Genomic DNA, 72,089 nt, shown 5'->3' with positions numbered 1-72,089 from the left:
CTAACCTATATCTATATTTACTGCTAACAGACACTCACACAGCTTCAGCAAACCTATAGCTATATTTACAGCTAACAGACACTCTCAGACAGCTTCAGCTAACCTACATCTATATTTACAGCTAACAGACACCGCCACACAGCTTCAGCTAACCTACATCTATATTTACAGCTAACAGACACCTCCACACAGCTTCAGCTAACATACAGCTATATGTACAGCTAACAGACACTCACACAGCTTCAGCTAACCTACAGCTATATTTACTGCTAACAGACACTCACATAGCTTCAGCTAGCAGACACTCTCAGACATCTTCAGCTAACCTACATCTATATTTACAGCTAACAGACACCTTCACACAGCTTCAGCTAACATACAGCTATATTTACAGCTAACAGACACACAGCTTCAGCTAACCTACAGCTATATTTTCTGCTAACGGACACTATCAGACAGCTTCAGCTAACCTACAGCTATATTTACTGCTAACAGACACTCACATAGCTTCAGCTAGCAGACACTCTCAGACATCTTCAGCTAACCTACATCTATATTTACAGCTAACAGACACCTCCACACAGCTTCAGCTAACATACAGCTATATGTACAGCTAACAGACACCTCCACACAGCTTCAGCTAACCTACAGCTATATTTACTGCTAACAGACACCTCCACACAGCTTCAGCTAACACATATCTGTATTTACAGCTAACAGACACTTCCATAAATCGTCAGCTAACCTACAGCTATATTTCAGCTAACAGACACCCTCTTACAGCTTCAGCTAACATACCGCTATATGTACAGCTAACAGACACCGCCATACAGCTTCATCGAACAAAAAAGCTAACAGACACCCACATAACGAGCAGATTTTTATTTGGCAGAGCTGAGTCAGTTCTCATTATTGGAGAGGGTGATCTCAGGCCAGTACTGAGTACTGAGGAAGTACTGTCCTGTACTGGACAGGTAAAGGCCCCCAGGTCACCTTGACAGTGCGTCGCAGCTGCGCCAGTCGCTCGGTGCGAAGCAGCCGCCGTGTCAGGTAGCCCCTAACTGCCGCTGCCACCAGGGGGCGCCAGACTGAGGGGAGGGTGCCGCTGCTGCAGGGAGGCTGTGGGACAGAAGAACAGACACACGGCCATCAGAGCCTTCCACAGCAGAACACCTCTATACACCACTGCCCCAAAGAGTATCTCACTACTGCCCCAAAGAGTATCCCACTACTGCCCCAAAGAGTATCCCATTACTGCCCCAAAGAGTATCCACACGCCCAAAGAGTATCCCACACTGCCCCAATGAGTATCTCACTACTGCCCCAAAGAGTATCCCACACTGCCCCAAAGAGTATCCACTACTGCCCCAAAGAGTATCCACACTTCCCAAAGAGTATCCATCTGCCCAAAGAGTATCCCACACTGCCCCAAAGAGTATCCCACACTGCCCCAAAGAGTATCCCACACTGCCCCAAAGAGTATCCCAACTACTGCCCCAAAGAGTATCCCACCACTTCCCCCAAAGAGTATCCCACTACTGCCCCAAAGAGTATCCAATACTGCCCCAAAGAGTATCCCACATTTGCCCCAAAGAGTATCCCAACTACTGCCCCAAAGAGTATCCCAATACTGCCCCAAAGAGTATCCCACCACTTCCCCAAAGAGTATCCCAATACTGCCCCAAAGAGTATCCCACTACTGCCCCAAAGAGTATCCCAATACTGCCCCAAAGAGTATCCCACTACTGCCCCAAAGAGTATCCCACTACTGCCCCAAAGAGTATCCCACTACTGCCCCAAAGAGTATCTCACTACTGCCCCAAAGAGTATCCCGCCACTTCCCCAAAGAGTATCCCACCACTTCCCCCAAAGAGTATCTCACTACTGCCCCAAAGAGTATCCCACTACTACCCCAAAGAATTCCCACTACTGCCCCAAAGAGTATCCCACCACTGCCCCAAAGAGTATCTCACTACTGCCCCAAAGAGTATCCCACTACTGCCCCAAAGAGTATCCCACTACTGCCCGCCAATGTACCCTACTACTACTCCCCACTGCTGCCCCCCAACTACTGCCCCTAAGTGTGCCCCACAACTACTCCCCACTGCTGCCCCTCACCGTACCCCACTACTGCTGCCCCTCACAGTACCCCACTACTGCCCCTAAGTATGCCCCACAACTACTGCCCCCTAGTGTACCCTACTACTGCCCCAAAGAGTATCCCATTACTGCCCCCCAATGTACCCCACTACTGCCCCTAAGTGCGCAGATGCATTCCTGATTTAAAGCCTGAGTGTGCGTGCAGGTGCACCAATACCTGTAAAAGAGGGCGGGGCTCAGAACGCTGCTCCAGTGGGCGGGGCTCCAGGGGAAAGCAGGTAACCACACCCTTCACACCTGAGCCGGGGGAGGGGACAAGCACTGACACGCCCTGCAGAGAGAGTCGCTGGATAAAGAGAGGGAGAGAAAGAGAGAGGGAGCGAGGATGAGAGAGAGGGAGGTTGAGGGAGAGGGAGAAGGAGAGAGAGAAAGAAAGAAAGAGAGAGGATGAGAGAGAGGGGCGAGTAAGAAAGACACAGATGGGGAGTGAAGGTTAGAGAGAAAAAGAGAGAGGAAGAAAAGATGGCGCAAGGGAAAAGAGAACAAGGGAGTAAAAACAGAGAAGAAGCAGAGAAAATGAATACATAAAAACAGAAAGAGTCGCATTTTCTCTATTGCAGCTCTTTAACTGCGCTAGTTCACACAAATATCACCAGTACTTCGCGAATGTCTATTTACTGACCGCGCTAATTTGATAGAGTGGTACAGCATTTTACAAATGAAAGGAGACAGAAAGGCGGAACAAGGGAGATAGGGAAATGAGGACGGAGGAGGGGAGAGGAGAGCAGAGGAGGAGGCAGGAGGAGGGTGCATTAATGGGAGAGAAGCAGGAGCGAGCGAAAGGGGTTTGTGGGTAACGAGGCTCCCAGGGACTGGCCGGCACTTAACGCAGACGCTCATGAATTAAACAAATTACGCACTCGTTCTGCGCGTCAATTTGCCCTTTTTATTTGTTTTACGCGCCCGTGCCGGCTGGCTGGGGTCTGGACGCACGGGCGCTGGCGGACGGGAGAGCGCCGTAACGAAGCCGCGTGTGTTAATTAGAGCGGCAGCGGCATTAATTAGGGCCTGTAATTACCGGCAGGAGGACATGCGAGCGGGAGCGTGTGGAGCTGCAGCGGACGCCAGCGCGGCGTGCTTCTGCTGCAGCATGACTGAGACTGAGCCTGTGACTGAGACTGTGACTGTGACAGACTGAGACTGTGACTGTGATTGAGACTGACACTGTGACTGAGACTGTGACTGACTGAGATAGACAGAGACTGTGACTGAGACAGACTGAGATTGAGACTGTGACTGAGACAGACAGAGACTGTGACTGAGACAGACTGAGATTGAGACTGTGACTGAGACAAACTGAGACTGTGACTGATACAGACTGAGACTGACTAAGACTGTGACTGAGCTTGTGACTGATACAGACTGAGACAGTGACTGAGACTGTAACTCATACAGACTCAGACTGATACAGACTGAGACTGTGACTGAGACAGACTGAGACTGTGACTCATACAGACTCAGACTGATACAGACTGAGACTGTGACTGAGACAGACTGAGACTGTGACTCATACAGACTCAGACTGATACAGACTGAGACTGTGACTGAGACAGACTGAGACTGTGACTCATACAGACTCAGACTGATACAGACTGAGACTGTGACTGAGACAGACTGAGACTGTGACTCATACAGACTCAGACTGATACAGACTGAGACTGTGACTGAGACAGACTGTGACTGTGACTCATACAGACTCAGACTGATACAGACTGAGACTGTGACTCATACAGACTCAGACTGATACAGACTGAGACTGTGACTGAGACAGTGACTGAGACTATAACTCATACAGACTCAGACTGTGACTGAGACAGACTGAGACTGTGACTCATACAGACTCAGGCTGATACAGACTGAGACTGGCTTTGACTGAGATTGTGACTCATACAGACTGAGAATGACTGTGACGGAGACTGTGACTGTAACTGAGACTGTGACTGAGATTGTAACTGAGACTGACTGCGACTGAGACTGTAACTGAGACTGTGAATGAGACTGACTGAAACTGAGACTGTGTCTGAGACTGACTGATACAGACTTAGACTGTGACTGACACTGTGACTGAAACAGACTGAAACTGAGACTGTGGCTGAGACTGACTGATACAGACTGAGACTGTGACTGACACTGTGACTGAAACAGACTGAAACTGAGAGTGTGGCTGACAGACAGCTCACATACACATGCATACCCAACAACCCTGCCCTCTCTCTCTCTCTCTCTCTCTCTCTCTCACACACACACACACACACACACACATACACTCTGTGCTCTATGCTTCTCAACTACAGGAGGTTCCAGCTGGTTAACACAGTTCTGCACCTGGTTAGGTCATTTAACCCTCTGAAGAGCAGGTTTTTTGGAACGTTTTTCCAAAGTCAGTGTTCAATTACCAGTAGTGATTGTGACATCAGCATTAGAATGCTCAGTTAAGAACATTCTACTCACACATTTGTGACCTCACTCCTTAAAGGGTTAGTGAACACTCATAAAGCACATCACATCAGTGGTCTTATTCCCAGTACGACCAGACCATATGCCAGCCTCCCTGACACAGGACAGGATCAGAAAGAGTGTGGCCGCTGGTTCAGAGACACGGCCCTGCTCACCTGCAGCAGCTCCTGCAGCTGCAGCTGCTGATTCTCCACCAGGGCCTGCAGCTGTGCGGCATGCGTCTGCTGCAGCTGCAGCTGCTGATTCCCCAGCACAGAGATCCAGCCTACAGGGAATAACAGCACATACACGCACACACACACGTGCACACACGCGTACACATACACACACAAACACACAAACGCATGCACACACACGAACACACACACACACACACTTTTATGGACTTTGAAAAGTGCATTCAGCGTGTGCATATAAACATCTTCTCAGCACAAGAAGCTGTCATGATCTTTCATCTTCAGTTGTTTATCGAAGCTAAATTTTCTTCTGAATAAAGAGGAACCATCTTTATGAATAAAGAGGAAAACAAATCTCTCTGGCTGATGGATGAAATTTCTGCTAATCACCAGGGCGAACAGGCATGTTTGGACAGCAGAAGATGCATTAACTGGCTTCAAACGGCACAGCAGAATAATGCATTTCACAGCAAGACAGCAATGTGCTCATCAAGCTCATCCAGCTCATCTTTAGGCCTGCTCAGGGTTCGACGGTAAAAACAGCCAAAAATAGGAGCCAACAATAACATTAGGGCTACTGCAGCCAATCAGCAGCTCAGTTAGGTGGAGCTCTGCCATGTGCAGGGCTACTGCAGCCAATCAGCAGCTCAGTTAGGTGGAGCTCTGCCATGTGCGGGGTTACAGCAGCCAATCAGCAGCTCAGTTAGGTGGAGCTATGCCATGTGCGGGGTTACTGCAGCCAATCAGCAGCTCAGTTAGGTGGAGCTATGCCATGTGCGGGGTTACTGCAGCCAATCACAGCTCGAGTGGAGCTCTGCCATGTGCGGGTTACTGCAGCAATCAGCAGCTCAGTTAGGTGGCGCTCTGCCAGTGCAGGGTTACTGCAGCCAATCAGCAGCTCAGTTAGGTGGCGCTCTGCCATGTGCAGGGTTACTGCAGCCAATCAGCAGCTCAGTTAGGTGGCGCTCTGCCATGTGCAGGGTTACTGCAGCCAATCAGCAGCTCAGTTAGGTGGCGCTCTGCCATGTGCAGGGTTTCTGCAGCCAATCAGCAGCTCAGTTAGGTGGCGCTCTGCCATGTGCAGGGTTACTGCACTGAGGTGCTACCAGGATGCTGAATATCTGGCAGGTTTTCCTGCATCTTCAGACTGGCACTGTCTACATAACCTCCTGCTTCTGCAAGCAGCGTCCCTGTGCCGTCAATGCGACAGAAATCATTGCCTGCTGGATGGCGATTTGGGTCAGTTGCCGTGCTTTTGAGAATAAGAAAAAAGGCATCTTTGAAACTGCAAAAGAGCCATTATTTAGGTCTATAAATGCTTGTTTATTTATTTGTTCGGTAATTTTTCTGTTGGCTAGAATGCGCAGAAGTTTTAAATTCCCCAGACTTTCTTACCAACAAAACACTTACAACGATGGCTACCGCAAACTATGACATGTATGCACAGTACAGTACACATGCACGCACACGCACACACTCTCAGTAACACACACACACACACTTTCACACACACTCTCACACTCACGCACACGCACACACTCTCAGTAACACACACACACACACACACGCACACACTCTCAGTAACACACACACACACTTTCACACACACTCTCACACTCACACACACTCACACACACGCTCTCAGTAACACACGCACATACACTCACACACACTCTCACAAACACACACACACTCTCTCTCAATAACAAACACACACACACTCACACACACTCACACACACACACACACTCACTCACACACACTCACTCACACACGCACACATACACGCTCTCAGTAACACACGCACACACACTCACACACACACACACACTCTCTCACAAACACACACACTCTCTCAGTAACACACACACACACACACACACACACTCACTCACACACACTCACTCACACACGCACACACACACGCTCTCAGTAACACACGCACACACACTCACACTCTCACAAACACACACACACACACACTCTCTCAGTACACTCACACACTCACACTCACACACACACGCTCTCTGACCTTTCGGGGTGCTGGATAGAGGCCTGGGCTCCCCCCGGGTCCCAGTGTTCATGAGCAGCCTGCGTTTGGCGCGGGAGTCCTGTCCAAGCCCCCCCGCCTCGGGGGTGAGCGGCTTCCCCCCGGGGGCCGAGCCCGGACCCCTGCCCCCCCCCGGCGGCCAGAGCGCGGACGGCGTCTCCACGTCGTAGGACCGGTTCCCCGAGCCGCCGCGGGCGGGGGCCTGATTGCTGGCGTCGGACAGGACCGGGCCCTGCCGAAGACCCGCCCCCGGAACGTTCCGGAAAGCGTGCGGGACACGCCGCCTCTGGGCGAGGGAGGGGACGGGGCGGGGCTGCGTCCTCTCAGACCGCTCGGCATTCTGGGAGGCAGAGTCCGCAGGGCGTGTCTCCTCCTCGGGCGTGCCCGTGAGCGTGGCCTGCAGATCCGAAATGAGCGCCTTCAGGCTGCTGAGGTTCATCTCCAGCTGAGCCAGCTCCGCCCCCCCTCCAGCAGGCCTCCCCTCGGCATCGGCGCTCTGGCGCCCCCTGTGGCCACCGCTGGCGGTGACCGCCGTGTTCACCGGGAGCTTCCGCGCGGGGCGGCCCGTTCGTTTGCAGTGAACCGGGCTGGTGCAGAACTGGGGGCTGGGGACGGTGCCGAACCTGTGCGGCTGCAGCCCGGGCGGGCCGGGGGGCGGGGCTTCCGGGGCAGGGGGTGAGGCTTCTAGGTCAGGGGGCGGGGCTTCTGGGGCAGGGGGCGGGGCTTCCGGGGCAGGGGGAGGGCTCTCGGCCCGCGGGGGCTCGGCCGGACCGCCCCGCCCCTGTAGCCCGTCTGCAGCCGGCAGCTCGCAGCGGGACACGCCGGTGTCCCCTCCTTCCTCCCGGGACGTCCCCCTTTCCCCTGACCCCAGTGCCACGCCGCCCGGCTCCAGGCCGTTGGGCCGGGCCGCGGCGGCTCTGGCGGGGCGGGCAGTTCCTACGGGACAGGGCCTCCTGTCCCCCCGGGCTCTGCGGAGCGGGGTGCGGCCCGGCTGGTTCTCCTTGTCGGAGCGGCAGTGCGTCCGGGCCCCGCGGAGCAGCCGCTGGCGCTGCCGGTACTCCTGAGACCGCTTCAGCAGGCTCTGCAGGCTCACGCGGGGCGGCCCGGCGGCCAGCTCCGGCTCCGCCTCCCCAGTGCAGTGTAAGAAGAAGCTCTCAGGTGCAGTTTCAGTTCGGCCCGCACCTTCATCCTCTCCCCCTCCTTTTCTTCCTCCCTCTCTCTCTCCTTCTCCTTCTCCCGCTCCCACGTCCAACAGACGACCCGCCATGTCACCCGCTGCAACCTCAGTGTGACTCTCCGTGACCTCTGCGTGACACTCCGTGACCTCTGCGTGACTCTCCGTGACCTCTGTGTGACCCTCCGTGACCTCTGCGTTACCCTCCGTGACCTCCGTGTGACCCGCCGAGACCTCTGTGTTGTCATGAGTGGCGTACCCTGACGACGCCGACTGGTGGCTGACGTCGCCACACATCTCCGCGGCCAGGCGGAGTCCCCCGGAGGCGAGAGAACCACGGGCGGTGGAGCTGAGCGGGCGGGGCGGCTCACACCCCCGCTGGGGACATGGCTCCTCGTCAGAAACGTGGGGAGGGCAGGAGAGCAGAGACTCCGCCTCCTCAGGCTCCGCCTCCTCGCTGGCCCCGCCTTCTGTCCCTCCTGCCAGGGACTGGCCTCCCATAAACTCCCGGAGCGTGGGAGCTTTCCTCAGCTGCAGAATCACAAAAAAACTGTGAAGAAACTGGAAAGCAGTTTGTGGACTTTCTATTCACTAAAGAAACAATAATCACTGAGAGAAAACATTTTGGTTTTTTTTTTTTTAAAAAAACACCGGACATGTCACCCAGGAGAGATGAAAAAAAGTCTGCCATTAAGTGACAATCCAGCATTAGCACAATTCTGAAATCTGCTGGTCACGAGCGAGTTAGAAACTAACGAACTTTCATGGTTAATCAAAGCGCAGAGAATACTTTCCAGCAAGACCGTTTATGGACACATTTATCCCAACTACGCACTGATCTCTCCACTGTATCAGATATATCTGACTTTGAATTAACACAACTCCATGAAATTCGTATCTTAAATAATCAGATGGGGGGTAGGAAGAGGGTAAGCACAGTAATAAATGCGTGACTCACCTGAACGCTGTCAAGAAGCTCGCTAAGGTGCAACATCCTCCGGCCCAACGCCGACTTATTCCTGCGATCAACCAACTCCAGCGCGTCGGTTCTGTACGTCAGCATCTCCGCTCGACGGACCGCGGTCAACTAAAAAAACGAGACACAGAAAACCTGTAAGCACGGGGCGCGTATATTCAAATATTCCTCGGTCAGATCGAAGAAATTGAAGTGCAATTTGGTGCTTAAACTATATGCCCTGGCTGTGCTTTTACCAGAGGGGGCAGGATGGGTAAGCCGTGGAAACGAATGACAGACGACCCGTGGCACGCCGACTCCCGTTTCTGTTCGCTACCCTTCCCATCCAGTCGCGACAGCTGGGTCCGTATGAAGTCTTCATAACTCTCCATTCTGCCGTCAAAACATTTGGCTAGACCTGCGACGAGATTATTCAAAATTATTTACAAGAAAAATAGCAAACTGGCTAATACTGTGCCTATTTTGCTAATGTAGCTCGCGAAACATAACAATGACAAATTATAACCAGACAGCTGCCGTTAGCAAGTCTAGCCTGAAATAAATATTTTCAATATACACTCGTCTCTTAACATTTTCAAGCTAAAATTAAAACGATCACAACGCCTCTTATAATGTCGTTTAAAACGTACAACCTTATATTGTAGCCGACACGCTGGTTAAAATATAGGAGATCTGTTCAAACCCCTGCTTGTTTACTCTTTACCCGCTTCCTTGTAGGTTGACAGTTTGAAATCGGACGCGGCGGCTGCGCATCACGTCATGGATTTTCAACCTAGACGGATCAGGATTTGATAAAACTGCATAGAAACGAACGAGGTTCTTATAAAACGCAGGCGCCATCACTACAAGTGTTCTTTGTGTTTTTTTTCATGTAAATTTGTGTGTGGTCAAATTAAATTGCATGGAGATTATACTGACGAAGATGTGACCTGTTTTGAAGTTGAAGTTAATGCGTTAACCGTGGATCCAGTTCACGCTTTACCACGTGCATAAAAAAAACTGAAAAACTGAAAACTTCTCACCACTATGAAAATAGTTGACTACTGCCATCTATCGACACGAATGACTTATTACGGAATAGGTCATTGCCGAAACAAAAGAAACCGTTGAGATCGCGTCTGCATACCACCAGCTCGTATTAGAATCTCCCTTTCATTCTCCGTGGAGAAATCATTTAACTTGGGACTCTTTAGGAATGCGTGGGAAAATGCACTGTGTTCTTCAAAGTCATTCTGAAAACATGGACGTCTACACCATCAGAAGAAAGGTATGAAAAAGTGTCTATAAAGGTACACCTGCTTGTCACTGGGATGGTACCTAATAGGTACATAAAATTGTACCCCTAGCCAGCAATACGAAATTCATTATTTGCTTGTAAAAGTTACTTATTAGCACCTTATTGTATTTTCAGGGTACATGTTTCCTAAAGAACAATAAATAAATAAATAAATAAATGTACCTGCACTGTGTCTTTATTTCTGAGACTATACCCTTCAGTTACACTGATTTCCGTAATTTGCTGAAACAAATAAATAAATAAAGACAATCTGGCATAAAGCAGACTCTTCTATCAAGAGCAACATACAGAGATTACTTTTTTACACACCATCTATTTACACAGCTGAATATTTTCACTAAATCAGTCCATGTTAAATTATTTCCTCAAGAGCATTATAAGTGGACATTTAAAAATCCATGCGTATAAACTCTAACAATATAACAATCAACTGTACATAATTAACATTACTGTAGAATTATATTGATAAAGTATTATAGATATAATGCATTGTATCTATATACATTTAAACACTGTGTTTATTGCTGGTTTATAATTGCAAGATTAATTCCCAGCGTTCTTGTTTGCAATCTTTAAGTAATAAGCTCAGTTACCTAACTACAATAATAAATTCTGAGCATTTGGATGCAAGTATATACCTTATTATGTATACAAATAGCCTATATGCAAATATATACCATACTATGTATACAAATAGCCTACACACACATATCTAAAAATATATATTTAAAACTCAACGTTTATTGCCGGAGTTTATAAGCACAGCTCTTTTATAATCAGCGTCATTAGGAGCCAGATATGCTAATCTATCTGACGGAAAGGGACAGACAAATTGGGTTGTTGTTTTGGGCTGAAAGAACTGGGACAGACGCTTGCTTCGGCAGCGCGGGGGGAAAAAATGACAAATGTTACTTTGGAGGACGCCTGTCCCAGATCACACGCTAAATCACCTCAGCCAGACCAGCCGAATTCATCAAGGCCTTTTCTTTCGAGGACGGAAAGCGAGCCCTCGTATTCTCTCAGAAAGGGGAACTCGGTGCTCGTGCCACCGCTGACATGGAGACAGCGGAGCAGGACGCATCACGTATAGGGAAGGGTTGCCCGGGGTTACGGAAGTTTGATATATATGGCACGTGTTCTCTCCGCTGTCCCCATGTGACTTGTGGTCATTTCTGATTTAGAGGTTTGTTTATAGTGGTATACAATCAAAGTGCCATGCGACAGGCTGGCAACCTGTCGAGGGTGTATTCCTGCCTCTCGCCCAATGCACGCTGGGATAGGCTCCAGCACCCCTCGGCGACCCTGACCGCGAATAAATGATTATACAGTTGAAGTCGGAAATTTACATACGCTTAGGTTGAAGTCATTAAAACTCATTTTTAACCACTCCACAGATTTCATGTTAGCAAACTATGGTGTTGGCAAGTCAGTTAGGACATCTACTTTGTGCATGACACAAGTAATTTTTCCAACAATTGTTTACAGACAGATCATTTTACTTTTAATTCAATATATCATAATTCCAGTGGGTCAGAAGTTTACATACACTAAGTTGACTGTGCCTTTAAACAGCTTGGAAAATTCCAGAAAATGATGTCATGGCTTTAGAAACTTCTGATAGGCTAATTGACATTATTTGAGTCAATTGGAGGTGTACCTGTGGATGTATTTTAAGGCCTACCTTCAAACTCATTGCCTGTTCGCTTGACATCATGGGAAAATCAAAAGTAATTCGCCAAGACCTCAGAAAGAAAATTGTGGACCTCCACAAGTCTGGTTCATCCTTGGGAGCAATTTCCAAACGCCTGAAGGTACCACGTTCGTCTGTACAAACAATAGTACGCAAGTATAAGCACCATGGGACCACGCAGCCGTCATACCGCTCAGGAAGGAGACGCGTTCTGTCTCCTAGAGATGAACATGCTTTGGTGCAAAAAGTGCAAATCAATCCCAGAACAACAGCAAAGGACCTTGTGAAGATGCTGGAGGGAACAGGTACAAAAGTATCTATATCCACAGCAAAACAAGTCCTATATCAACATAAACTGAAAGGCTGCTCAGCAAGGAAGAAGCCACTACTCCAAAACCGCCATAAAAAAGCCAGACTACAGTTTGCAACTGCACATGGGGACAAAGATCTTACTTTTTGGAGAAATGTCCTCTAGTCTGATGAAACAAAAATTGATCTGTTTGGCCATGATGACCATCGTTATGTTTGGAGGAAAAAGGGTAGGCTTGCAAGCCGAAGAACACCATCCCAACCGTGAAGCACGGGGGTGACAGCACCATGTTGTAGGGGTGCTTTGCTGCAGGAGGAACTGGTGCACTTCACAAAATAGATGGCATCATGAGGAAGGAAAATTATGTGGATATATTGAAGCAACATCTCAAGACATCAGCCAGGAAGTTAAAGCTTGGTCGCAAATGGCTCTTCCAAATTGACAATGACCCAATGGATGGACAATAAAACCATAAAGGTTTTTTATTTTAACAGGGTTGCTGAAACTCAATTGGCAATTATATATATATATATATATATATATATATATTTGTGTGACATAAAATCGCAGGGACATCTTGTCTCTACAAATTAACTTCGGATGTAATCATTCTCTTTTTTTTTTGAGGTACAAAAAAAAAAATCAGATTTCAGACCGGTTGTCCATGGGAACTTTTTTCAACCCCCTATTTTCTTTAAACTAAAAGTATTCGGTTTTATGGTGATTGTTCTTTCCGACAAGATCAAATTGACTTCATTTCACTTGTTGATATGAACATAAAAATAGCCTCCAATAGTCCAATTTGTTCTTTTTTCTGGCCACAAGGTCATTCTGCTGTACCTTGCTAAGCACTTTTGTGTCCAATCTGCATTAATTTTCTTGTCAAATTAAAGATAAAAATAATATTTCACTCCATTCTACAACCCACATTTTATCTGAAGAACTTTTAAGAGGGGGACTATGTACCAGCTTAATTATCTGAAAAACTAATGTCCACCAATAATTTTATTTATTTATTACAAATAAAATGTAGTCAGATCTTGCCTCATTCAACACCACTTTACTAACAAGAAACCATTCCTGTAGTGCATCAAAAGTAGTCTGATAAAAGGCCAACAACCTATAAAATATGTGGCATCAATTTTTAAACGTCCATCTAAATGTAAATGTGCACTGTGGGTCACTGCCTTGCCTGTCATTCATATTAATAAAGTAATGATCACAGAATTAACTCACATGATGTTACTCACTCAATTCAACTGTCAGCCAATAGGCTATGGCAGTATGCCACCTTTCTCCAGTATGATGTGCCCGGTAGGCTACCTGTTCGGTATATTACTATATAAGGAAAAGGTGTAATACATTTTTCGGTGCTCTATTTTTGCTCCCTTTTCCTCCCCAGTCTGGAACGCCCGATCTGGCTCGTATTGCAGCGGTTCCCTCGATCCCCGTCTCGGATTCCGGAAGGCGCAGACGAGCACGTGCTCTCCCTCCGAAGCACATGACGTCAGCCCGGTCACCGCAGCGCTGTTCTGGGGGTTTGGCTGCTCGCACACGCGAGTTGGAGGAAGACGCCTCATGAGCTGCTCAACAGGCAAACTTGTTGGCACCCCAGTGAGCAGCGCTGCCCTCCCTCCCTGGGTGATGCTAGAATTAAACTGCTTCACCAAACATTGAGGACATTTGGATGTATTTCAGGAGACAGATGATGCTGGATAATCCTCTCAACCTATAGCAACTTGGACACCGTGGGAAACAAATGAATTTCTTTCAGTGATGAAACGAGCAGACTAAAAAATGTCTTTGTACTTTTAGAATATAGGCTAACACCCAGCATACATACAGATTTGTGTGGCTATTCTAATGCTCAGGCACCTGAGTTATAGGACCACTCTGGTTTGCCTCATGAATAACAATATATGTTTTTTTTTTATACAAGACTAATTGGTTTTTTTTTTTCTCCTTCGTGATTGATAATTTTAATTAGCAACAAAGGACAAAGTATGTCCAAGAGCGGTGACGATTTAGGCGTCTGCATTTCACGTGTTACCATGGTCACATGTTACCATGGCACCATGCACGTAGAGCTATACGGTGACCAAGTAGGGGAGAACGGGGTAAGTTGTCACACGGGTAAGTTGTCACACTGTTCATACCTCCAACAGAAGAGGCGCTACCTCAAAAATCAAATAGCTACTTTTGTACGACAATGTGTTCTATGGTCAACTTCCTGTTGACGTGTGGTCAAAGTCACTCTATTCTGAGGTGAGCACAATTTTCTTATTTTTCACCTTCAAAAGTAAAAAAAATGACACTTTACATTTTATACAATACAACTTTGTTAGGTATGAATGTTCAAAAGTATATTTTGATGCTTCAGCTGCAGTCCTGTGTTTAGCTAACCTTGAGATTTAGCCAACATTAGCACACATGTCAGTTTGGGGCAAGTTGTCTCAATGACTCAATGTGACAAATTTCCCCAGCATAAATAGGCACATAGAACATGCTCAAAAAACACTGTGATATCGTGATATTTTGAAGGAAGGAAGGAAGGAAAGGAGTTTAATGAAGGAAGGAGGGAATAGAATAATAGAATAAATGAACTTTATTAATCCCCAGAGAGAGAAACTTCGGAAAGAAGGAAGGAAGATGGTTAGAAATTATGAAAGAAAGACAGAGAATGGCAGGACACCACCTGATATAATGTTAAAGGCAGCGAGGCAGGTGAAGTTGCAAAATAAATCTATCAGGAGCACAGAGAGGGATTTTGGCATAAATTACCGTACTCTGACTCGGTATTGTCAAAGGTTCCCACAGAAGAAGTAGAAAGTCAGGCAGCCGTGCCAACAACAGTGGTTAATGATGTTCAATTTGGTTTTGAATTTTAAATAAAAAAATGTGACAACTTACCCGACATAGTGTGACAACTTACCCGCTGATGGGGCAAGTTGTCACAAGTGCGCACACTGTATTCAACTGTCTACGACTTTGTACTGAAATAAGATACGAAGATGTAACGAACACAAAATATGTACCCAAGACTACTTTCTTTCATTTGGCGTGACATTTATACCACCGTGACGTATTGTGCCCAGTCTATGTAAGAAAGAGTGAAGAGTGTGACAACGTACCCCGCCCTCCCCTGCCGTCCGTCTTCTCGGCTAACACTTATTGCGGACGCGTGCTTCGTGTTTGGGTTACCCGGTCCCTGGGAGGGCGCGCGACGCCACGGCCACGGACATAAATACCGGAGCTGTCGCCATGGCCTCATTAGCGACTCGCACACCTAGAGTCCCTCACGAGCCTGTCGTGTTTTACTAATGTCGGGCCAGAAATACGTCCGCAGGGCTTCGTAAATTGGGTCATTCGCCCCGGCTCTTTTTTGGAACCCGCAGAAAAGAAAATCAGTCTAAATAAGGTTGCCATCTCCTCAGACTGTGGATAATACATTCCCCACAAAGTTTATTTTTACCCTCGTCAAACTGGGTCGCCAGCGCGGCGGAGAGACACAACGAAGACCTCTCCCCCCAATCGGGTCTTTGCATAAAGAAATCAAGCGAGTGGTCTTTTTCAAAAGGTGTTTATTGGTCATATACAAAATAAAATAAGCTGTATATCAACAAACATTATGTACATCAATAAATTAAGGACGCCTCAGACTCAGTAATGAAACAGTTAATTTCATGGTTGTTATATACGAATACATATTACTTATCTACAGATTGCAAAAAGTACAATAATTTCGTTAATAAATACAATTAAATGGACTTCAATTTATGTATTTTCCCATACAAAGTACTTTGATATCATAATTTATTACACCCCATACAGAAAATGACAGAAAACATATTTTATCATTGTGATTTACCATATTCATAAACTCTCTACTTATATAGATTTAATTTCTCACTTTTCACTTTGGAGACACAAAGATCCTGCTCAGAAGAGCAAGAAATGCAGTCATATGCTCACCAGTTCACAAAGACACGTGGCTTGAATAAATAATAAAAAAAGAATAAGGAAAAAAGGTGCCTGAAGCTTACATTTTTTGTCACCCAAATACCAGTGAACTACTTCTCCTTGAAAATATTATTATAATATTTATTACATCTCACTTGTAACCAAAGATTCTGTTACAAAAAAGGCAAATAACTGCAAAGGAACAGACAACAGTGATAAGATAAATACTAAATATTAACAATACAAGGGTTTTCCTTTTTTCTCTGTTAAATTTTTTTTAAAGTTGGGATGATTTCAGAAATCAATTTACTCAGCGCCTAAAGGACTCCACTGCACAAAATGTACGACTGGTCTAGCAGCAGGATAAGAAGATGGTTCCTTTCAAGCTCTTTTACAGTAACAACAACCTCAGCAGGAAGAACTCTGAACACAGTGAACAAACCTAGACCCCAAGTTGCGCCTGATAACAACCACACACACACACAAAACGAAAACAAAAAAATGAAAAACATGTCCGGGTGACTTAACCCCTCTGACTCAACCCCATTTCCATCCCTGGGCAAAAACATTTACTGGATCATTTCCTGGTTCCCGTTCTGTTCTCAAGACAGCAGCGGATAGAACCAGTCTCGTAAGCGTGTGTCGGATAACGGCTACAGATGAGACATTATACCACACGGACCATTAAACTCCCGCAAGAACAACAATGAGGGGCGGAGCATTCCCTGATTTGTGCTTCTAATATTTAGCGTTGGCCGAATGTCGCAATCTCCTGCTGTGATTGGCCAGCCACTGTCAGGTGACAGGAAGTGTACAGGAATGCTGCAAATTGGGTTAAAACCCCCTTCCCCACTGGGATCAGCAATAGGGAGTTGTGTGCCCTTATCGCACCGAACGGCAGTCCTAACCAAACTGTGGGCGGAGCCTAACCGGTGAGCCGTGTGATACTAAATGTGCGCTATAATCATCCCACAGACCGTGAGGTGAGTGGATTTAAATACACTCTTCGCACCCAAACGCGAAGGTGTAAATGCAGCCGTTTTGTATGTTTTAAAAGAAATGCAGTGCCACATTTGAACTTTGAATGCTGGGCTACAATGTAATGAGGAGTGGTAGGATCAGGGGCAGATCTGGGGGATCATGGGAAATGTAGTTTCTTGTTAAGTGGCTCACCATTGGTTTTGAAAGCTTGGGAATGACAATGTGTTTTTGACATTTATGACAATGTTGTCTGCACCAGGATTAGGAAGAGGCTGAAATGGGGGAAACAGATGTGGGTGGGGCTAAACAACAGCAGGACAGTTAAAACTACATGTGACCTCACCGAGGGGTGCGGTTGGGGTGCAACCTACTCAGGGCCAATATATTGGGGGGGGGGGGGTGAAGCTGCCGGGATTTAATGCGTTCCTCAAACCAAACCACAAGTTTGATCAAAGCACAGCACATCCAAATGGTGAAATCTGAAAAAAAAAACAAATTAAAGACCACCCCCCCAAGCCCATAACCCCCCACTAAAGATCCATCTGATTGGCGTCCATCTGCTGCTAAACAGTCAGTGCCAGACCAATCAGAACGATGAGTCACACAAGGATGGGAAACGGGGTCTGTTCAGATAAGCTGGCTAAAACTGAGGGATCATGGGATTGGAGCACAGATATATAAGCACTCTGTATAAAACTATTGACTTGAGTCACATTTTTCACAGACAACACTACTCCCGACAGCTCAGGGCACCACTTCCTCTCTGCACCACACAGTTGCATATTTAGAAAAGTTTCTTGCTTTTTTTTTTCTTCTTTGTTTAGTTTTAAAAACAGTCACCAGAACGCACACATGTGCGCCGCGTGTTTCTCGCTCTCTCTCCAAATGAACGACACAGGACAACGGCCAGCCGGTACAAAAAAAAAAGCACTTCCAGTTTTTTTTTTTTGATGTTGTCACTTCGTTTTTTTCTTCTTTTTTTTTTTTCATCCCCAAAACCTGACACATTTGTTCACAGAAGGTTGACTCTACGGGACCACCACAGCAGCAGAACGGGAGAACGGGAGAACACCAACACGAAAGCACACAGCAGAGAGAAGATCCCCGATCAAAACGCCATCGCTAACGATTTCACAGACAGCCAGTCAACAACGTCACTTCCTGTTCAGAAACGTCACTTCCTGTTCTAACAAAAAAAAATAAAAAAAGAAATAAATAAGTATACCGTAACGATAAAAACACCGCACAAATATTCACTCGTAAATGCCTCAGACGCCATTTCCAAGCTCTCGGGGGTCAGGCTCGAGGTGCATTTCCTTAAAGCCCCGGGCCCTTCGGAAAGAGAAGCGGAATGAAGACTTTTGAGCGCGACGCGGCCGCTCACGTCTGTGCGTGTTCGAGGTTAAACAGCCTCCAGGGGAGAGAGAGCTGACTGAGAACAAGTGTGAATAGATCAGCACCAGGTTCGTAACCTGCCTCCGAAGGCCATCGTCAGTGCGACCGCCAGAGCCGTTTCCAGAAGGCTTGAGTTGTGGTTACCGCGGCGACAGAATGAGCCACCTTTCACGCACACGCCTCCTTCACACCTGCAACTTTCTCCTCCGGAGCGCTGGGGGGCAGGGGGGGGGTGCACTGTGTCTACAGGTTTAACTCCAGCCCTGTGGAGGGAGTGGGGGGGGGGGGTACAGTGTCTGCTGGTTTTTAGCTTGTTTCAGCACTTAAGTGCTTAGTTAAGCCATTCATTGGCCTAAATGCTGACACATCTTGTTTCTAAAACCTAAACTGGCTGCAAAATGAAAAGAAACCAGTCAACCTAAGCACTGTGGCCCCCCAGGACTGGAGTTAGACCTGCAGACAGCCGACGGGTTCGCCCTGCCCTCCAGGACTGGAGTTAACACAGACTGCCCTCAGACTGGAGTTACTGCAGTCACGGGCCCTCCAGGACTGGAGTTAAACTGCAGCCCTCGGCCCTCCAGGACTGGAGTTAAACTGCAGACACTGTGGCCCTCCAGGACTGGAGTTAAACCACCTGCGCAGGCGCCTAGACCTCGGCCCTCCAGGACTGGAGTTAAACCTGCAGACACTGCGGCCCTCCAGGACTGGAGTTAAACCTGCAGACACTGCAGCCCTCCAGGACTGGAGTTAAACCTGCAGACAGTGCATATCTCCAGGACTGGAGTTAAACCTGCAGGCACAGCAGCCCTCCATGACAATCACTGCCAAACATGATTACATCTGAGTATGATACCTGTAAGAAGCTGTAACACACTGGTTCACTGTAGATACGTTTTTTCCAAACTGCCTTGCCTACTGTTTCTGAGGCTTCCTCTAACCCCGCCCCCATTCCGCAGCTACTAAATGGGGTTTGCTATTTGGGGAAAAAAAATGTAAACGATTCTCTGGGGACATCCCCAGAAGTCACAGTAGGTTGTCTGGAATTAACGCAGCATCCTCTTCTGAGCAATTTCATGTTGAAACGTACGCTGAACTAAAGAGAGTGGGGAATAAACCACTGAAACTGTTGGGAGCTGCAGATGTGCCTGTTGGTGTTTTCATTGAAGGTGACTGTCTGTCAGAGCACCAATGATGGAAGAACAGGCTTCATGAAATCAGAAAAACGGGCAGAGCCGTTACATACTACAGACGACCAATCGTTTTGTTCCGTTGTGATTGGTCCAGCCAAGTTAGTGACCGGAGAGAGGCCACACCCATCGCAGGCTTCATGGAACCACACGCTCCGTGCGCAACAGAGTTTTTAAATCATACGAATCAAGTTCTGCGCTTGCACCTCTAACCCCTAAATCTGATTGGCTACACAACCCCCCTGTATTCCCCGCCTGTAAACTGTAACCACCGCCAATTAAAAAAAATAAAAATAAAATAAATAAAAAAATAAACAAAAAAATAAAAACGTGTGATTGGTTCCCTTGGCTGGGGACCCTGGTCTTTAGCCCGGCGAGGTGATAGATGTGAGGTGATAGATGTGAGGTGATAGATGTGAAGACTGGCTAACAGGGCCTTGACTCACAGTCCACTGCGAACCCCCCGCTATTACACAAATCATAAAACCTGCTGAAAACTTTCCTGTAAAAACTCCAACTCCAATTTTGAAATCAACACCCACGGCTGTGTGTATTTTTTGTTGTTTGTTTTTGTTTTTTTTTTTTGCTGAATGTTCTTCTGCAATCTTTTTTTTTATTGTTTTTGTTTTTTCTTTGACCAACTACATCCAGTGCATGTTTCAATTTACTCTTTAACAGTAATAAGAAATGTAATTGCAATGTAATTACAACTACTGCACAGCAGTAACACCCCCCGTTCCATTTCTATTCTTTAGTAATTTTGTTTGTTTGTTTTCTAAACAAATCCTTTGAGAATCTGAGCTCCTCACATAAATACAGTAGCAGAAAAGTACACCATGTTCCAAACAGGGTGCAGCAGTCATATCCCTGGCATTTATCAGATAAAACAAAACAAAAACTAAACAAAAACATTTTTCTCACCTTTTTTTTTTGTTTGCATTAAATATATCCTAGAAATATACACCAAAAAAATATCACGTCACAAAAATAATTTAGAAAAGAGGTGATGTACATGGCTCACCCGCGGCCTCTCCCGAGGTCCAAGATGGCGGTGCTTTCTGTGGGGGGCGGGGGGGGGGGGTTGACTGGGTTTGGAATTAGCAACTCTGTTTTCCAAAGACTTTGGTTGATCCTGCCCTAGATCAGCTGGAACGTTCTGTTCTGCCGGCACCATGGAAACGGACCCCGCCCACCGCCTCCAGCACTCGGAGAATGTACAGGATGAGGTGGCGGTCAGGCCACAATTGGATGGGTCTGGGGGTGTGCTGTGATGTTGCATCAGTGTTGAGGAAACGTTTTTGGCGGAAGCTGAGCCACAAATGGGAAATAAAGTCCCAAAAAATTAATTCAGCGATCCACGGAAGAGACGGAGTCCAGCACGAAGGGGGCAGGAAAATTTAATCAGGCGATCCAGACGGACAGGGTGTGCTCGGGCCGAGGTTTGGACAGGTGGTTGTGTGGGAATGCAGAAGCATTTGCCCCCTCCCTTCCGAACCGTGTGTGTGCGGGGCGGAAGGGGGCGGGAGGGAGCACACAGACCAATCAGGGGCCCTCTGGAAGGGGCCGCGGGTTCGAGTGTACACCACCTACGGTCTCTCTAAATAAAACAGCATCACATCCATAAAAGGGAACAATACTGCCACCTTGCCACTGACACGGTACGCCACGCGCTAGTTTCACGGTACGCTACGCGCTAGGTCACGGTACGCGCCTATTCACTAGAGAAAGCTATCCACTTCAATATTAAGCCACTTTTGGTACAATTGCAAAAAAAGATATCAAACAAGTTTTTTTTTTTTTGTTCATTTTTTCAGGATTTTATAAATAATGTAAGATACTCTATGCATTTTTATACAAAAAAAAAAAAAAACAAAACAAAAAAACAAAACACTCAGACATGGACAAAGACCCTTAGAATAGACACACCAACGATGGTATCGTTAAGCTTGTGAAAAACACACACTTTCGTCTACGTAATGAGATCAGCCCGTCCCCATTCCAGTAAAGACTGTTGATGATGGAAGTAAGTGGTATCACTGATGGGCACACAATCAAACAAAAACTTTCACAAAGGTTTCTGTAAAAAAATAAAAATAAATAAATCTTTTACCTAAACATTTTTTTTTTAGCCTTTCAGTTTTGTTTTGTCCGTCTGCCTTATGCCCGATTCCCGTCTTTTGAACAGACAGCAGAGATGGAAAAGTCAAAATGGCCACAACGTTTATCCCCAATCCGTGAGGCTGTGCCACCAAACCAACACCCACAACAGAACTGATACTAAAAGACATTTTCGTTTAAAATCCTGCACAGAAATGTTGTTATTGCCTCTGCGATGCTGTTCTTCGTAACACAACCCTCCAGAATACATAAATAAATAAATAAATAGATTAATTAATAAAAAAATTGGACAAAACACTTGATTTCCTGTCTTTGCATTTCTGGAAACGAGGGACGGCTGTCCCGCTGGTCTTTCTCAGCACTGAGGCTCCATCGCCATGGTTACCAAAAACCCCGGGAAATACCATGAAACTCGTCAGTTTTTAAACTGTGGCGTGAGAAGTGGGCATGTATGATTGCTTGCGGCTTTGTGATTGGTCAGCCCTGGCTGCAGCAGTACCAGGGATCCCAGGACGGACCACACCACCCCCCCCCCCCCCCACTGACTAAATCACGACTGAACGCAGAACACGGAGCCCAACACGATATCCATCAGAGAAACACGTGACACATGACACAACGGGGACATGTCTGAACTCCATGTCACCAACAACACCGCTAAGAAACAAAACAAAACAAACTACCGTAGCACAAACATTTGCGTCGGTTTTTTTTTTTTTTTTGTCTGGACGTGCTGCAAGGGAGGAGGGGCATCTAACCATTCCCCAAAATGGCCGGTCAGGCCCAGAAGAAGGACTGGGCCCTGTTTGATTTTCCTCATCGGTCTCGTGTTTTGTTTTTTTTTGGGGGGGGGGGGCTTTGGGTCATACAGGAGTTTGGGATGGGGAGGGTTATGACATTTAAAAGGTGAAAGGTCAGGATTTTTAGCCCTGTTCTCATTAATATTGGACTGATCGTGTTTGTTTTCCTCATCCTGACCGGCCCCTTCTCTCTCTCTCTCTCCCCCTCTTTCTCCCTCTCTCTCCCCCTCTCCTGCTCCCTCTCCCTCTCTCTCTCTTTCACTCCCTCTCTCCCTCTCGTGCTCCCTTTCCCTCTCTCTCTCTCTCACTCTTACTCCCTCTCTCCCTCTCTCTCTCCCTCTCATGCTCCCTTTCCTTTCCCCCCCTCTCTCTCTCTCTCTCTCTCCCTGTTTCTCCCTCCTTCCCTCCCTCCCTCCCTCCCGATACTAAGACCTGGCGTCGGTTTTGGACTTGACGATGGTGATGACGCTGGTGGCGGCCACCTTGCCGGGGATGAGGGGCCCGATGACGGAGGCGATGGGGCCGCGGGCGGGGGCCACGGCGGGGCTGCGGGCCACAGTCCGGGCAAAGCTCTGCAGCGCCTCATACTTGGAGCGCAGCGCGTCCAGCTCCACCTTCATGCTGGCGTTCTCCGTGGCCAGCTTCTCCACCTCCTGCTGCAGCTCGGCCTTCTGCTTCTCCAGCTCCTCCTTCTGCGTCACGCGCTTGACGCGGCAGCTGGCGGCGTAGCCGCGGTTCTTCAGCGTGCGCCGCCGCTGCTTCAGCTGCAGGATCTCCTCCTTGGACAGCCCGCGCAGGTGCTGGTTCAGCTCCCGCACCGACATGGTCACCAGCTCGTCGTCCGTCAGGCTCGTCCCATTCTCCCCCGGCTCCCGCTTCACCTGCGCCGCAAAACCAGCGCGGAATTACTCAACCAACCGTTTACTCAACATCTATCACTTTACTCAACCAGCCATTTACTCAACATCTATCACTTTACTCAACCAACCGTTTACTCAACATCTATCACTTTACTCAACCAACCGTTTACTCAACATCTATCACTTTACTCAACCAACCATTTACTCAACATCTATCACTTTACTCAACCAACCGTTTACTCAACATCTATCACTTTATTCAACCAACCATTTACTCAACATCTATCACTTTACTCAACATCTATCACTTTACTCAACCAACCGTTTACTCACATCTTCACTTTACTCACCCAACCGTTTACTCAACATCTATCACTTTACTCAACCAACCTTTACTCAACATCTATCACTTTACTCAACCAACCGTTTACTCAACATCTATCACTTACTCAACCACCGTTTACTCAACATCTATCACTTTACTCAACGACCGTTTACTCAACATCTATCACTTTACTCAACCAACCATTTACTCAACATCTATCACTTTACTCAACCAACCGTTTACTCAACATCTATCACTTTATTCAACCAACCATTTACTCAACATCTATCACTTTACTCAACATCTATCACTTTACTCAACCAACCGTTTACTCAACATCTATCACTTTACTCAACCAACCGTTTACTCAACATCTATCACTTTACTCAACCAACCGTTTACTCAACATCTATCACTTTACTCAACCAACCGTTTACTCAACATCTATCACTTTACTCAACCAACCGTTTACTCAACATCTATCACTTTACTCAACCGACCGTTTACTCAACATCTATCACTTTACTCAACCGACCATTTACTCAACATCTATCACTTCACTCAACCGACCGTTTACTCAACATCTATCACTTTACTCAACCAGCTGTTTACTCAACATCTATCACTTTACTCAACCGACCATTTGCTCAACATCTATCACTTTACTCAACCGACCATTTGCTCAACATTTATCACTTTACTCAACCAGCCGTTTACTCAACATCTATCACTTTATTCAACTGACCATTTACTCAACATCTATCACTTTACTCAACCGACCATTTTCTCAACATCTATCACTTTACTCAACCGACCATTTACTAAACATCTATCACTTTACTCAACCAGCCGTTTACTCAACATCTATCACTTTACTCAACCAACCATTTACTAAATATGGACCACTTTAAATATATCACTTTACTCAACCAACCATGTACTCCATATTTACCACTTTACATCTATCACTTTACTCAACATTCAACCATTTACTTAATCACTTTACTTAATCAGCCTTTAACTCAATATTTACAACTTTACATTAAAAATTTTAATCAACATTCACTGCTTTACTCAATAATTACCTCTTTACATCTATCACTTTATTCAACATTCAACCTTTAACTCAATATTTACCACTTTACAACTATCACTTCACTCAACATTCAACCTTTAACTCAATATTTACCACTATACATCTATCACTTTACTCAACATTCAACCATTTACTTAACCACTTTACATTTATCACTTTACTCAATCAGCCTTTAACTCAATATTTACAACTTTCCATTTAACATTTTAATCAACATTCACTGCTTTACTCAATAATGACCTCTTTACATCTATCACTTTACTCAACATGTACTGCTTCACTCAACATTTACCACTTTAAATTTACCATTTAACTCAATATTTACCACTTTACAATTACCAATTTACATTTATCAATTTACTCAACATTTACCACTTTACTCAATATTTACTTCTTTACTCAAAATTTGCTGCTTTACTCAATATTTACTATTTTACCAAACATGCACCGTTTTACTCAACATTTGCTGCTTTACTCAACATTTACTGCTTTACTCAACATTTACTACATTTACTACTCGATATTTACCTTTTTACCCAAAGTTTACCACTTTACCCAATGTTTGCCACTTTTCTCTGCATTTACCACTTTCTGCCGTCTCTGAAAACAGACCCCTATTCCAGCGCAGATGAGAGTGATAAAAAGGTTATAACAACACAAAAAGGTGATTAATCTGCCAGTGTGTGCCCTGCGCGCCTGTCTTCCTCCCGTGAATGTCAGCCTAACCTACCTAACCCTGCGCGCCTGTCTTTCTCTCCAGGGTGAAATGCTCAGCCGTGCCCGCACTGTGACGCTCGCCACAAACCCTTCCGCTGAAGCACACGGTGCCAGCCGCCTCTTCTTATCAAACCACAGCTCATTAGTCCGGTTCCCACAGACATGAGTCCAAGGAAGTCTCTTCATTGGCAACTTAACAGGGGGGGGGCAAGAGGCCATCTTGCGCTGTCAGTCATTTTGGATTCATAAAGGAGGCTGTGTGTGTGTGTGTGTGTGACTGAACTAATTTCTGTTTTTAAAAAGAGGTACAGTAAGAGTAAATGCCTGTACGATGAACTTATCAAAGGTCATTCAGTGAATTATTACAGACTACAGCTGGCATAATAAAGCAACGCAATTTTAGTGCAACAGAAGTGTAACTTAAAGGTCCCAGGTTCAATTCCCAGGTAGGCCACTGCCCTTGTTCCCTTGAGCAAGGTACTTAACCTGCATTGATTCAGTATATATATCCAGCTGTACAAATGGATGCAATTTAAATGCTGTGTTGTGTAGTTGTATAAGTCGCTCTGGATAAGATGTCTGTAATGTAAATGTCCAGTGTAAAGGGAAATAAAACTACTCTTGACATGCAAATCTTCCTATAGGACACAGAAAGATGGGAGGGGCCAGTGAATTCTCCAATGGGACACAGAGTGGTGGGAGGGACCAGGGAATCCTCCTATAGGACACAGTGTGATGGGAGGGGCCAGGGAATCCTCCTATAGGACACAGTGTGGTGGGAGGGGCCAGCAGCTCACCTTCAAGGCTTTACTTCCCTTGTTTGTGGTCGTCATACCACCCTAACCCCCCGTCAACCAGCAGGCCTATGAGGAGGGGGTGGGGTGGGGAGAAAGAGGGAAGGAGGAGGGGAAAGAGGGAAGAAGAAAGAAAGACATCTCAAGACAATGCAGACGGTTTAAGACACTGTAAAAAAAAAATAATCTTACTATAATACAGCACATAAAGCTTTTATACTGCAGGGGAGACAGGCCATCACAGGGCTGTAGACTGGGGGGTACTCAAACCAGGAAAATCGCTCGCCACATGTTCTCAGGCATCACAAGAGCCCTGCTACGGAAGTGACCCTCAGTGAGAGAGTTTTAACACTAACTCCCAATTAACCAACAGCTCTGCACCCAACGTCGGTCCACTCTCCATGGCCCTGGCTGCATTTTTAAAACTGGCACTGTGAGCTTAAAAACACAAAAACCTCCATCATCCTGTTTCCTGCTGGTTTCCTGCTGGTTTCTTGGTGGTTTTCTGCCTGTTCTGTGAAAACAAACACATCTACCCATAATTTCCTCCGCCGGGGGGGGCGGGGGCGGGGGCGGGGGCTGCTTGCAGAGACACCAAAAATCTAACACAGGCAAACATTTAGGAGAGGTGAGCCGAAAGGGCAAAGTTACACACCAGCCTTTTCTCAACGCAGTTTCGCGTACACGTGTATATGTGCTCATCTGTATGTGTATCTGTGTGTGTGTGCGTGTGTGTACATGTGTGTTCCTGCATGTGTGTGTGTGTGTGTGTGTGTACGTGTGTTTTCCTGCATGTGTGTGTGTACGTGTGTGTGTGTGTGTATATGTACGTGTGTGTTCCTGTGTGTGTGTGTGTATGTGCGTGAATTCAGTCTGCAGGGCTGCATCACAGCAGCAGCCTATCACCATGGTAACAGCAAGGTGCAACAATTGCAGTGGTCACCAGTGGTGGCGGGGGTGGGGGGGCGGGGGGCGGGGGTGTTAAGACCAGAGAGCACAAGGCCGTTCACCTTCCCACCTGAACAGACACACCCACATCAAGGAGTCGCTTACAAACAGCTCTTCTGCTCTGAATGACTCTAAACACTATGAGACTCAACACTGTGCGAGACTCAACACTGGGAGACTCAACACTGGGAGACTCAACACTGGGAGACTCAACACTGTGCGAGACTCAACACTGGGAGACTCAACACTGCGTGAGACTCAAAACTGTGTGAGACTCAAAACTGGGAGACTCAACACTGTGTGAGACTCAAAACTGGGAGACTCAACACTGTGCGAGACTCAACACTGGGAGACTCAACACTGGGAGACTCAACACTGCGTGAGACTCAAAACTGTGTGAGACTCAAAACTGGGAGACTCAACACTGTGTGAGACTCAACACTGGGAGACTCAACACTGTGTGAGACTCAACACTGGGAGACTCAACACTGGGAGACTCAACACTGTGTGAGACTCAAAACTGGGAGACTCAACACTGTGTGAGACTCAACACTGTGTGAGACTCAACACTGGGAGACTCAACACTGTGTGAGACTCAACACTGGGAGACTCAACACTGCGTGAGACTCAACACTGTGTGAGACTCAACACTGGGAGACTCAACACTGTGCGAGACTCAACACTGGGAGACTCAACACTGTGCGAGACTCAACACTGGGAGACTCAACACTGTGCGAGACTCAACACTGGGAGACTCAACACTGCGTGAGACTCAACACTGGGAGACTCAACACTGCGTGAGACTCAAAACTGTGTGAGACTCAACACAGCAATGCTCCACATTGTGTGAGGCTCAACACTATGAGATTCAACACTGTGAGTGCCTCAACACAGTGTGCAACTAAACACTGTGAGACTCAACACTGGGGCTGCCATCACATCGCATCTGTTTTGTGAGCTTCAGCACTCAATTTGGACCCGGGCCCACACAGGGGTTCCCCAAAATTTCTCCTTTAAAGGCCTTTAAATCTTCACAGAACATCTGTGGCACCACACTACCCAGCAAGCCCTGGGGTGAGAGTGGCAGAGAGGAACTCCCTGGAGCCAAACAGGAAGTAACCCTGTGAGGAAGCAGACTCCGAAGGGGGAGCCCATCCTGCTCTGGCCCATTCACGGTTTGTGGGTTCATGGTGACCAGCACAGGCAATCAGTCAAAAATAGGGTGGACGGTGGTTAGGGGTGGACGGTGGATGGTGGGTAGGGGTGGGGGGTGGTTATGGGGAGGGGGGTGGACAGTGGGTAGGGGGTGAGGGGTGGACGGTAGTTAGGAGGTGGGGGGTGGTTATGGGGAGGGGGGTGGACGGTGGGTAGGGGGTGAGGGGTGGATTGTGGGTATGGAGTAGACGGTTGACGCTGGGTAGGGGGTGAGGGGTGGACGGTAGTTAGGAGGTGGGGGGTGGTTATGGGGAGGGGGGTGGACGGTGGGTAGGGGGTGAGGGGTGGATTGTGGGTATGGAGTAGACGGTTGACGCTGGGTAGGGGGTGAGGGTGGACGGTAGTTAGGAGGTGGGGGGTGGTTATGGGGAGGGGGGTGGACGGTGGGTAGGGGGTGAGGGTGGATTGTGGGTATGGAGTAGACGGTTGACGCTGGGTAGGGGTGAGGGTGGACGGTAGTTAGGAGGGGGTGGTTATGGGGAGGGGGGGACGGTGGTAGGGGGTAGGACCGACGGTCAGGTTGGGGTACACTACAGGTGAGACGACACTGCACTGTGCAGCAGAGCAAACCCATAGACACAATCACCACACCCCACACACTTACCCAAACAGGCAGAAGCACACCAATACACACATCACCACCACACACACCGACAACAAATACACACTACACACACACACACACACACACACACAGGATACACACCATATATACACACACACCACTCACATACACACCGACATACAAATACTGGACACACACACACACACACACAAAGCTGTGTTGTGACATTGCAACGTCTCTCCACATCTCTTTAGTATTCCAGAGAGAAGAACAATGTCCTCTTACTCGCAGTTATAAAATGAATTAGCTCTGCTAAGCAAGCTCACCTCCCTGACAACAGGAAGGACGGGACCTGAGGACGGGGGGCTGGGGGGTGGGGGTTCAGGGATGGGGGCCAAGGGTACGACTGAGGGTGGTGGGGGTGGGGGAGGGGCTCCAGGTGGGGATTCTTTTGCAGGCGCATGCTGAATTTTTATGAATCGCCTGGAAGAACGCTGACACCTCAGTGCCTAACACCTATACAACAGACATCACACCCACAGGACAACAAAACGCTGAGTATGGAGAGAGAGAAGGAGGGAGGGGAGGGGGAGGGAGAGAGAGAGAGAGAGAGAGACAGAGAGGGAGGGGGAGAGAGAGGGGGAAAGAGAGAGAGACAGGGTGGGATAGGGAGAGAGACAGAGAAAGAGAGAGACAGGGAGGGAGGGGAAAGAGACAGAGAGGGACAGGGGGATGCAAAAGAGAGAGAAAGAGAAGGAAAGGGGGAGAGAGCAAGAAGGAGAGAGAGACAGAGAGCGGGGAATGGAGAAGAAAGAGAGAAGAGAGAGAGGGAGAGGAAGACAGAGAGGTGGGGTGCTGAAACTGCATCCTCGACACATTCAGAAGAGCTGCACAGTTGGCGGGGGGCAGGAGAAAAGAGGAGAAAAACCAAGTTTCTAATTAAAAAAAAAAAAGACTTGCAAAAGTAGAACAAAAAAGTTAAAAAATAAAAGCACAGTCATCACCCCTCCCTGCAGTCCCTCCTGTGCATTAAGGAGAGGGTGAAATAATTTGGGGTGTCCAGTGCTGAGGCGACAGGATTTCAGGGGCCCCATGCTGACCATTAGCGATCTGCTGTTCTGGCAGCGGCTCCAGCCGATTGGCTGGTTGGCGGTTCTAAGGTAGTGGCTCCAGCCGATTGGCCGAGTGGCGGTTCGAAGGTAGTGGCTTTGTCTGAAGGAAGCGTGCGATTGTTCAGCTGTGTCCTGCGTACGCCCTTCTGCTACATATTAATCACCCTTATTCACAGATGTGGGGGGAGGGGGAGTCTACAGCAATAAACAAGAGACCCCCCCCCCAACCCCAACCCCCCAAAGATACAGGCATGGATCCTGAATGTGCGTGTGTGTGTGTGTGTGTGTGTGTGTCTGAGAGAGAGAGACATGCCAACACCACCATTCCATTAAAGGGCATCGGTACGCTTTTATGTCTGTGTGTAAAAGAGAATGACTATGTGTGTGTGTGTGTGTGTTTGTGTGAGACAGAGAGAGAGAGGGAATGACTATGTGTTTGTGTGTGTGTGTGTGTGTGTGTGTGTGCGTGTGTATGCGTGAGAGAGAGTGTGTTCAAGACAGAATAACTGTGTGTGTATAAAGAGACAAAGAATCAGTGTGTGTGTGTGAATGTGTGTATACGTGAGAGAGTGTGTGTGTTTAAGAGAGAAAAACTGTGCGTGTGTGTGTGCGTGTGTGCGTGTGTGCGCTACAGGATATGAAAGGGACCCGTTGACTCTGTAAGAGGGGGAAGAGCGCACAGCTTATCGCGCCCAAAACTGCGCTCTTATGACCCAGGGCCAGCGCAGCGCTCCCGCACGCGCCATGCGCCCAATCACAGAGCTTCAGCGAGCCATGCGCCCAATCACAGAGCTTCAGCGAGCCATGCGCCCAATCACAGAGCTTCAGCGAGCCATGCGCCCAATCACAGAGCTTCAGCGAGCCATGCGCCCAATCACAGAGCTTCAGCAAGCCATGCGCCCAATCACAGAGCTTCAGCGAGCCATGCGCCCAATCACAGAGCTTCAGCGAGCCATGCGCCCAATCACAGAGCTTCAGCGAGCCATGCGCCCAATCACAGAGCTTCAGCGAGCCATGCGCCCAATCACAGAGCTTCAGCGAGCCATGCGCCCAATCACAGAGCTTCAGCGAGCCATGCGCCCAATCACAGAGCTTCAGCGAGCCATGCGCCCAATCACAGAGCTTCAGCGAGCCATGCGCCCAATCACAGAGCTTCAGCGACCATCCCCATCACAGAGCTTCAGCGACATGTGCCCAATCACAGAGCTCAGCGGCCATGCCCAATCACAGAGCTGTCAGCGAGCCATGTGCCAATCACAGAGCTCAGGAGCCATCGCCCAATCACAGAGCTTCAGTGAGCCTGCGCCCAATCATAGACTTCAGCGGCCATGCGCCCAATCACAGAGCTTCAGCGAGCCATGCGCCCAATCACAGAGCTTCAGCGAGCCATGCGCCCAATCACAGAGCTTCAGCGAGCCGCCGGCTGGGCGGAGCAGTGCAGTTCACGCCCTGCACACCTCACAAGACTCAGATATCTACCCCCAAACCAGGAGTGGGAAAGACGGGCCTGTTCCTCAGATATTTACCCCCAAACCAGGAGTGGGAAAGACGGGCCTGTTCCTCAGATATTTACCCCCAAACCAGGAGTGGGAAAGACGGGCCTGTTTCCTCAGATATCTACCCCAAACCAGGAGTGGGAAAGACGGGCCTGTTCCTCGAATCTACCCCAACCAGGAGTGGGAAAGACGGGCCTGTTCCTCAGATATCTACCCCCAAACCAGGAGTGGGAAAGACGGGCCTGTTCCTCAGATATCTACCCCCAAACCAGGAGTGGGAAAGACGGGCCTGTTCCTCAGATATCTACCCCCAAACCAGGAGTGGGAAAGACGGGCCCGTTCCTCCATTTCACGCTCTATTATGTAATTAGCCGCATCATTGGCCCGACATGACATCGCTACGCCGGCGTGGAACTGCGGACCGGTCGCTACCGACAAACGGGCCACTTCCAAAACACGAACACCGTCCCGTACTGCAACACGCTGAACCGGAGCCAGCTTCCCCGGTATTTACCCTCGTCACCCCCCCCGCCCCCCCACCGTGACCGTCACTCTCCGCTCTCCACCGCACAGGTCGGGAGATACCCGTAGCGACTGCCCCTCCTTGAACGGATTTGGCTGATCCAACACGCGCGCTCTCGCGCTGCGCGAAGAGAAGCGAAGGATCGAAACGAGCGGCGCGCGCCACACGCCGCGTTTAACTGTGAATTAAAAATCAGACGCGAGCGATGGCGGGAAAGAGACCCGGCGGAGGCAGCGTCCGTTTATAAATAGATTTTAAGAAGAGACTCGGGTGGAGAGCGGTGGCAGGTACCCAGAGCGCGAAATAAGACCGACAAAAAAAAAAAAAAAAGAGGAGAGGGTTGGAAATGCTCAGCAGATTTCTGGCAGCAAGAAAACACGATCGGCGGTATTGAAAGTGGAAAAAAACATTTTCCCATTTCAGGTGCTAAGTCTCTGTGTGATGACGAATCTCCTAACACAAGCAGAAAAAAGTGCGGTGTCAGGGGATCGTGTTTGGGTTTTCTCCTCACACACTCCTTTTATTTCTTTTTTTTTAATGTTTTTTTTTTTTCCACAGCAAGGTTTTCCTGCAGAGAACCTTGCAGGTTAATTTGCTCTCCCTCCCCAGGAGACAGCGCAAGAGACGTGGACAAGTTCACTAAATCTCAGAGACCCTCCCCCCCCCCCTCCCCCCCCCCACCGCTCCTCCCCCTCCCCCAGCCCCACACTATCTGAGGTCAGCACAAAACAACGGTAAATAACTTTGGAGTCGCACACAATTTCACTACACAAGCAAAATAAGTAAGCAGCGGAGAAGAGTATAAAACTCCTCCTCCTGAGAGGGCCTGGAGGACACCACCTGACTTCCTTTAGTGCGGCGAAGGATTTTTTCCCCCCTCGTTCAAGTCGTCAGCCTCCGATTTCGCCCTGTCCCAAATAACACCGCAAACGATTTTAAAAGGTGCTATTAAAATGCGCAGTGCGAATTTCAGTTGTCAATACAAGGTGTCAAAAACTACTCAGGTGGGATTACTGAGTGGCTCATCCTGTTAAGGCTCTGTTCCAGTGTGTGGATGGGCCCCATGGTTTGGTATCTGTTAAGGCTCTGCTCCAGTGTGTGAATGGGCCCCATGATCTGGTGTCTGTTAAGGCACTGTTCCAGTGTGTGGATGAGCCCCATGGTCTGGTATCTGTTAAGGCTCTGCTCCAGTGTGTGAATGGGCCCCATGATCTGGTATCTGTTAAGGCTCTGTTCCAGTGTGTGGATGGGCCCCATGGTTTGGTATCTGTTAAGGCTCTGCTCCAGTGTGTGAATGGGCCCCATGATCTGGTGTCTGTTAAGGCTCTGTTCCAGTGTGTGGATGGGCCCCATGGTTTGGTATCTGTTAAGGCTCTGCTCCAGTGTGTGAATGGGCCCCATGATCTGGTATCTGTTAAGGCTCTGTTCCAGTGTGTGGATGGGCCCCATGGTTTGGTATCTGTTAAGGCTCTGCTCCAGTGTGTGAATGGGCCCCATGATCTGGTGTCTGTTAAGGCACTGTTCCAGTGTGTGGATGGGCCCCATGGTCTGGTATCTGTTAAGGCTCTGTTCCAGTGTGTGGATGGGCCCCATGGTCTGGTATCTGTTAAGGCACTGTTCCATTGTGTGGATGGGCCCCATGGTCTGGTATCTGTTAAGGCTCTGTTCCAGTGTGTGGATGGGCCCCATGGTCTGGTATCTGTTAGGGCACTGTTTCAGTGTGGATGGGCCCTATGGTCTGGTATCTGTTAAGGCTCTGTTTCAGTGTGTGGATGTGCCCCATGGTCTGGTATCTGTTAAGGCACTGCTCCAATGTGTGGATGGGCCCCATGGTCTGGTATCTGTTAAGGCTCTGTTTCAGTGTGTGGATGGGCCCCATGGTCTGGTATCTGTTAAGGCTCTGTTCCAGTGTGTGGATGGGCCCCATGGTGTGGTATCTGTTAAGGCTCTGTTCCAGTGTGTGGATGGGCCCCATGGTCTGGTATCTGTTAAGGCTCTGTTCCAGTGTGTGGATGGGCCCCATGGTCCATCCAGAAGTTCCTCTAACTTGCACTTTTGCTGGCCCAAATCGCAGCTGGTATCAGACGCTTCGGAGGACAGCATACGCTAGCCTGCGCTCTCCTGGATCAACAGTGCAGGAGGCGGGAACAATAAAATCTGGCACTCCACACTGGGGAGAACCAGGGCAAGAACAAAAAGAAAGGTGCAGTTTGGTGGAGGGGTTATCATCGGTTGGGGGAGGGGTTATCTATGTTGGGGAGGGGATATCATATGTTTGGGGAGGGGTTATCAATGTTGGGGGAGGGGATCATCATGTTTGGGGGAGGGGTTATTATCAGTTGGAGGAGGGGTTATCATATGTTTGGGGAGGGGTTATCATAGTTGGGAGGGTAATCTTCAGCGGGGAGGGGTTATCATATGTTTGGGGGAGGGTTATCATCAGTTGGGGGGAGGGGTAATCTTCAGCTCGGGGGAGGGGTTATCATATGTTTGGGGGAGGGGTTTTCATCAGTTGGGGGGGAGGGGTAACCTTCAGTTCGGGGGAAGGGGTTTTCATCAGCTGCGGGGGAGGGGTAATCTTCAGCTCGGGGGAGGGGTTATCATCAGTTTGGGGGAGGGGATTTCATGGCTCGAGCTGTTAAGCGCACAGAAAATGTCCCCATTAAAAGTAGGGCTGTGGCGGCGTGATCGCTGCATCATCCCCCCGTCTTTTTATAAAACCAGGACAGCGGCGCTGGCGGCTACGCGCCACAAGGACATCTGCGTCGAAACGCCACGCGCGTTTTTCCCACAGCTTTACACAGGGGCGCGGCGCTAACCTGCACACCGCAGGGCTAACCCGCACACCGCGGCGCTAACCCGCACACCAGGGTGCTAACCCGCACACCGCAGGGCTAACCCGCACACCGCAGGGCTAACCCGCACACCGCGGCGCTAACCTGCACACCAGGGTGCTAACCTGCCCACCGCGGCGCTAACCCGCACACCGAGGCGCTAACCCGCACACCGCAGGGCTAACCCGCCCACCGCGGCGCTAACCCGCACACCGAGGCGCTAACCCGCACACCGAGGCGCTAACCCGCACACCGCAGCGCTAACCCGCACACCGAGGCGCTAACCCGCACACCGAGGCGCTAACCCGCACACCGAGGCGCTAGCCCGCACACCGAGGCGCTAACTTGCACACCGCGTGGCTAACCCGCACACCGAGGCGCTAACCTGCACGCCGAGGTGCTAACCCGCACACCGCGTGGCTAACCCGCACACCGAGGCGCTAACCTGCACACCGAGGCGCTAACCTGCACGCCGAGGCGCTAAGCTGCACGCCGCGGTGCTAACCCGCACACCGAGGCGCTAACCCGCACACCGAGGCGCTAACCCGCACACCGAGGCGCTAACCTGCACACCGAGGCGCTAACCCGCACACCGAGGCGCTAACCCGCACACCGAGGCTAACCGCACACCGAGGCGCTAATGGGCACCACGGCCAGCCAAAGCCCAGCGAATGGAGGCCCAGCCAACAGAGGCCCAGCAAATAGAGGCCCAGCCAATAGAGGCCCAGCAAATGGAGGCCCAGCCAACAGAGGCCCAGCGAATAGAGGCCAGCCAACAGAGGCCCAGCGAATAGAGGTCCAGCCAATAGAGACCCAGCGAATGGAGGCCCAGCCAACAGAGGCCCAGCAAATAGAGGCCCAGCCAATAGAGGCCCAGCAAATGGAGGCCCAGCCAACAGAGGCCCAGCGAATAGAGGCCTAGCCAACAGAGGCCCAGCCAATAGAGACCCAGTGAATGGAGGCCCAGCCAATAAAGACCCAGCCAACAGAGACCCAGCCAATAGAGACCCAGTCAATGGAGGCCCAGTCAATAGAGACCCAGCCAACAGAGGCCCAATCAATGGAGGCCCAGCCAACAGAGACCCAGCCAATAGAGACCCAGCGAATGGAGGCCCAGCCAATAGAGGCCCAGCTAATAGAGACCCAGCCAATAGAGGCCCAGCGAATAGAGGCCCAACCAATAGAGGCCCAGCCAATAGAGACCCACACAATAGAGGCCCAGCCAATAGAGACCCAGCAAATGGAGGCCCAGCCAATAGAGACCCAGCCAATAGAGACCCAGCGAATGGAGGCCCAGCCAATAGAGACCCAGCGAATACAGACCAGCCAATAGAGACCCAGCCAATAGAGGCCCAGCCAATAGAGACCCAGCGAATGGAGACCCAGCGAATAGAGGCCCAGCGAATAGAGGCACAGCCAATAGAGGCCCAGCGAATGGAGGCCCAGCCAATAGAGACCCAGCCTATAGAGGCCCAGCCAATAGAGGCCCAGCGTTGGCGGAGGCGTCTCGCCTGCTCAGCGCTCATTTCTATGTTGCGCAGCGAACGCCACGCGATCACTCATCACTGGGCAGCAGTGCAGTATAACGGGTAAGGGACTGGTCTTGTAACCTAAAGGTCGCAGGTTCGATTCCTGGGTAGGACACTGCCGTTGTACCCCTGAGCAAGGGGTTCACCCAGCATAGCTTCAGTAGACATCCAGCTGTATAGATGGACGCTTTGTGAAATGCTGCGTCGAATGTTGCGTCTGCTAAAAGCCTATTCACTTATTCATCCCATGTGGATACAAGTCTGTCACAACATGATTGCCGCCATGCTTCTCCCACCTTGTCCCGTATGCGATAACATGCATCGAGCCTTCGGTAAGTGTGTCAGTTCCAGTCAGTCAAAAGAGGCAATACAGCGGCACTTCGTCAGGAGCAGCTCGACCTGAATCGAAAGGCCGGAGTCTGTTTTTAGGACAGTTTTTATTAGGCCAATAAAAAGGCTTTCCACCTGACGGCACCAGAACCCGCGATCCAACATCTGGGCTTTCCGCACAGCTCACTGGCGTTCCCCACCATTACGCCGCACCGCTTCACAGGCAGGGACTTAACACTCACTCATTTACGAGAAACAGGCCTTCTATTCCCCCCAATTTAACCTGCAGTCACACCCTTGACAGTGACACTGTCGTTTTTTAAAAATATTTCTCCAAGCGCAGGGAGGGCCGACGTCTCATCTTCTACAGGCCGTGCGCTGTGTGAACGCCGGAGCTGCAGAGGGCACGCAGCTCGGCCCCCCGACATTTCACGGTTTAAACGTTAAAATGGTCAGTGTTCCTGTGCTCGGGCCTTAATTACAGACGGCCCACCGGAGCTGCTCAGCAGCGTTGGGTGGAAACGCATCAGTCAGTGATTCCCACCCTGGAAGGGGCCCCCGTCTCTCTGGAGTTACAGGTGTCGTAAGGAACCACGGTGAGAGCCGGCCTCACTGGCCCCGGCAGCCCACCCAGCGCTGGTCCATGTGTCTGAAATGGGAAATCTCTGAAGTGTGACGTGCTTTTTTTTAAACCCTCCGGGGGATTTTCTAAACGGAAAGGGGAGGATGGGCGGGGCTTCTCTTCTGACCGTCACCTCAGCAAACATCCAGCGGGTTGACTGCAGCTGTTCAGCCAAGTCAAATTTTATTATTATTGTATAGCGTTTTTTTTAATTTATTTTTTTTTTTTTACAGAAAACCGTCACAAATACACTTTACAGAGCAGCAGAGAAGAGCAAGAAAGAGAGCAAACACCAGGTCTGAACCCCCAAAATAGCAATCATACAAGGTAAAAAAATAAATAAATAAAAAAAACTCCCAGTGGGGAGAAAACCCTCAAATGGCGGTGAGAGAAAACTCCCCAGTGAGAGGAAATCTCAGGAGGAACCCGGCTATAGAGCGAACGAGCGAGCGAACAAGTGGGCGAGCGAGCGGATGAGTGGGCGAGCGAGCGGATGAGTGGGCGAGTGGACGACCCGGAGAGGGGACGAGCGAGCGAACGGGCGGGCGAGCGAGCGGACTAGTGGATGACTGGCAGGACTGCACCCCACGCGCTGGCGAGAGACACAAAAATCTACAGAGAGGCCACCCCACGCGCCCCCGGCCCCCCGCCCCCCCCCCCACCCCCCCGATCTCTGGGCCTTTCTTTTCTTCGAGGCTCGGCTGTGTTTGTAAATGCATTCTGCCAGTCTGAATGCTTTCTTTTTTCTTTTTTTTTCTTTTTGTGGGCTTCAAGGATTTTTACATTTTTCTGTGTTCTTGTTTAACTTACATTTCATTTACAATGAGATCATCAGAATTTAAGACAAAGATCCACCTTCCGTGTTTTTTCAGGCATTAACGGCATTAAAAGTGTTCGCTGTAAATGAATGTTTGCCTTGGCAGTGAATCAACATCCAAGCACTTACCTCCAATAGGGCGCTGGAAGTGTATTTATAAGTATATAATTCAGTTCAGTACACTTTATCATGCATGGACGTTTATTAATGTGTTTCTCACTAGCTGGAATTACCCCTCAGAGGTGTACTTTAGGGTCATGGGTGCGCAGTCCAGATTTTGCAACCAGGGATAATCTAACCTTCCGTTTAAAAAGCTATTACTGCACAATAAACGCCACATTTTCGCGATCTCCCTTTTTCCTTCCTGTTCTCACGCTCGAACCGGCTCCAGCGTGAGAGGCGGGGTCGCGCGCCGCGCCCTTCCGCGAGGGCCCGGGCCGGAGGAGCCCAGCGGCCCGGGCCCCTTTTCCGGACGGCGGGAATACGGGAACGCGGCGTTCCCGCCCGCGGGCCCCGCCCCGCGCACTGCGGTCCCTCGCTGTATCCGGGGCGGAAGAACCCGGAAAAACGAATTGCGAATTCACTGCGGCTGCGGCGCGCCGTCGGGGAGATGATGCAACCTGGAGACAAAAATAAAATGTCTGCTTCCTCCGACCGCGAAAACCTCCAAAACTCTTCAACACACCAACTCCCTCCCCCCACTCCCAAACACGCATTTCCCACAATTCTGCAAAAGCATAACTCCATGCTGGCCTGAGTCGTCACTGAACGACTGGACAGCCTGAGACAAAGCTGTATCACTTTGTTAATTATTATTATTATTATTATTATTATTATTATTATTATTATTACAAAACATTTTCAATGCCACTGTCCCCCAGTCCACAGAACTTTATAAACCCAGTTGCCAGACAGTGTGAAAAGAGAATGAGCAAGAAGGAGAAAGAGAGTGAGTGAAGTGGAAGAGAGAGATAGAAGACAAAGTGAGATTAGGAAATTAGGAACTTAATGGAACCAAATGACAGAAAGAGAAAGATTGCGATGAGAGAAAAAGAAAGGGGGAGGGAGACATGGAGGGATGGAAGGAACTGGCCAATGCAACTTGCCTTTTATTCTTAAGTCATTCTTTCTTTCTTTCGGTGTTATTTCGGGAGCACCACGTCTGTACTGAGCGGATCCACTGAGGAGGGTTAGCGATACAGTCCCGCTCAGCCCCGCCAGTACAGCACTGGTGACCTGAGCTCTGACACGGAGGGGCACAGGGTCCCACGGAGCTCACAGCACCCAGCCGCACACTGGGGAGGGGGCCCGGCTGAGAGACCCGCCACACCGCCCCAAAACCCAAAACCCAAAACCCAAAACCCAAAACCCAAAACCGGGCTGCCTGCCTGAACGAGGGGCGACACGGTGCTGTCCTCTGGGCTGAGGATGGGAGGTGGGGGAGTGAGGTGTGGTGGGAGTAAAGACATGGGAGGAGTGGTGAGTGAGGGGTGGAGGTGTGGGTGTGGAGTGGGAGTGTTGAGTGGTGGTGTAGTGAGGTGGTGTGGTGGGTGTGAGAAGGCGCTCCCACTGTTTTCCATGCCTGGTGCAGTTTGAGGGCAGCTTTAAGAACCCCCCCCCCCCCCCCGAATCCTCTGCAGCAGCCGCAGCACAGGACCTGCTGCTCTTACAGGGAGTTTCATCATCACCAGAAATAATAAAACCTGCAACCCCCCTCTGCAGCTCCCTCAACAGAGCCTCACACGCATACACTCACACACACACACACACACACTCATATACACACACACACCCCCCGCACACACCCACACCCGCACACACACCAACCCCACACACACACACCACACACACACAGCACACACACAACCATACACACACACACTCACACACCCACACACACACACCCGCACACACACACACACACACACACACACCACACACACACCACAGCACACCACACACACACCCACACACACACACCGCACACACACACGCACACACACACACACACACACACACACACACACACGCACACACACACCAACACACACACACACACACACACACACACACACACACACACACACATCAATCACACACACACACACACACACACACACACACACACACCACACCAACACACCACACACCCGCACACACACACCACACACACACACACACACACACACTACACACACAAACACCACACACGCACACACACACCACACACACACACACACCCGCACACACACACACACACACACACACTTATATACACACACACGCACACACACACTCATATACACACACACACACACCCACACACACACACACACACACACACACACTCATATACACACACACACCCGCACACACACTCATATACACACACACCCGCACACACGCACACACCCGCATGCACGCACACACCCGCACACACACACCCGCATGCACGCACACACAGACGCACGCACACACACCCGCACGCACGCACGCACACATCCGCACGCGCACACACACACGCGCACACACGCACACACACTCACCCGCATGTACGCACACACCCGCACACATGCACGTACACACACGCGCACACACACGCACGCACACGCACACACACACCCGCACACACACGCACAAACACAACTGCATGCATGCACACACACACACACACCCACCCACATGCATGCACTCACACACACACACACACATTAGCTCCTGTTGCTTCAAAGACAATGCAACCCACCCCCTTCCACACCAACCCCGCCCACAAGCTCCTATCCCACCAGAACTCAGACCCACACACCGATTCAAACACGACCCCCGAACCCCAAACGACTCCCCGTGCAAATCCCGCCATTTCTGCCATGCTGAGGTCAATAACAAAAAGCTGTAAATTGCATCTCAGAAACACGAGATACGGGGGAGGGGTGGGCAGTCTGAGAGAATACAGGCTGGGACAGGACGCAGCCCGACACACACACACACACACACACACACACACACTTTGGACATCCTTCTTCCACACGGCACATTCTACGGCTTCTGAGAGAACTTCCTTTTAAATTTAGCTAACCCTTTAAAGTGTGAGGTCACAAATTGTGCTTTGAAAAAAAAAAAGTTCTTAACTGAACACTGATGCTGATGTCACAATCACTACTAGTTCTAGAACACTGACTTAGACATTTGAAATAAGCCGATGCTTCAAAAGGGACATGGGGAACTACAATCCTGGGGGAAGAGTGCCGGGTGGAAAAACTCTAACTCCTCACAAAACCTCACACACTGGCTGTGTCCGAAACAGCACACTTCCCTACTATTGAGTATACATTGTTGTACACTAAATAGTAGGCAAGTGTGCCGTTTTTTAACGCGGCCACTGTGAATGCTCTGCGTGACGAACCAATGCACTTTTCCTGGGTTAAGCTTCTCAAAAGACTTTTAAGAAAACCCATATCACCCCCATACACCACTCACCCCCAACTAGCCACGCCCCCCGAGAATTTGGAACTCCAAGCTCCAGTAAGAATCACATGAGAATAATAGCAGCTTGGCATGCCAATTATAATCCTTTATTAAATATCCTAGTTTTCTTTCAAATAGTAAACTCTCGCCAAATAAAAGTCACACAGAGCCAATCAGGCTGGACGGTGGTCCTGAAATTATTGCAGGTCCCCCCCATCAGAGAGGTATATCAGCAAGAACACCAGGCAGGCCATTTTTACAGGTAAATCTATTAAGGAAACATGACAACCAGTGAAAGAACAGGGAAATACACCTATACAGCACGTGACAGCTCTCAGCAAACTAGTTGGAGAACGTTCCAATTAATAGCTTTTGACACTTTCAAAACGGATCTTGTTCTATGCCAGGCTGACCACACCCTCAATCGACACGCTGGCTATTCTGGCTATGGCGCCTGCTGGGTCCTGACATCTGCCCTGTACGGCCTTGGCTCTCCAGGCTATGTGCCTTACTCGCTGTCCGTGGGATGCTGCGCTGTGCGGTTGTGCTGCGCTGGGCTGCTACATGTGCTGTGCTGTAGCCTCTATGGCTGTGCTAGGCTGCTCATGGCGCCTGTGGCGGCCCTCATTGGCTCCTGGCTAGACTGCCTCTCATGGCTGCCTTGCTGTGTGCCATTTGGCTGCCTCGCTTAGCTGGCCTCTCATGGCTGCTTCTGTCTGGCTCCATGCTGCCTGTGCTGGCCCTGGCCTCTCATTGGCTGCCTGCACTGGAGCTGGCCTGACATTGGCTGCCTGTGCTGGTACTGGCCTCTCATTGGCTGCCTGCGCTAGTGCTGGCCTCTCATTGGCTGCCTGCGCTGGTGCTGGCCTCTCATTGGCTGCCTGCGCTAGTACTGGCCTCTCATTGGCTGCCTGCGCTGGTGCTGGCCTCTCATTGGCTGCCTGTGCTGGTGCTGGCCTCTCATTGGCTGCCTGCGCTGGTGCTGGCCTCTCATTGGCTGCCTGTGCTGGTGCTGGCCTCTCATTGGCTGCCTGCGCTGGAGCTGGCCTCTCATTGGCTGCCTGCGCTGGAGCTGGCCTGTCACTGGCTGCCTGGGCCGCTGGCGCCAGAACGCACACCTGGGAGGCTCGTCGCCGGCGTCTCTCGGCGGAGCGCAGGTGAGAGGGAGCGGGAGTAACAGGTGAGGACACCGTCTGCCAGGGGAAGCAGCCTTTCCCCCGCCTCAGCACTTCGGCAAACGCCTCCAAGACAAAAGACTCCCGCTCCTCCGCTCCCGCAAATCCCACAGTTGTCTTTTTAAAAGGAAAAAAAAGAAAAGAAAAAAAAAAAAAAAAACAAGCCCCGCATCAGCAAGAAGGAGGGGAAAGAAGCGGCTAATAGTGCCCTGTGGCAGCGGTCAGCTTCTCACTGAGATTAAACAGCGTGAGCGAGTGAGATGGGGGGAGGAAGAGGGGGAGAGAGGGGGAGAGAGAGCTGAAGACAGAGAGAGTGGGGAGTAGGGAGGGGGGGACAGGGACAGAGAGGGAAATAAGCAGACTGCCCATGCAGTAAATTCCAGTATGGAGAAAGTGAAAACACAGCGGGCCACCGCCATCTCCGCAGCCACAGGTGTGTAACCTACTTTTGGGACCTGATCAGATTTGCTTTAACGCCATGCTGTTTTACTACAGGACGTGTACGACTCCAGGTGAGGAAACCTTAGACAGACCCACAGCGTACAGGTACCTGTTCCACCTCCCTACCTGTGGCAGTGAACAGTGACAGAAAAAGGAAAGCTATCAAGAAATATAAGTAATAAAATAACAACAAAACCTCTTGTCAATGGCAGACAAGCTCTTCAAAAACAAGCAACCTGTAAGTGTTTGCTAATCAAAACCGTGCCAAGAGTTAGATCGTTTAAAAGTCAACATTAATCTTATTTCATTTTTTATTTGGGGGGGTGGGGGGGGGGGGGGGGGGGGGGTTCATTTAACATTTCTAAGCTGATAGTAAATTCCACAGCATCACTTCGAAAGACATTCTGTAACCAGGGTGAAGACCCTTGTTTCAGTTCTCCTTTTCAGTTCATCCTTGAATGCCTTCAGACTTGATATGGAAATACCCTTCAAACATAGTGACACAACATTGAAGCATGAAGCAGACCCCCCCCCCCCACCCCTCCTTTCAATACTGCGCACAGATTTAGCCCGCCGAACATTTTGTCACAGGTCCGCTGCCATCCACGCCACCTTAGATGCACGGAGTAAATTATTATAAAGCAGGTTTTTTGCTCGGCGGTATTCTAGGGTGGTCTGCCGGAGGTAACGGGACACGGTCGCGCGCTGCTAATAAACATCATCGATCCTTATCCTAGCACCAGACCTTTGTCCGCTGGTGCCATGTTGCCATGGCACCCCATGCCTTGTACTCGCAAACGTCAAAATTCAACGTTGTGATGAATCAGCATCTCCAACACTCCATACCTGAATCATTCAATGCACAATGCAAAAAAATAAAACTGTTTTTTTTTTTTTTTTTTCCCTTTCCAATTCATCAGCATGCCAACAACGCTGAAGGTAAATTGGGAGAACTGGTTAAATTCAGCTTGCCAGCTTGTACATTTGCCACGCGATTTGTACATTTAAAAAAGCAAGTCGACAAAAGCGAGCGCGGCTCTTGTAAAGCTGGCGAGCAACAGCAGAAACAGGCATTCTCAATATGAAATGCCGTTGAAATGTCAGCGCTTTGGTTACTAAAGATAGCGCATATTAAACAAGTGGCTAGTTAGCTAGCCATGTGATAACAGCTAGTCCAGGTTTGTTGCGTTTCTACACCAAATGCAGACGGGCTAGCAAACAAGCTAGCTTTAGTGTTCGCAGCCAGGGACGGAATACAACTGTCACTGAAGGTTCATAATTGTAAGCCGCTATCTCGCTAAGGTTAAGTATCGGCGCAACAATGTCTGGACATTTAGCCAAGTTATACACTAATGTCTAAAAAAGGAACCCAGTGCAGGAAAGAAATATGTAGCTAATCTTACCTCTTCAGAAAACAAGGCAGCCAACCTGTCCTGGTAGAGCGCCTGACCGCAGCCGTGCAGGGTGGGTGTACGCACGCTGTTCAGCGCGCGCCGTTCTGATGAAACAGCAGGTTTTTTTCCCCTCCAACTCCTGCTGGCTAGGTATCTCGCGCCAGATAACTAACTAGCTTGCACATTTCTCGCCATCTCCTACGCCGTATCTGCGCCGGTGCCGTGGTCTTCTCTGTCCGCCAGTCGCGCCAGCAGCGGCACCTGCGCTGCAACTGAAGCAGGGCAGGGATTCCCCCGCGGACTGATTTTTCGAGCGCCCGGCTACCCAAGATCGTAAGCTCAGTCTTTGTTAAACGCGCCCGGTCTCTATATCTTGGAGTGCCCTTCGCTTTGCATGGCTAATGACCCGATGAATCAGCATGCCCAGTTACTTCTCTCTCTCTCTCTCTCTCTCTCTCTCTCTCGATCACACACACACACACATATACACTCACACACACGCACACGCATATATCGGCACGTCGGTTGCCAGCAACCCTACACACACACAGCAGACTAGAAGGGAACGCAAAAGCACGCGCGGCATACTCAGCAAAATAGCTATTTAACAGAACTCCTTTAAATAAACGTGTCGTGACTCTTCGATATTAAAATGCGATCTGACTCACCGAAGTCAAGGAGGACACGCTTTCGCACCACCGGGTGTCCGCTATTAAGTGTCGTTTCTTGTTTGTTTGTTTATTTGTTGCTTTAAAAGAAGTCCTTCTATTTCTGAGTAATTTGTAAAATTTACTCCCTCGCCTTCTGCTTGTTGATTTCTCTGCCTTGTGCCGGAGCCAGACGTCATATGATGTTTGGTCACGTGGTTTCATTCATGAAGGATCTACGCAACTGGCAAAAAAGGTTTAAAGGGACGGGGCACTTATTTATTTATTTATTTTAAAGGACATTCTTTCACATTGCATTACAAAACGCCCTCGTTAAAGGGACAGTACCCGCGGGCTGGCGTTTTTGACTGGGCTATAGCCTTCATAAGTAGAGGCAGCTGCTGATTGATTTTCCACATGTAAAAATGACCAGTGCGTTATTTTACTGAATGAAGAAACAGATTCACCTTTCGTTGTTGTGTTAGGGGAAATTGTAAATATAGTTGACAATAGAAGTTAAAGCACCAACAGTTTGCTGCAGATTAATGCAAACTATGAGTAAATTTCCGACCACATGAACAGGTATTCTTGGGCATATACAGAGGGTAATTTTTTTTGTAATTAACTGGTTGGAGGGCAACAGCGCCGAACGCAGTCGCTGTAGGCATTCGCACCTACGGTCGAACACAGCGACCGAACTGCCTTAATTGGGCACCTTAAACCCGACCTATGACCGCACTTTGCAAGAATCTCTTAAAGAGCCCCCGCGACGAAGCAGTTAGGATTGTTTTTCGGTGACTCTAAACAGCGTTGAGACAAGCGGTCGGCCATCGCGCATCCCTCAACCGGTACCTCAACCTCATACCGGCGGTATTTAAGGGTATTCTGGTGTGTGAGCTGGAAATCTGTTGTCGAACGCCGTTTCAAGTGCTAGTGCCCGTTATATAGGCTACACGTGACGAAATTACTGGACGGGGCAGGAGCTTCAAGAACTTTAATTTAAATGATCATAACTGCTGTTTTCATGTAACAGGTTATTATGGGAGACTTATAAAAAGACTATAACAGTACACAGAAAAAAATAATATATATCCCATTCATGCATACGTTATTAAACATCAGAGCAGGATTTCTCAGATATGTTATTACTCAAAATTACATACAAAATCACACGAAAAAAGTTAAACATCCATTTAAAAAACAGTTATTTTACTGTCCATATATGTGGACACCGTTGCATGAAATGGATGCATGGATGAATTTTTAATAAAATAAAAGCCGGTAATAGCTTATATACTAAGTAGCCTACTTCACATAAAAATTAATAGTAATGTTTTGTGACACAGAGGGAAAGCACATGGCCAAATGACTGGCGAACGGAGCGCTGTTATTATTGGGGCTGATTAGGGCGATTGCGTGGCATGCACTGTGACACAGATTATCAAAACTGTCATTGACTGCTGCTTCTGGGTACACGCTGTGATCACATGACACCAGGCAGGACCAATCTCTGAGTGCTGCGAACCATTCAAATCAGCGTTCGTTTCAAACCATCATTTTCACTGTGCTGGATTTCCACAAGGTTGGCAGTGCTCCCTGTGTCTAGCCAGACCCGGTAGGCCCTGCTGGAAAACTTGTGGTGGCACTTGTCAATAATTAAAAAAAAAAAACACAAGCAAACTTCTCTGTTCAGATGTAAGAACGGTCTCTCCACTGAACCATCTTTAGTACCTAAAACTTAGCGGGCTGGAGCCCTGACACGGCGAATGTCTTTGAGGTGAAACGTTGGCGAAGCACCGTTTTGTTCGCTGGGGAAGGTGCAGCGGTGGAAGAAAGCCCGGGGGGCAGACGCTGGCCCTCAAACGTGACCGAAGGTTGGGTTAGTTTTTTACCCCACGTCCTCTTGCCTCCCACTCCCCAAAACCCAGATATGACCACACATTTTGAATTGTTGCAACATGTCTTGACAACATGTTTTATTTAAATATATGTTCAGTGTTCTAAATTAAGGATTTTGAATTCCCCGGTGCACAAAATGGCTGTGCCAGATATTTCATTCCAGTCAAATCAGGGTAAGGAGCTGACATTCAGCTCATGAACTGAACAGTCCTGTGAAAAACTATTGTCGTTACTGCAAGTCCTGAAGTGAATTTATGTTAACTTGCTGAAATTGGTTGGACCTTTTATTTCTTTATTTAGGATCCCCATGAGCAATACACAGTGTGCAGCTAATCTTCCTGGGACCTAAAATTTTTTTAAAAAATCTACACCAAAATTCCTGGATAAGTGTGCATGGGATCAGCAAAAGACAGGGAGGCGGATCAGAACCAAGCCATTCTGGCCCATTCCCGGGTGAGCCACTAAGATCCGCAAGGATGGGAAGGGAAACCATAGCAGGAAGTGAGCTGTCACTGGCAGGAAGTGAGCCGCCACTGGCAGGAAGGGAGCTGCCACTGGTAGGAAGTGAGCCGCTACTGGCAGGAAGTGAGCAGCCACTGGCAGGAAGTGAGCCATCACTGCTGAATGCGCGTCAGCCAAGACCTTGCACTAGTAGCCGTGGATTGATAAAACCGCTCAAATTTCATTTTCAAATCCGAGTCTCCAGCATCAAGTTTTCCTCAGTCTAGATTTATTTCCTTCATTAAGAAATTAATTAAACTTTTATTTTGAAATAAGGCCATTTCTGATCTCTTCCCTCACCCTACAAAAATATAAAACTTTTTCCTTCTTTACTTTTGTCCTCTTCTTAATCTTTTTTTGTGTGCAAATAAATACATTTAAAAAGATCAGTCCAGAAACTGACTTGCCCTGTTAAAGGGTAGACACTAGGCCAAGCTGAGGGTCCAGACCGAGCGTGTTAGGGTCACGCGCTGAAAGGAGGGTGGATCATCAACGTACAGCGATGATAATCAGGAGTTTGCTGGTTTGAGTCTCAAAATAAACCTGTCACAGTGCCCTCTAAAGAGACATCTCACCCAAATTTGCTCATTATAGGACAAGCGGTATCCAGAGGCCCCCAGATCCACAGAGATCTAAAGATTAAAAAAAAAAAAAAACACAACATCTCTGTGTTCTGAAACAGTAAAATGTTAATGAGGACGATAACAGCACGCCACAGTTTGATGTAATGCCTTTTGTCAGCGGCACTTTATTCCCCAGGTACCGTTTAATGAGGGGATTCTGCAATGCATCTTGGGTAGCCAGCCCGAGCACATCTGTGTGTTTACGACGGCGCTTTGTCTCGCGCGCGGCTTGCGCTTGACAGGGAATTTAGGTCACCGGTGTGCCGGAGAAATACCAACACTGTCGCCGTAGTGACACCGGTGTTGGTTTTCATGCGCCAGCGCATCATTGTTAGAGGCACGCCGACGATGAGCTTCAGCGTACGAAGCTTTAAATAAAGTCGCGCGCTAAGCTAAAGGTCGGGTTTGCCACGGGCTATTTTAGTAGCGGGGGGGGGGGGGCAGCAGAGGGAGCAGGGGGAGCGAGCCCCTATGTCAGGTGACAGAATCTGAGCGCTACAAATCAGATCAGCTTTTTATTCGGTTGCCACTGTTTACCGCCCCGAACGGGGCAAACCCCCCGTGAACGGGGCAAACCCTCTGTGAACGGGGCAAACCCTCTGTGAACGGGGCAAACCCCCCGTGAACGAAGCTGAATTTGTCACCGTCGGGCTCCTTGTTAAACTGAACGTTGAGAACAGAACACTGGTCCGCGGTCTACATCGCCGCGTCTTCAGCTCGTAGAGGCTGCTGGCCGTGCGCGGGCCTCCGCTAGCCCCCTCTGGAGGACACCTGTTCCGCGGATTCCATTTTCAGCGGTCATTGCAGACCGGTTTCTCTCCGGTGCATCTCTTGGGCTTGGCCCTAACTTGTCCCAAACGCTGATCCAGGTATATTTTGGAAGAAAAGGGAGTTACTTTAGAAAGACATGGTTGACTTGATGATGATGACGATGACAAGAATGTTATGTGTATCGTACTTTTCATACAAATGTTACAGCTCAAGGTGCTCTACTGATGAAAGTAAAATAACTATAAAGACATGAATGGAAAAAATAAAACAATACATCTATTCAGTATATCGTAAAGCAAGTAAAAGCACAGAAACGTGCAAAGATAAAAGTACAATCGTCAACGTACGTCTTAAAGAAGCAGCCTGCGTCGTTTTCAGATGGCTCTCTGAGCGTACGGCAGAAGGTGACTCTACTGTCGCACACTACTGCCGTGAGGACGTAGAAATAAAAGGAACCCCCTTTCGGAATGTACAGCAGACGGAGTGCAGAGGGTCTGAGGGCACGTTTCGGCTAATACCTAGTTAAAATATACAGGTATACAGCCCGGTATCACACCAGCCACTGCTTTAAATGGTAAATGGTAAATGGACTGCATTTATATAGCGCTTTTATCCAAAGCGCTTTACAATTGATGCCTCTCATTCGCCAGAGCAGTTAGGGGTTAGGTGTCTTGCTCAAGGACACTTCGACATGCCCAGTGCGGGGTCCGTCACGGGCATTTGTAATCGGCACGTGAAAACATACTCTGTTTCGTGTTTTGACCTACGTTATTCCAAGCAGCCCACTAAATCTCACTCGTTTAGATTAAAATAAAATACAAGCGAATAGGGCGGCTACGCCTTCACCGACGCCGGTTTTGAAGGCAGACTTCCCCGGGAACGTTGGGCTGGGGGAAAGAGCGCTGATTATTCGGCGACTGATTTACAGTCCGATCCGAAGAGAGGAGTGAGCAGGGCATTAAAACGCGGTGCCTTCAGGTGAGCACCGTGCGCTGAGCTGCGCGGGTCGGATCCGCGGCTCTGGTGAACGGTGAACGGACCGCATTTATATAGCGCTTTTATCCAAAGCGCTTTACAATTGATGCCTCTCATTCACCCATTCACACACACACACACACACACACACACACCAACGGCGAGAGGCTGCCATGCAAGGTACCAATCAGCTCGTTGGGAGCAGTTAGGGGTTAGGTGTCTTGCTCAGGGACACTTCGACGCGCCCAGAGGCGGGGATCGAACCGGCAACCCTCCGACTGCCAGACAACCGCTCAACCGCTCTCACCTCCCGAGCTTGTCCTTGACCTTTCTCTGGTTACAGCTCAGCTCTTTTGCCGCGAGCTGGAGCAGGGGGCCGACATCGTGCGCGTTTATCCACGTTTATCCGCCCACCTCCTCCTCCTCCTCCTCCTCCTCCTCCTCCTCCTCCTCCCTCTCCCCGTTCGAAGAACGCAACAAAAGCCCGCCGAAGCCGGGGCGTAATGAGAAGCAAATGAAAGGTGTTGAGGGCAGATTTATCAGCGCGGAGAGCGGCGGGCGCCTAGCGGAGGGTAACCTTCGGAATAAAAGAAGGATTACCGAAATGCTCCGTCTCCCCGAGACTCCGTCGCGCGCAGGAACAAACAGAGGAGCGCTGCCGACGGCGCACGGCCCATTTAAATCGAAAGACGGGGTTAAGACGACGAGCGGGAGATCTGAATAAATCCCACCGCCACTCGTCCTTTTAAGGCTCACGGCGGCCATTGTGTGGTTAGACGTAAAACATTATTTTCCACAAACTTTTAAAATGAGTTCTTATCCTCCCCTCCCTCTTTTCCGAACCGCCGTTATCTCGACAGAAAGAACTTGTTTCTGCCCTCGGAAACCGGTCTTGAATGCAGCGCTGGTCGAGGACAGGGCAGAGGAGGAACACCTTTTGTGGAATGCTCGGCCTTGAGGACGAAGCAATTTGATGAAGACGCAACAAGCGTTTAGTTAAATGATTTTCGAAACACCTTCAGGTTCGTCCTACAACACAAGGACTTTGGGGGGTGGCGGGAGGGGGGGGGGGGCATCATTTTTGGCACAATTGTGCGGACCTTTGGCACAAAATTCACGAATGTCACCCAGACAATTATGGCTATGCCGGGCAATGCAACCAATTAAAGTCTGGATCTCCATAGCAGCCAGGCACGTTTTTTCCCCTAAACTTCTATTTTTAGGGTTAGGGTTAGGCCGCTGGGTTAGCATCAGTCCTGCTTGTGTTGAGGATGTGGCTCGATACTGGCTCCGTGTCGGTCCAGTAAGTTTCACCCGTGTATTTAAAAAAGTATAATCGGAGGTATATAAAACTGAATTGCATCGACTGCTTTGTTATATTCCAATAGCTCATTAATGTTATATTTTAGGCTTTTCGGTTAAAATAAACCTTATCTGGATTATCGGCAATGATGGATTAAATCAGACAGGCAATGGTGGTGGTAAGGGGGGGTGGGGGGGGGGGTAAGGGGGGACAGCCCTGTCGCAAATTTCCATATAGCACCGCCACAGCCCGTCAAGCATTTTCCTACAATTTTGCATTTTATAATAAATAAATAAAAAATTGTAATTGTATTGACCTAGGTCCTCCTTGGCATCTCCAGGGGAAATTTACTGCAGACAGGTATCTATCTATTCAGTACAAAGCATAAATATTGAATGACTACAATGATCACATTATTACCAAGGGTGCGTAAAGCTAATAGACTACAAGGCAATAACATCTTTGTTGTAATTATTAAATATTCATATTGTACTAAATAGCTATCTGTATTTACGCAGGTCTGTGATATAACATGTTAACAGGTGTCTGTTGAACATCACTTTAAATCTCTCACACATACTACTCTCCTTCAATACACCACCTCCTCCCATAAACCACCTCCTTCAATACACCACCTTCAACCATACAGCACCTCCTCCCATACACCACTTTCAATCATACACCACCTCCTCCAGTACAGCACCTCCTCCCATACACCACCTCCGCTAGACACCACCTCCTCCAATATAGCGCCTCCTCCCACACACCACCTTCTCCCATACAGTGCCTCCTCTCATACTGCCCTCCTCCAATACACCACCTCCTCCCATACTACCCTACTCCAGTACACCACCTCCTCCCGTACAGCGACTCCTCCCACCCACCACCTCCTCCAGTACACCACCTCCTCCCGTACTACCCTCCTCCAGTACCCTGGCCATTAGCCCCTCTGTGGGAATGAGGCTAATGAAATGAGGGAGCTGGCAAGCGGGCATTCCGTCTCACCCAGATTGTAATCTTGGACATTTTCCCGGCATCCCTGAGCCAACCAATCACAGCAGAGAGGGACACGGTGACCAGTAAACAGGAGCAGAACACACAATGGTTTGATTGACTTGCCGTTTGTTTTGTGGGGAAATAGAAACATTTGGATGGTTGACAAGAAAGCGGAGTTGGACTGGATTGTCTAAAATCCCATGGAACACAACATAATGCAAAATGAAATCACAAAACCATAATCCTGTCCTTGGGGAGAGAGGAACCGACTCGTCTCATGATGTCTAATGATGTTCAGTACCATTAAACCAATACTTGCGTTTGTCAATAAAACAGAAAGCAAATTGTGTTTTGTTATGTGTCGTATAAGAATGAAACTTTACAGTTCCAGTGTTGACTGTTATAATCACAGGCGCAGTTGGTGAATCCATTAGGGCTATCTGGGTAGATATTTCAGTCTTACACATAAATATCTGTTAGTCTGGATGGGCTAGCAGTCCATCAAGACTCCACAATTTGGCACGTCATAAACTTTCATGACACAAACTCTACGCCAGAGTTGCATTCAGATACACTCCAACATATCCCTATCCCTCGAATCGACCATTTTGTGACGAAATTTGTGACATGCAACAAGTGAACTCAACAGGTGCCCTGCAAGGGGGGGGGGGGGGGGGCAGACGAGGAACAAACCAAAAATCAAGCTGAATGGCCGTGTCATCTCTTCTTCACGTGTGGAGCACTGCATTGTGGGATTCCTTTCTCGCTGGAAGCTTGTGTTTTCATAAGCTAGGAGGGAAGAAACAAACGAGGAAGCGAGGGATTGTAAACGCCCCCCCCCCCCAAATCAGAACCGAATGACTCTGGGTGTGGCTGCCATATTTCATCCAGGCATCCTGGGGATCCCCCCCCCCCCGTGAAATAAGGGAAGGGAACATAAGGGGGAAAAATGAATAAAAATTGGATCCAAGCACAGCCCATGTTCTACACTACAAGGGCTGCTTCAGGCTAGCTTCCCTTCACTTCACTCATCCAATCAGGTGGGACCCAACACGTGATTGGCTCGCTTGGGCAAACTGTTCCAGTGTCCCTCTACGCAGCAGTTTCGGAATAATGGTAATTCCTCACGTGTACAAAGAGCTTTTCACAGTGATGAGGGGGGGAATTCACCTCCAGCCACCACCAGCGTGTAGCACCCCCGCCTGGGTGATGTGTGGCGGCCATTTTGGGCCAGAACGCTCACCGCACAGCAGCTGAGATGGAGAGGGAGAGAACGACTTGCTTTTAGGGGGGAATTTAAGACGGGGGATGATTCAGGTGGCGGGTTGCGACAGCCAGGTTGGTGTATACACCGCGAGTAAGTGGCAGAAATGCTTGCATACAGCAGGCCTCCGGGTGCCCTCCCCTGCTTCCAGGTGTCCTCCCCTGCCTCCAGGTGCCCTCCTCTCTCTGCCTCCAGGTGCCCTCCTCTCTCTGCCTCCAGGTGCCCTCCCCTGCCTCCAGGTGTCCTCCCCTGCCTCCAGGTGCCCTCCCCTGCCTCCAGGTGCCCTCCCCTGCCTCCAGGTGTCCTCCCTGCCTCCAGGTGCCCTCCCCTGCCTCCGGTGCCTCCCCTGCCTCGGTGCCCTCCCCTGCCTCCGGTGCCCTCCCTGCCTCCAGGTGCCCTCCCTGCCTCCAGGTGCCCTCCCCTGCTCCAGTGCCCTCCCCTGCCTCCAGGTGCCCTCCCTGCCTCCAGGTGCCCTCCCCTGCCTCCAGTGTCCTCCCTGCCTCCAGGTGCCCTCCCCTGCCTCCAGTGCCTCCCCTGCCTCCAGGTGCCTCCTCCTGCCTCCGGTGCCCTCCCCTGCCTCCAGGTGCCCTCCCTGCTCCAGTGCCCTCCCCTGCCTCCAGTGTCCCTCTGCCTCCAGGTGCCTCCCTGCCTCCAGGTGCCTCCCCTGCCTCCAGGTGCCCTCCTCCCTGCCTCCAGGTGCCTCCCCTGCCTCCAGGTGCCCTCTCCTGCTGGTGCCTCCGAGGTGCCCTCCCCTGCCTCCAGGTGCCCTCCCCTGCCTCCAGGTGCCCTCCCCTGCCTCCAGGTGTCCTCCCCTGCCTCCAGGTGCCCTCCTCTCTCTGCCTCCAGGTGCCCTCCCCTGCCTCCAGGTGCCTCCCCTGCCTCCAGGTGTCCTCCCTGCCTCCAGGTGCCCTCCCCTGCCTCCAGGTGCCTCCCTGCCTCCAGGTGCCCTCCCCTGCCTCCGGTGCCCTCCCTGCCTCCGGGTGCCCTCCCCTGCCTCGGTGCCTCCCCTGCCTCCGGTGCCCTCCCCTTTGCCGCTCCATGCTGATGCCCTCCCTGCCTCCAGGTGTCCTCTTCTGCCTCCAGGTGCCCTCCCCTGCCTCCAGGTGTCCTCCCCTGCCTCCAGGTGCCTTCCTCTCTCTGCCTCCAGATGCCCTCCCCTGCCTCCAGGTGCCCTCCCCTGCCTCCGGGTGCCCTCCCCTGCCTCCAGGTGCCCTCCCCTGCCTCCAGATGACCTCCCCTGCCTCCAGGTGTCCTCTTCTGCCTCCAGGTGCCCTCCCCTGCCTCCAGGTGCCCTCCCCTGCCTCCAGGTGCCCTCCTCCCCTGCCTCCAGGTGCCTTCCTCTCTCTGCCTCCGGGTGCCCTCCCCTGCCTCCAGGTGCCCTCCCCGCCGTCCGCGGCGAGAGAGGCAGAGCGGCACGGCGGTGTCCGCGGGCGTCGGGGGGAGACGAGCGGCGGGACCGCCTTTCAGGAGCGCGGAAAAGGTCCCTCGCGAATTCAATTACCGACTCATCACTAATTCATGGACTCCATTACGCCCAGGTGGAAATGGAGAAACTGGTGTCCTGGCACACCCCTCTCCCTCCCTCCCTCTCTCTCCTTCTCTCTCCCTCCCTCTCTCTCCTTCTCTCTCTCACTCCCCTTTGCAAACGGAGACATTTTCATCTGCTGAATTATGCAGATGAAGGCATTTAGTGAGATTTAAACACTCATGTTTTACAACCTTTTTTTGGTGGGTGGAAGGGGGGGGTGGGGTGGTGGTGGTGGTTTGTAAATCAAATGCCCTCCCCCCCCCGCCCCCTTCCTAACGGCCCCCACCTGCTCTCCACAGGCAGTCTGTAAACGCTTTAATGAATCCTACACAAAAAAGCAGGGAGGATAAAAATAAAGTAATCAATCAACCAGACATTAATGACTTTATGGGGCTAACCGCGACGTGTCCCCACGTCTGTGTGAAGCTGGCAGTGGCCTAAGGTCCAGGGGTCAGAAAGTAAAAGCCCCGCCATGCGTTTCTTCCACCCGTGAACTCAGCCAGCTGATTTCGCTAATTAGCTCCACCTCCTGGCTGATGAATTGTGCTAATGAGCAAATCCAGGTGATCGGAACATAATACACACACAATACAGACCTACAGGAAATACAGTTTTGCAGTGGCCTGCATCTGGGAATCAAACCCGCAACCTCTGATTTACAAGGGCAGTACCCAAACGGCTGCCCTATGTAGCTGCATTAGCACACCTGAGTAATGCACGTCTGGTTTGGTCCAGTGTGTAGATAATGTTAGCACTAGCCCAAACTGCTGCCCTATGTAGCCCTGCGTTAGCATACATGGCTAATGTGCATCTGGTTAGGCGTGTGTAGATAATCAGACAGCACCAGCCCAGTTTCAGTAACTGCAGCGGTGGCCTTATAACCAGCACACTGTAGGTCTGAACCTGGGGCTGAAGCGGCACCTTTATGACCTGCACATGTCCTCAGGAAGCACCCACCTGTCGCTCCTCAAACAGCGCCGTTTAACAATAATCCCAACCGCAACCCTGCAGGCAATAATCCCAACCGCAACCCTACAGGTAATAATCCCAACCCTAACCCTACAGGTAATAATCCCAACCCTAACCCTACAGGCAATAATCCCAACCGCAAGCCTACAGGAAATAATCCCAACCGCAACCCTACAGGCAATAATCCCAACAGCAACCCTACAGGTAATAATCCGAACCGCAACCCTACAGGTAATAATCCGAACCCTACAGGTAATAATCCGAACCCTAACCCTACAGGTAATAATCCAAACCCTAACCCTACAGGTAATAGTCCAAACCCTAACCCTACAGGTAATAATCCAAACCCTAACCCTACAGGCAATAATCCCAACCGCAACCCTACAGGCAATAATCCCAACAGCAACCCTACAGGAAATAATCCCAACCGCAACCCTACAGGTAATAATCCGAACCCTACAGGTAATAATCTGAACCCTAACCCTACAGGTAATAATCCAAACCCTAACCCTACAGGTAATAATCCCAACCCTAACCCTACAGGTAATAATCCCAACCCAAACCCTACAGGCAATAATCCCAACCGCAACCCTACAGGTAATAATCCGAACCGCAACCCTACAGGAAATAATCCCAACTGCAACCCTACAGGCAATAATCCCAACAGCAACCCTACAGGTAATAATCCGAACCGCAACCCTACAGGTAATAATCCGAACCCTAACCCTACAGGTAATAATCCGAACCCTAACCCTACAGGTAATAATCCTAACCCTAACCCTACAGGTAATAATCCCAACCCTAACCCTACAGGTAATAATCCCAACCGCAACCCTACAGGTAATAATCCCAACCGCAACCCTACAGGAAATAATCCCAACCCTAACCCTACAGGTAATAATCCCAACCCTAACCCTACAGGTAATAATCCCAACCCTAACCCTACAGGTAATAATCCCAACCGCAACCCTACAGGCAATAATCCCAACCGCAACCCTACAGGAAATAATCCCAACCGCAACCCTACAGGTAATAATCCGAACCGCAACCCTACAGGTAATAATCCGAACCCTAACCCTACAGGTAATAATCCGAACCCTAACCCTACAGGTAATAATCCAAACCCTAACCCTACAGGTAATAATCCTAACCCTACAGGTAATAATCCTAACCCTAACCCTACAGGTAATAATCCTAACCCTAACGGTAATAATCCAAACCCTAACCCTACAGGTAATAGTCCAAACCCTAACCCTACAGGTAATAACCCGAACCCTAACCCTACAGGTAATAATCCCAACCGCAACCCTACAGGTAATAATCCCAACACTAACCCTACAGGTAATAATCCCAACCCTAACCATACAGGTAATAATCCCAACCCTAACCCTACAGGTAATAATCCCAACCCTAAAGGTAATAATCCCAACCCTAACCCTACAGGTAATAATCCCAACCACACCACCATTATCAACAGGATAATATCAAACCCTACACCCTTATCTACAGTTTAATATGAAACCATACACCTCTTATCTAGTCTAATATGAAACCGTACACCCTTATCTACAGTCTAATATCAAACACTACACCCCTTATCTACATTCCAATATAAAAACCTACACTCTTATCTAGTCTAATATCAAACATTACACCCCTTATCTAGTCTAATATCAAACCCTAAACTCTTAGCTACAGTCTAATATCAAACATTACACCCCTTATCTAGTCTAATATCAAACCCTAAACCCTTATCTACATTCTAATATAAAAACCTACACTCTTATCTAGTCTAATATCAAACATTACACCCCTTATCTAGTCTAATATCAAACCCTAAACTCTTATCTACAGTCTAATATGAAACCCTAATCCCTTACCTAAAGGCTAATCAAACCCTACACCTGTCTATACCAGTGTTCATCTCACATTATCATAAACTGTGTTTATGAATCGCTCGTTAAGAGAATTTGTTAAATACAAATTTTCAAATGTAAACATTCTGGAACACGTGATGCCCAAGACAAGCTCAGCAATAATGAATAAATAAATAAATAAGTACATATTTCAGAGGCAGGGCATCGACCCCAGCAGGCATTCAGCATTTAAAAAATCCAAAGCACCTCAATTTAGGGGGTTAGCAGCTTTTAATAACGTCCCCTACATGTTTTTACAGGACCGAGAATCAGTGGTCAAGGGATTCATCTTCACTGTGTTCTGCCACAAGGTACCGATTGTAAAAGAACCAAATAGAAAAAAGAAACTGACCAAAAATCTGAGAATATATGGATGGGGCTTTCGCAAACAAATAAATAAAAAACAGTTCAGTCTGTGCCCAGACAAAAAGAAAAAGGGTTACTTGTACAAAAATAAAAAAATAAAAAACACTGACGGGTGTGATGTACGCTGTCAATTTGAGAAGATCTGTAAGGCAATCCCACGTTCCTACTGCACGGCTAATTCATACAACAACAAAAAAAAAGAAATTACATTTGTTAAAGCTGGGCAGTCGTTTTCTTGACCTATACCAACTGTAGCAGAAACTGTGCAGCCTGAGGAAGACTCTCCAAAAGCATACATACACAAAGAAAATGTATTCATGAAATGATATACCAAACTGCAGGCCAGTTTTCTGAAAACATGACGGCAGAGAATTTGTCAATGTTTTTCCACTGATGTCAAAGACAACTCTGGAGAAATAGGTCCAGCTGTCAGAAAGTCAAGTCTGTTCTGTGACATCATAAAGCTGACATTCATCTCAACAGGAAGTCTGTAACAGGAAGTGATGCGACGTGACTGGCAAGGCAGCTGTGGACAGGGCCTGGCAGGTCAGGTTTGTATCCGATTCTAAGTTCTAACTGGGTTTTGCAACTGATTTTCAGGGACTTGATTTTTCCCCGATTACAGGAAAGACTGATTTTCAGGCCCTAAATGTCTCATACACACACGCACACATGCGTGCACACATACACACTCTATACACACACACACACACACACACACCAAGAGCTTCAACGCTCTGACAGCAAAACAACCGGAGCAATACAAATGTCACCCACAGATATTTAGGGCCTCTCAAAACTAACAAAAAAAAAGTTTTTCCTGATCAGGTAAAAAAAAAAAATCAGGAAGAAATCCCATCCCTGGTAAGGGCATTAGAACTAGCTCTAATATCACCTGTAACGTCCCTGCAAGAGAGCAGGAAATAGAGATGTAATACACACACATTCAGAACCCGGGGGGACTTGATGCTCTACCTAACGGGACCAAAGCGCTGGGTGACGGAAACGGACACCAAACGATAGCTTTCAGTCACACGCGCACGCTCCATCTACAATATGCGCACGCTCCGTCTGCAATATGCGCACGCTCCGTCTGCAATATGCGCACGAAGCTTATACGGGTGTAAAACGCAGACGTGCTGATGCCAAAGCTCCTCGGACACCAGTCCGTATGTAAGAGTTCGTCTGAGCAGACTGTCCGTAGTGAGAGAGAGAGAACAGGGGAGGGCCGGGTCGCAGCTAAAGCTCTTCTGTTTCTTTGCAGGGTCAGTGTGTGTGTGCATGCGTGTGTGTCTGTGTGTGTGTATGCATGTATAGAGTGTGTGTGTGTGCACTTGCGTGTGTGTGCGTGAGAGTGTGTATAGTGTGCGTGTATGTGTGTATAGTGTGTGTGTGTGTGTGTGTGCTCAGTTCTTCTTCATCCCAGGGCGCTTGCTGTTGAACATGTTGACGGAGCCCTTAGGCCCCACCCCCGTCCCGGCCACGCCCGGCTGCTGCAGCACCTTGTCCAGCGTCGTCTTCTTAATGGCGGCTGGAGAGATCTTCTCCTGGTCAGCCAGGAACTGCAACTCCCTGAGAGAGAGGGGGGAGGGGGGGGGGGAGAGGGGGCAGAGAGAGCGGGAGGGGAGGGAGAGGGGGGGGAGAGAGTGAGAGAGAGAGAGAGAGGAAGGGAAAGAGAAAGAAAAAACAAAAATACACATTCAGAAACTAAGCAAAAAATAAATAAAATCAAATAATACACTAGTAAGTTGGTATGGTATTTGCCCATGAAAGGGGCGCCCACTCGAGCAGACTACCAGAGCGCCGCGAGAAAACGGCAAACTGAGGAAAGCAGCGGAGTCCGGGAGTGCACATCTCAGACCGGAGCACTGAACCTCTCTCTCCTCCGCTTAATCACTTTCTCACCGGCCAGTACCGCCCTCTACTGTCCAAAGCACGGCATGGCAGCGCGAGGGATTGACGTTCACCGGCGGTCGATGTTCATTCGTGCGTTTGCCGCAGCGTCCCCACACTGCGGGAGACCCGCTCTCCTGCCCTCGCTCGGTGCAGCCAGACGGGTCCGTGGTCCGGTCCGCAGGCCACAGCGCCTGCCCTAAACCATGACGCCTCCACGGCGGGGGGTGGGGGGGAATGGGGGCGGAGCCTGAGCGCACCTGGTCCTGATGCAGGACGCCTCCACGGCGGGGGGATGGGGGGGGGGGGGGGGCGGAGCCTGAGCACACCTGGTCCTGATGCAGGACGCCTCCACGGCGGGATGGGGGGGGTGGGGGGGAATGGGGGCGGACCCTGAGCGCACCTGGTCCTGATGCAGGACGCCTCCACGGCGTTGATCAGCAGGCTGCGGAAGCCGCCGCTCTCCAGGACGTGCAGGGCGTGGATGGTGGCGCCCCCTGGTGAGCACACGTTGTCCTTCAGCTGGCCCGGGTGCTGCTCTGAGTCCAGCAGCATCTTCGCTGCACCCTGCGGGGGGGGGGGGGGGTGGAGGGGGAATACCAGCAGGTTGCAGGTTCAAATCCTAATCAGGCCAATGCTGTTGAGGTACAGCTCAGGTTATTAAATATGTACAGACGTATGCATATGAATATTAATGTACAAATAAATAAGCTAAGCTATGGTGGCTGCTAAGGAGACGACAGATAATGAAGACACCCTGACTATGATAATGGACAGAGAGACAGGGGTGCGAGGGGACAGGAGTATGAGGGAGGATGGGGGATTGGGACGGAGGGCATGGACAGAGAGTGAGAGCGATAGAACGGAACTGTACAGGATGAGGAGGGGGTGGGGGGGGTACAGAGGGGTGACTGACCAGCAGGGCTTGTGCTCCCAGCCTGACCGCCAGTCTCCGTGGCAACCCCATCTTCACCCCGCCATCCGCCAGAGCGTCCAGTGCTGTGAACGCCTGCGAAGTCAACAACACGCACACGTCAGCAACACGCACACGTCAACAACACGCACACGTCAGCAACACGCACACGTCAGCAACACGCACATGTCAACAACACGCACACGTCAACAACACACACACGTTAAGATCATACACACGTCAACAACATGCACACGTCAACAACATGCACGTCAACAACACGCACACGTTAAGATCACGCACATGTCAACAACACGCACACGTCAACAACACGCACATGTCAACAACACACACGTTAAGATCACGCACACGAACACCAGCAACACGCACAGTGCGGGATTTATATAACTGCAACGGGAGCGACCCTTGACCCCCCCGGGGTGGGCGGGGCTTACGTAGGCGGGGCCGCTGCCGCTCAGGCCGGTGACGGCGTCGATCAGGTCCTCCTCCACCTCCGTGCAGAAGCCCACGCTGGCCATGAGCTGCTCCAGCAGCCGGCCGTCCTCCACCTCGGCGTGCGTGCCCGTGGCGTACACCGTGGCCCCCTCCCGCACCACCACCGGCGTGTTCGTCATACACCGCATCACCTTGGGGGCCGGGCGGTACTGCAGCAGCTTCTGCCATTGGACCAGAGGGGAGAGAGGGGGGGAGTTAGGGGTTACAGAGGGAGAGAGGGAGGGGGAGCGGGGGGAAAGGGAGGGGGAGCAGTGAGAGAGGGAGGAGGGAGGGAGGGGGAGCGGGGGAAGAGAAAGGAAGAGAAAGGGAGCAGGGAGAGAGAGAGGGAGGGAGATAGGGCACAGGAAACAGAGACAGAGGGAGGGGGAGTGGGGAGAGAGAGGAATTAAGAGATGGAGAGGGGTGGAAGATAGGGAGGGGGAATGAGAGAATGAATGAAGAAGGGAAGAGGTAGAGAGAAAAGAGGGACAGAAGAGAGGAAGGTGAGAGGGGGAAAATGAGAGAGAGAGAAAACAGGGAGAGAGAAAGAAAAGAGAGATAGGGACAGAGGGATAGAGGGGAAGAGGAGAGAGAAAGCCAGAGGGGGGAACAGTGGGGTCTGAATAGAGATGATCTGCTTTGTCTGCACTTTCTCTCAAACAGACCCCCTCTGCTCAACTCCATGCAAATGAAAGGGACTTTTTCTCCATCCTAAAAAAAAACAGGACCTACTACATTTAAACAGGAACTGAACACAGAGCACCTGAAAAAACCATGGTCAGAAAACTACCAACAAACACCTGACCTGCACTCCAAAACAGACACAGGTGAGCATTGACACATCTGCACTCTGAAACAGACACAGGTGAGCATTGACACATCTGCACTCTGAAACAGACACAGGTGAGCACTGACACACCTGCACTCTGAAACAGACACAGGTGAGCACTGACACACCTGCACTCCGAAACAGACACAGGTCAGCACTGACACACCTGCACTCTGAAACAGACTCAGGTGAGCACTGACACACCTGCACTCTCAAACAGACACAGGTGAGCACTGACACATCTGCACTCTGAAACAGATACAGGTGAGCACACACACACCTGCACTCTGAAACAGACACAGGTGAGCACTGACACACCTGCACTCTGAAACAGACTCAGGTGAGCACTGACACATCTGCACTCTAAAACAGACTCAGGTGAGCACTGACACACCTGCATTCTGAAACAGACACAGGTGAGCACACACACACCCGCACTCTGAAACAGACACAGGTGAGCACACTCACACACCTGCACTCTCGAACAGACACAGGTGAGCACAGACACACCTGCACTCTGAAACAGACACAGGTGAGCACTGACACACCTGCACTCTGAAACAGACACAGGTGAGCACTGACACACACCTGCACTCTGAAACAGACTCAGGTGAGCACACTGACACACCTGCACTCTGAAACAGACTCAGATGAGCACTGACACACCTGCACTCTGAAACAGACACAGGTGAGCACTGATACACCAGCACTCTGAAACAGACACAGGTGAGCACAGACACACCTGCACTCTGAAACAGACACAGGTGAGCACTGACACACACCTGCATTCTGAAACAGACACAGGTGAGCACACTGACACACCTGCACTCTGAAACAGACACAGGTGAGCACACTGACACACCTGCACTCTGAAACAGACTCAGGTGAGCACTGACACACACCTGCACTCTGAAACAGACTCAGGTGAGCACTGACACACACCTGCACTCTGAAACAGACACAGGTGAGCACTGACACACCTGCACTCTGAAACAGACTCAGGTGAGCACACTGACACACCTGCACTCTGAAACAGACTCAGGTGAGCAGCAGAGGGGCGGGGCGAGCAGCAGAGGGGCGGGGCGAGTAGCAGGGGGCGGGGCGAGTAGCAGGGGGCGGGGCGAGCAGCAGAGGCGCGGGGCGCGAGCAGGACGCACCTTCTCGATGGAGCTGATGGTGACGCCGGCGGCGCAGGACACGATGAGGTGGCGGTCCTCGATGTCGGGCCCGATCTCGTCCAGCACGAAGGGGATGATGTGCGGCTTGACCGCCAGGAACAGCACGTCGCTCTTATTGGCCGTCTCCTTGTTGCTGGTGGTGAAATTCACCCCCATTTTCTGCACCGGGGTCGGGGTGTGGGGGGGGGGGGGGGGGGGGTTAAAGGCAAGAGATGTCAGTCTTCGAGATTTAGGGAGAAACTGTGCCCCCCTGCCCAGCGGTGCCTGCCAATGGGGCGTCCTGGGCACGTACTCACCCTCAGCCCAGACACCGTCGGGAGATCCGTGTCTGGAGAACTGGCTGTGATCCTGTGGGTGGCAATCACACCTACGAGAGAGAGAGAGAGAGAGAGGGAGAGAGAGGGGGGAAGGAGGGAGGAAGAGAGAGGGGGGGAGGGAGAGAGAGGGGAAAGAGTGAGGGCGAGAGTGAGATGCAGAAGGAGACAGAAAGAGGGAGAGTGAAAGAAAGAGGAAGGAAGAAAGAGAGGTAGAGAGAGTGAGAGAGAGAATCACGAGAGAGAGAGAGAGAGAGAATCACATCAAAACATTGTGGGATTTATGTATGCTGCATTAGTTGACTTGTTTGTGATGACTTGTTTGCGATTACTGTCTGTCATTGTTACTTTGGTATACGGTTGTTGTATCGCTCATTGTGTGCAAGAAAAATTCCCTTCGGGGCAATAAAGGTTTCATTCTTTAGTCAGAATTATGCCCCCTTCACACACGCATCTCAACCCGTAAATGTTAGATATTTTAGATATTGGTGTCATGTGTGAACAAGACCCGGAATGCAAGACGTTCCCCCAATTTGCCAGGTCAGGAGACCTAGTAAGACCTGCGGAAATCGAAAGCAGCAAGGTTCCCGCAAAAAGCACTCAAAAGGGTTCTGCTGTTCTTACCCAAGACGGTTTCATTTCTGGCACAATTAGTTTAACGAAGAGCCCACTTTTCTCAGTCGGCCCTCTCAACAGGTCCCGCTCACATAAAGAGACACAGCACAGAGAGAAGACGCTGGAGCTGCACGGTGATTTTGTGAGGGCGCTCCGAACATTCCGTTCATGAACGGGATAGACAGCGTCACCCTCCCGGCTCGACGAGGCTTTGTCTATTGTCAGAACCCCATTACAAAATTCTCATCGTTGCCTCAGGAATAGCTTGTGCCCTGTGCGACACTCCTCCCTGGTAAACATCTGTGTCAGGCTCTTCCAGTTTTTTTTAATTTATTTTTTTAACCCAACGTAGCAAGCTGCAAGCACCACATATCAAGGGAAGATATATGTAGCTATTTAACTTGGCTAAAATCATTATTTTCTATGCATTTTACCTGAAAACAACTCAGCGTATACGTTTTGATTTTTAAAGTATGCTTCCAGTGATTATCTTATATGAACTATTTGGGATCATATATAGCTGAGCTGCAACGGTTAAAGATGGCACCGTAAGTTCTGTAAAAACTATCACTCTTGAACTGTGTTGTGCTGGTAGGATTTACACCTCGGCCAAAACCATTACCCTATTCAGAAATATATCCAACAGTTTTACAGACAAACTGCTGCCTCGTTTGCATTTGTCCTCCATTATGAACATAATGTTCACTGTGCGAACCGGGCTTTGTGTTCTTGGCTATGAATAACTGTACAAAATGACTATTTCTACCTTATCGAACCTGTGTTTTGTAGTTGTTCCAATGACGTTGATATGCACTTCCGTACGTCGCTTAGGATAAAAGCGTCTGCTAAATAAATATAATGTAACGGGGGAAACTAGCCCACCTAACCAGTGGCTATGACTGAACCCGACAATTTTGCAGGTCCCCGTGTGAAAGAGGTCTGAACAAGCCAATAGGAAACTAAGCCGCAGGCAGCACACAACAGCTTCAATTCAGCACGGCCGGAGGGGCCTCAGCCTCCGAGGCTGGTTTAAAGTAGGTCAAAAGTAGGTCACGGTCACGGTCTTACCGGCGGCGGCGAATCCTTTCACCAGCGCGTGGGCCAGCTGCCCCGCACCGATGAACCCCACGCTCATTGCGCGAATCTGGCTGCCCTGTAAACAAAACCCGGACGAGTCACTGAACAGCAGCTCCAAATTAAATTCAGACTCTACTCTGAAATGCATCAGCAGCGCTGCGTGACACATGTAGGCACGTTTCCGCGTTTCTTTCTAATACATTTTAGCTAGTAATTACCACCAAGAAGCAATAATTGTGGATCACGTCACGACTGAAGATTATGTATATGAGGGCATCTACATAAATAAGCACGCCAATTCATGAATTTCCCAATTAAATAAATGCAACTGATTCATATAAATGAACATCTGCTGGTCTTGTTAGGTTCCGTTTAGGTTTGTGAGGAAATTGTACCAGTGAACAGTATGGTTTTGTAATGTATTTAGCAACCGAGCTATAACAAGATGCTTACTGTTACTTGATCAAAGATACGCATTTGATCAGTCAAACCATATACCAATTCAGTGTAAATTTAACCTTAGCTAAACTGTCACAATCGGCGGTTAAAGCGACACAGTCAACCTAAAAGCGGCCCAGATCCGTGGCAATACTTACCTTACAATTGGGGGGAAAACTGAAAATATCTCAACTCAACAGCTAGTGAAAATCCTACTTCCTCTTCGGTTTTGTAATGAAACAAAACGGCGCTCGCTTAGCAGCCGACAGTCAACGTGGCCGCCTCCTTTCTCTAGTGCCACATGTTCCGGGTAACTGCCTTGAGGGACGTGCGCACTGACCAATGATTATCACGATTGCAGTTGCTTCTGGCCAATCGCAGTAAAGCCGACCGAGATTGTAAGGATCAGGACGGGACTTGCAAGGTGGCAGGCCGGTTGCATCATTTCCATAAAATGTAGTGGGAGCATTTTGAAGGGAAATATAGGTCAAGTACCCGGTATGCACTGTATGCACATTACGGTATAAAATATATGCGGTGCATTAAGCGCGTGATGACTCCCCCTGGTGGTCTGAGTAGAATATAGCGCCGTGATGACGGTCCGAAACGCGAGCTTCACCGAAGTGCAGACCTTTCCCCTTCTACCGTTTCCGCAAAGCACCCCAAGATCTTGAAATCCATTTCAGCTCATTGTTTGTATTTTAACAATTACTAATAAAAACGCATTGCACTCAATTCGAGTATTTTACTGGCCACAGTATAAATTCAGCACATAATCTCCTTCCTGGTCTACACACCAGCAACGTTCTGCAACCTGGACAATCAGTTCAGTTCTGTTTTAAAAATGTTCATTTTACATTTCAGAAAACCAAAAAGAAAGAATGAAAGACAGAAAAAAAATGAAACCAAAAAGTAAAAATTAACATTCATTTTAGAGAGCCGGGAGCCATTGTACGAATAAATTGAAATAAATGTCAGTGGCAGTGAGGCGGCTCCTGCCAAAACACTGTGAGCGTGTTCATTTGACTTTTTGGTATTTTTAAAAAGTGAACCTGCCCACAGTATTTTACAGGGGGGCCAGGTCCAAAAGGGGGCCTCAGTGAGCTGCTGGGGGGGGGGGGGCTGTTGAGATGACAGGAAATCATTGAAAACTTCAATCACAAAACATCAAGGCATAAGTAATTACTCAGCTAAATATATTACACAAAGAATGAAATTAATGGCATTTAAAATATTTTTACTTTCTGTTTGCTATGAACGGGGAAGAAGAAATAAAAAGGAAATGAATTAGGATTTTTGTTTTGTAAATATTTGAGGATTACTCATGGCATTTTTTAAAGTCACTTTGTTTCTGCATCAAATGGAAAAGCTGAGTCACATAAACAGGTGATCACGTTCGGTGGGGGGGGGGGCTCGGTGAGGGGGCCTGGGTGAAGTGAGAACCCCTGTCTCAGCAGGACGAGCCACCTCACAGCCCCGGAGGTTTGTTAGAATTTACTTTCCACGACAACGTCCGGTTCTGCAGACCCCTGTGAACCCGTAACCAATGGCAGCAGAAGGACAGGGAGCCAGGTGGCATGGACTCGTATGCACTCTGCTAGAGTTAAATTAACACCGGACATTTTACAGTGCATGGGACGGACAGACATTCAGGCAGCACACTGACTGACAGGTGAGCGGGGAGGAGGGTCTGCTGTTGCACCTGTTTGTTCCGGCTCTGCTCCTCTCCTCCCCCCCCCTCCCGGCTGGTTCAGGGATAAGCTCGGCAGGGCTCGCACCCCAGCTGTGATCTGGTACGTTCCGCACATACTCAGCCATTCAGCACCAGCCGCTTTCCCTTCTCACAAACCCCCCCCCCCCCCAATCACTGTCACGACCCTGTCCCCCACAACAACCACACCCCCCCCCCCAATCGCTGCCACGACCCTGTCCCCCACCACAACCCCCACCCCCCAATCGCTGCCACGACCCTGTCCCCCACCACACCCCCCCCCAATGCTGCCACGACCCTGTCCCCCACCACCCCTCAATTGCTGCCACGACCCTGTCCCACCACCATCGCTGCCACGACCCTGGGTCGAATTGCTTAAAATGAAAATGTTTAAGCCCGTTGACGATGTACATCATAACACTTGTGAACTCTCCCCCCACCCCCAATCACCACCACCCTCAAAAGTAATTCAAGAAATGCTGATTCCTAGGATGCCACACATGCTCAAAACGGTTTCCCAAGATCACAGGATGGAGGTCAAATCTGCAGAGATCAGGTCACAGACCGTATCGTAATCTGGTTCTCTGTCCTCAGATTTTAAAACAACAGCTGCTGTGATTAGAATGTCCTTAACTGAACATTCTAATGCTGATGTCACCTTCCACCAATATGTAGCCCCCACCCAGCTGGGTGCTGTGGGATATAAAATCAAGAAATAAAGTGCTGTTCACTTTTCTTTGTAGCAATAGGTGTGTGAGTTTACCTGAGACAGTTCTCTCACACACACACACTCCTGCAGCAGGAAGTTGTGTGAGTCTACCTGAGACAGCTAGTACACATATACCTATGCAGCAGGTATGTGAGTTTACTTGAGACAGCTCACACACACACCTCTGCAACAGGTGTGTGAGTGTACCTGAGACAGCTCATACACACACACACAAACACACACACACCTCTGCAGAAGGTGTGTGAGTTTACCTGAGACAGCCCATATACACACATATACCTCTGCAACAGGTGTGTGGGTTTACCTGAGACAGCTCATACACACACACACACCTCTGAAACAGGTGCATGAGTTTACCTGAGACTGAAACACACACACCTCTGCAGCAGGAAGCATAGTTCAGGGTTTTTGCCGCATATCTACGAGCCTAAGATTTATTTTTATTTTTTACATTTTTTTTCTTCTTTGCCTGTGATCTTTACAGGGTTGAGGCTCAATTCTATTTCAAATCTGTCAGTTCTGGAAAGTTGTTGAAATTCAATTCATGAAATAAAAAACTACCCAGGATGTTGCATGCAAAAAAAATGTTTCCCCCACAGATTCATTGAATTTCAAGTCATTTCATGAACTTACTGAGTCGAAATAAAATTCAACCCCAAACCTGCTTCTTCATTACTTTGAAGCTCTCGCATATTACTGCCTCTGTCTTGCTGGAGAGCAGTTTGCAGTGAAGTTGAGGGTTAGATGCTGGTTCGTTAAGGGACAGCTACAAAAATAAATAAGAGTCTGCCTGCATGCAGGCAGGCACAGAAGATGCTAACCCAGCTCTTTACCATGAGCCTGAAGTCTCAGGCTAACCAACGGGCCCAGTTTTCTGTTATATTCACCCCCATCTATTAGATGTGCCACAGTACAACGTCCAGTGTTGTTTAGACTCTAACAGAGTTGACATGCCAATTCTGTAACCGTTCATTTAACACTGTGTGTGTGTGTGTGTGTGTGTGTGTGTGTGTGTGTGTCCGTTCACTTTCTATATAAAATGTTGGAATATCTGAATTGACCGTTTCCTTTGAAGTCCGCTTCCTCTGCACAAAAAATTCTCCTCTGTGGAAAAGTAGGCCTTTGGCCGACCCTTTCACTGGAGAGAAGCGCATTCCCGCGACATCGCTGCCATTCCGCGCTAAATATATATGCGGCGCGGCTCAATATACGCGCGGAATTGCATTCCGTCCCCGGCAGCTGTCTGGCAAATCAGCTGGCTCCTGTGTGAACATCGCCGGGGGAAAATCAGGCGGCGCGGCCTCCTTCTTCTCCTCCTCCTCCTCCGGGCCATGGATGCAATCCATCTTCTCATCACAGCCCCCCACCCTCTACCACCTGCGCCGGGCCCCGCGGTGTGATTGATGCCAAACCCTTTCACGCCCTTAAAATATTTAGCAATTTTCGGATAACCTATACATTTGTGGCGTTTTTTTTTTTCCAGATGATTGACTCGATCGTTTTTGCGTGCTTTGTTTATGTTACGTGAGATTTGCGTTGCCTTTTTGAAAATGTTTCCCTGTAAAAATTTATTTAAGGAAATAATGTGTGGCCGACACTACAGATACAAGTAAAATTATCTTTTGAGGCGTCACATTCAAAACAACAATACGACTATTTTCTTGAATCGGATGTCACTCATCGACAAAGATTACACGTTGCTCATTGGCCTTTGAGTGGTATCGCACCGCCAGACCTGTTGACGTTTCCAAGCGGAAGAGAACAGAGCCACGCCGCCGTTCCGCGGTGGCGGTAAAACCAGTCCCGTGCACAGCACACTCGAGCTATTCTAGCAACTGGCAAAAAAAAAAAAAAAAAAAAAAAGCTGATATGAGGCCATCATCAGTGTTGTCTTCCAGTATTTGACGTTTATCCCGATATTTAGGGTCCTTTTCTGTCTTTGGTAGGCTACATGTATATTAAACAAACAAACAAGCGGACACACACACACACACACACACGCAACCTACATCTCGCTGTGACAATTGAAGCGTGACAACTCTTATTTGCCCTCTTTGGAAAGCCCGGGAGATTTATTTTAATACCCGTTGGGTGAATCATTCTGCGCTGAAAGGGAATCTAAGCGAAGCGTGGATGACAGTCGGTGTCCTTGTGATTAGAGCGCGCGGCTTGTCAGAGGAGATGGGGGCACACCTAATTCCACGGACAGACAATTTTCTCGCGCGCTCATCCGTCTCGCCTCCACAGAAAGGCGACGAGAGGGAGAGCGAGCGGCTGCCTCGAGGTGTTCCTCCGCATTTTCTATTTTGGCGACTCGCCGTATCTCCCGGAGTTTGAAAAATTACCGCGGTACCCCACCGGATTACGTCTGGAATACAAAACAGGGCTGGCATGAGCGGGAGGGGCGGAGAACCGCTTAGTATTCAGAGGGTAGGCACCTTTCTCAGGTGTACCTCTTCCTTGATTTGAGAATCTCTTTGATGTTTTACTCCCGCTTAATGAAAGGGGAATCAAGGAGCGCGTCTTTGCTTTGTGGACAAGCGGCTGAAGAGCGATCAGACCGTACAGGTGTTCTCCGAATACCGATGAGTTTTGGATGCGATCGGAGTTAGTTTGGCTCTCGGTAACAAGATGTTAAAACCGAATGAGCCCCTGTGGTACGGGGGTAATTTGGAAACACGGTCATCCTACCCTACCTAATTGAACATATTGGTTTCAATTAACCTCACTCGAGTCGAGTTCAACATTAAACTATCGTTTGCAGACAGTGTGTTATTCAAAATTACCGGGCCTATTATTTAGCTCTTTAACGGAAGGCGTAAGATCGCAACTATGTGATTGGAATGTTCTTAACCGAACATCGTAACGCTGATATCACAATCACTACTGGTGATTGAAAGCAATTCGGTTCTAGAGCAAACGTTACAAAACAACATAGGCCTACTCTTCAAAGGGTTAATCCTAGCAATGAATCTGTACCTGCCACTCAACACAAACTGCGATGTGTGACATCACTGCGCGGGGGGGACGACATTATTAGGTCTGCGTACCTTCTCTCCTCGCTCACCAGCACACACGGGAGACCGAAGGTCCCTGTGGCACGTGGGACTCAGCCATTCAAACGTTTCAGAATAACAAAAATTTAACTT

The 72,089-nt window shown here is 49.3% G+C and overlaps 3 protein-coding genes across 8 annotated transcripts in view; all 3 read right to left on the bottom strand.

The window, feature by feature from the left end:
• Positions 1-9,774, bottom strand: part of cp110 (centriolar coiled-coil protein 110) — a 13,603-nt gene extending 3,829 nt beyond the window's left edge. For 2 of the 3 annotated variants that reach the window (XR_010328640.1, XM_064324803.1), the window contains exons 1-7: positions 9,626-9,768; positions 9,230-9,390; positions 8,976-9,104; positions 6,826-8,548; positions 4,773-4,882; positions 2,318-2,446; positions 994-1,119 (exon numbers count right to left, since the gene is read on the bottom strand). Coding sequence is in view for 2 of the 3 variants with exons in the window: in XM_064324803.1 (XP_064180873.1) it covers positions 994-1,119; positions 2,318-2,446; positions 4,773-4,882; positions 6,826-8,548; positions 8,976-9,104; positions 9,230-9,364 (2,352 nt within the window). In the remaining variant the exon portion in view is untranslated. Of the gene's footprint in view, positions 1-993; positions 1,120-2,317; positions 2,447-4,772; positions 4,883-6,825; positions 8,549-8,975; positions 9,105-9,229; positions 9,391-9,625 lie in introns of all 3 variants that reach the window. The other variant, XM_064324805.1, reaches the window with a different exon arrangement.
• Positions 9,775-21,669: 11,895 nt separating this feature from the next.
• Positions 21,670-45,858, bottom strand: mafgb (v-maf avian musculoaponeurotic fibrosarcoma oncogene homolog Gb). 4 transcript variants are annotated; one of them, XM_064324869.1, is made up of 4 exons: positions 45,658-45,858; positions 44,999-45,261; positions 26,527-26,592; positions 21,670-23,612 (listed from the first exon to the last, which is right to left on the bottom strand). In XM_064324869.1, exons 3-4 carry the CDS (start codon positions 26,560-26,562, stop codon positions 23,157-23,159), a joined length of 492 nt encoding a protein of 163 aa, XP_064180939.1. In that variant the 5' UTR covers positions 26,563-26,592; positions 44,999-45,261; positions 45,658-45,858; the 3' UTR covers positions 21,670-23,156. The 4 variants fall into 4 exon arrangements, with proteins under 4 accessions (XP_064180939.1, XP_064180940.1, XP_064180937.1 ...); XM_064324870.1 differs by lacking the exon at positions 44,999-45,261 and adding an exon at positions 26,979-27,037; XM_064324867.1 differs by lacking the exon at positions 44,999-45,261.
• Positions 45,859-58,593: 12,735 nt separating this feature from the next.
• On the bottom strand, positions 58,594-66,816 carry pycr1b (pyrroline-5-carboxylate reductase 1b). The gene is made up of 8 exons (XM_064324855.1): positions 66,658-66,816; positions 66,053-66,137; positions 64,352-64,422; positions 64,035-64,214; positions 62,009-62,230; positions 61,557-61,649; positions 61,044-61,207; positions 58,594-60,319 (listed from the first exon to the last, which is right to left on the bottom strand). The coding sequence occupies exons 2-8, from the start codon at positions 66,117-66,119 to the stop codon at positions 60,154-60,156; spliced, it is 963 nt and encodes a 320-aa protein (XP_064180925.1). The 5' UTR covers positions 66,120-66,137; positions 66,658-66,816; the 3' UTR covers positions 58,594-60,153.
• Positions 66,817-72,089: the final 5,273 nt, after the last annotated feature.

This window comes from Anguilla rostrata, chromosome 2 (genome assembly GCF_018555375.3).
Source record: "Anguilla rostrata isolate EN2019 chromosome 2, ASM1855537v3, whole genome shotgun sequence".
Classification (NCBI taxonomy): domain Eukaryota; kingdom Metazoa; phylum Chordata; class Actinopteri; order Anguilliformes; family Anguillidae; genus Anguilla; species Anguilla rostrata.
This window is presented reverse-complemented; position numbering and strand designations above follow the sequence as displayed.

Coding starts and splice junctions, on each gene's coding strand:
- mafgb (XM_064324869.1), bottom strand. CDS start 26,562: ATGACGACCACAAACAAGGGAAGTAAAGCCTTGAAG. Junction 23,613..26,526: donor AGGGAAGTAAAGCCTTGAAG/GTGAGCTGCTGG, acceptor TTTGCGGCGCAG/GTGAAGCGGGAGCCGGGGGA.
- pycr1b (XM_064324855.1), bottom strand. CDS start 66,119: ATGAGCGTGGGGTTCATCGGTGCGGGGCAGCTGGCCCACGCGCTGGTG. Junction 64,423..66,052: donor GAAAGGATTCGCCGCCGCCG/GTAAGACCGTGA, acceptor TCTCTCTCGTAG/GTGTGATTGCCACCCACAGG. Junction 61,208..61,556: donor TGGGAGCACAAGCCCTGCTG/GTCAGTCACCCC, acceptor CCCCCCCCGCAG/GGTGCAGCGAAGATGCTGCT.